General features: G+C 41.9%; 1 protein-coding gene across 7 annotated transcripts; it reads right to left on the bottom strand.

Annotated features, from left to right (window-relative positions):
- Positions 1-3,267: 3,267 nt before the first annotated feature.
- Positions 3,268-46,909, bottom strand: C8H1orf185 (chromosome 8 C1orf185 homolog). Of its 7 annotated transcripts, none has more exons than XM_045026094.1 (7): positions 46,504-46,906; positions 42,160-44,028; positions 28,281-28,386; positions 22,031-22,157; positions 21,439-21,511; positions 17,548-17,581; positions 3,873-4,008 (listed from the first exon to the last, which is right to left on the bottom strand). In XM_045026094.1, the coding sequence occupies exons 1-7, from the start codon at positions 46,649-46,651 to the stop codon at positions 4,002-4,004; spliced, it is 2,364 nt and encodes a 787-aa protein (XP_044882029.1). In that variant the 5' UTR covers positions 46,652-46,906; the 3' UTR covers positions 3,873-4,001. The 7 variants fall into 7 exon arrangements, with proteins under 7 accessions (XP_044882026.1, XP_044882027.1, XP_044882029.1 ...); XM_045026095.1 differs by lacking the exon at positions 3,873-4,008 and adding an exon at positions 9,798-9,816; XM_045026091.1 differs by lacking the exon at positions 21,439-21,511 and having other exon boundaries at positions 3,268-4,008; positions 46,504-46,900.
- Between the last annotated feature and the right edge of the window lie 14,039 nt (positions 46,910-60,948).

Raw genomic sequence — 60,948 nt, 5'->3', positions numbered from 1 at the left:
AATAAATTGGATAAATTAGTAGTCTTTGGGCCAGAGAGAGCAAGCATGAGAATGACTCTTTAGCCTGGTGGTTAAAGCTCTCACATGGGAAGTGGGAGACCCAGGATCCAGGGGGTCTGCCACATCCCTGGTGACATTCTTACCACTGGGAAGTAGTCCTTCCCACTCTCCCAAGCGTCTTACAAAAATGGCATAGGTACCTAACCCCACAAGAATCCCAGCAGCTAAGAATCCCAAACAGAGGAGGTGGCTCTCTCCAGCCTGAATTTAGGTGCCTTACTCTGAGAGGGGTGGGGCTTAGGAAACAAGCCCTGTCTTGGCATCTCCCATTGGCTAGATTAGGCTGGGAGCTGCCTCGTATGCTGGTTTTTATTAATCCCATTCTGAGGCACCTATCCCTATTCGCTGTACAGGGAACCTAAGCACCTAATTCAGGCTTTGTGTAAGCCAATGATTTTCTAGTTGCCTAATTTCCTTTGTGAATCTAGCCCTTACAGTCTGTCATTAGGTGTGCATGGTTGAACTGCCCTGTATAGGGGAGACTGACCATCAAGCATCAGTCCAGAAGGGTGGATTTTCTGAAGAGTTTAGCTGGCGCTAAAGATTAGTGTATTATGTCTGTATTATCTGTAAAATAATAATACTCTGTATTATCCATAAAACACACTAATATGTATTGGTAATTCATATGACTAGTTTGAAATACTTGGTCTACTTTTTAGGCTTGGAGGTAGATATTTGTACAGGTAAGTGCTGAAAAAAATAAGGGTACGTCTATACTTACCGGCCGGGTCGACGGGTAGTGTTCGACTTCTCGGAGTTCGAACTATCGCGTCTAATCTAGACGCGATAGTTCGAACTCCAGACGCGCTCCCGTCGACTCCGGAACTCCACCACCGTGAACGGCGGTGGCGGAGTCGACGGGGGAGCTGGGGACTTCGATCCCGTGGCGTCTGGACGGGTGAGTAGTTCGAACTAAGGTAGTTCGACTTCAGCTACGCTATTCGCGTACCCTAGTGTAGACCAGGCCTAAGTGATACAATCTTGAGATTGAATTTCCCCAAAGCAGAAGTAATACATTTGTATAGCTCCGCTGCAGAAAAATACATTTTCAAATGGTCCTTTAGAATGATAATTCAAACAGAATAGAATTTTATATAGAAATACTTCTTGTGATCATAGACAGAAGATCTTCAGCTTTACAACAGAAAGAATTACAAATAAAAGTAGTTGACCTGAGGGCCTAGCACAGCCAAAAGTAGAACAAAGATTAAATCAGGAGATACATCTACCTAATTTACATCAGAATCTGTTCTATCATACCTTAAGAAATGTGCTATCTAACCAAATGTATAAAACCAAAATATGAGACACAGTTCTGAACATTCTAAAGGCAAGAGCAACCATTAGCTCTAGCACAATCTTGGGCAATTTCAGTAAACTGGAAGGAAAAGTAGCAGACATTTTGGTCCTCGTATCTCTTAACTTGAAGTGCCATGAGCCAGCTAATTCAAATCTCCCAAAAATCTAATATGTCCTGGAACATCTGCTAGTAATGTCTGGGGGGAGCAACAGTTACAATGCAAAAAATGTGTTGCTACCAACACAGAAGTCAATGTTAGCTTTTTCTTTTCCTGATTCATTTTCCTTTAACTGTTTCCCTGAAAAACTTGTAGTTAGATTTTTATTTTGAAGTTGTTTTTTTACTGTTGCTATTTTTTCGATAAATTCTAATTATTTTTAAATGTATGATATACCTGTTTTTACTGTCTAGAACTTGACCTTTCAAAGAATTAAGCTCATATTATTTCAAATTACATTTTCATATGACAGAATTATTTAATGCATGCACCAACCTTTTCTGAATCACACCTCTGCTCCAACATGTTTGTAACGGAATATTAGTGTAACTGGTGATGATACTTACTGTAATACTGTAATACCTTAATATCTTACATTTATGTAGCACCTAGTGGAAAACTGCTCCATCTAATTAGAATTAATATAAAACACTTTTGAGAAGTTGTGTTGTATTCCAGAATTGTCATACAAATTCACATTAATTTGATTGAGAACATTATTTTTTGATAATATGATCTGACAGTACAGCCTTTTGTCACGTGTGTTTGATGTTTATGTTGTTACTTACTGGAGCAGTATAAAATGTGACCAAGAGTAAATTATGGAGATATAGCAGTCAGTTCAAAGTCAACAGATAGCTGATCTGAAAACATGGAGAGTAGGGTGTGTAAAAGTGGGTGTCACATAAATAAATCGATTAAAAAATACACTGGGAGAGTCTTTTCCTGGTTTCCCTCCTGAGTGGACAGAAGTAAGCCTGTGGCATCATTTAACTCTTATGGAGTCTCAAACTAGATAAAGAAAACAAGCCTAATCAACTATTCCCAGTCCTTCTTTGAGGCTCTTCTGGCTGGTTCAGGAGCACAAGCCTCTAGCTCAGAGCTGGAGGAACTCTCCTTCTTCCAAAGGTGTGACTGACAAAGTGGTGGGGGGAAAAGGACTTAGAGTACCTGACCAAGACAAGGACTTTGGTCCCTGCCATTTTAGTTGATCTAGAAAGGGGCAGCAGCAAACAAGTCCCTGGAAACTGAATAGGAGGAACATGAGGCAGTCCCCAAAGAACCATTTAAAGCTTCTTATGAACCTTATGGGGGTCAGGGAGATACTTCAGAATTCTGCTTTTGGACTGCTCAGGACTGGATAATCCAGTCCAGAACTTCTGGCATTGGGGAAAGAGCTGCATATTGGAAAATTCATTTACCTCCTGGGCAAAAAGAGTGTCTTTCTTTCATACATCAAGCTGACTTCTCAGAAAATCTGTCACAGAGAGCAGTCTGAAAATGTGTACCAATATCAGTTTTAGCCTGCATCGGGCTGTCTGCCTTTCCCAGTGGTAGGAACATGAAAGGCTTGCATAGTAACTTATGTGATTCCTAAAGAGGCTGTTAGAGAGCTATTATAAATGGTGTAGGAAACAGAAATCCTTGCCCAAGAAAGTGTTTTCAGGCTCAAAATCCATACAAACAATCCAATATAGTCCCCTTTCCTGCTTCTGAGGTAGAAGTTAAACTGGGAACTCAGAGGAGATGCTTAGAGGGTGTAAAATTTTTACAAGTTGATCATTCATCAGTCTTGCCTGTTTGACAAAGGAATAGGGAAGATTCTGAGGCCTGTGGTTTAGCACACCCAGTCATGAATTGATGAAATAAATACCCTCCCTGAAAATTAAAACATGTCAGCAAAAGGCATTGTTAGTCAAGTTTATTTTCTTGAAAAATAATTCAGAATATGTATTAGTTTGAGTAAATTAATTTTTTAAAATTACTATTGATACATTCTTACTATGAATTTTACTATTATAAAAGCAAGTCTGTCATTCTTCATATTTCACATAGGCTTATTCATTCAAGTCATTGTCTGGTTCTGGGAAACGAGAGCGATCACAACCAGTGAGACTACTGGAATCTAATGAATGGGATTTGCAAATATTCCCCATGGATCTTTGTGCTGATTCAGAAATGGGTAGATGAGTTATGTCTTCACTTGATTTCACTACAGTCAGTGTTTCATTAAAGGGAGAAGATATGACAGTATTGTCTTCAAGTCTTGACTTTGGAATCCTTGCTTTTCCAAGCTGTGGGAATGTTTTAGTAGAATTTTCATTTTCTTCATCATCACAGGATGAGTAGTTTAACTGAAATACAACAGGAATTATAACTCCTTCCTTTGTGTTAATACTTGACAAGTATGAGTTCAGGTTTCCTGTAAAAATTTCATTTGAGAGGGAAAAGTGAGAAGTGGAATCATCTGATGAATAGTCACAGTATGTTCCTATACTCCTGCTGGATGAAGATGTAAATGAGGAAGTCCTGGAATTTACAGTCAAACTCCTGCTTGGCATATTCAAGTTGACCTCTGAATCTGATCTGTTACACACGACTGTTTTTGTAACAGAACAAAAGTCATCTGTAGTATTACTTTCAGCAGCTGCAATGACAACATTTTGGTACTGTCCATTAGATGTCATGAATTAAAATATGACCATGACAACAGATTAAATTATAATGTTTACTGAGACTATTTTCAGTGCAATAGTTTAAAGTGTAGTAGTAAAGTTAAATGTATAACTATATGCATGTTATTCTTACTGTGTTCTGGTAGAACTCATTAAGGAATTGTAATTAAGTGGGAAATTCAAAAGCACCAAGAGATCTAAAAGCATGACTTCCATTGACTTTCAATGGGACCTGAGCTTCTGAATCCCTTACTTTTGAAAAAAAAAACCCATAATTCATGAGATTACAGAATATCTGTATTTTAACTAACACCTTACACTGGCACGTGGGTTAGGAATGAGGTCTAGTATCTTTTCTGTATAATTAACTTATGGAAATATGGCATATATCAGTTTTTTAATCCAAAATTAGTTTATATATTTTAGTTAAAATTGGGAAAAATGGTTTTCATGGATTAAAATATATATATGCCTACCATGTGCAATAACTTCTTTTTATGAGTTTTTATCAAAATTTTACAGAATGTGATTCATAACTGTCATTAAGAACATAATTTGGGGTACTGAAAGAAAAAGAGGCCAAGAAGGTGAAAGAAGCTTAGAGAGGATCAAAGTAGTACTGAGACACTGAGGGCAAAATTAAGAAATATTGCACAAAGTCCCATTGAAAACAAATGCCTGAAACCCTTGTAGTCTGAGTTCTTTATAAGACTTCATAGATTATGACTGCATGATAAACTATACCCAGGCTGGCACTGCTTCAGGAAGTCTTATATATATAGTTAAATTTACACCATGTTGTCTCTCTAAGACTGAAAGCTTTCTTATTTAGTCCCTCTTCAGCAACTGATGACTTCATGCAGTCCTCCCTCCTTGGGGATGTTACTTTCTCAACAGAGTCAATGGGGCTATTGACTTTTTCAAAGAGTCATACAGAAAGCTATGGATTGCCTTAGAAGACACATCCGCAACACTGTGAACTTTCCCAAGTAATCCCTTTGGTGTTGTAGATGGCTTTACATAATCTTCTTAGAGTGGCATGTAATTTTTTTGATGGTGCACACTATCTCACACTTATTCTGGGGTTGTTGACTACTTCTCACTACCCCAAGGCTGCAGAGTGGAAGCAGTCTTGTTTTCTCTAGCACACTTGAGGTACTGTGTTGTTGAAGTGTCCTACACAAACTATTACATGTTGAATTACTGTTGAAAATTTAGTGAAAATTACTACTGTACTGTAAAGCAACGCCTCCAAAATAAAATGTTAAAGGCAAAAATTCTGCCTTGAGATGATACAAAGGAATAAACCCACAAAATCAATGGATTTAGACAGTGGTTATTTATCAGAGTTACTTCACAATCATCATCACTGTGTACCAGGACAAAAATTTCCCTGGAATCTAAACCCCTCATTTACATTAATTCTTATGGGGAAATTAGATTTGCTTAACATCATTTCGCTTAAAGTCGCATTTTTCAGGCATATAACTGCAATGTTAAGTGAGGAGTTCCTGTATGCATATTCCATGACTGGTGACTCCCAAGCAATAGACCAGCTGCAAGTAGATGGGAGCTCAGTCTTAATAGAATAAAAATTGCAGAGCAGCCTTGCCAAATGCAGCATCTGACCTAGAGAACTCAGTAATCACATCTCTTAAGTGTGTGATCAAAATCTCAGGAGGCTACTCTCCATATATCTAAAACAGACACTGTGATGGGGTGTATAAATCCCCCATTAGAGCCGCACCTGCAGAGCATGCTCCAGCAGGGGATGGAGCTTAAAAAGGAGCCAGACAGGTCCGAAGGAGCCTGACAGGGCAGGAAGAAGGATGCTGCAGTAACCTCCTCTGGTAGAGGAAGAGGCCTGCCTGCTGAGCCCAGAGGGGCTGAAGGTCCAATTGGTATCTTTTTTCTTATAACTTTGTGACAGTCTACAAGACTCCAACAAGAGAATGGGTGTTAGGAAGTGGCCCAGGGAAGCAGCCTTCAGGCACCCCTGGTGCTGGACATTTGGTAACCCTTACAGATCCATGGGCCAGAGCCTGATGGAGAGGAAGGGTACCAGTTCCCCATCTCATCAAGAAGGGCATGAAAACCCTTACCTTCTAGACTTCTCCCTGGAGGATTAATACCTTTTGCAACCCCTGGTTGGGATCACTCATAGGGGGGTCAATAGCCAAACTCCATATCTCCCTAGAAACCCTGTCATACTTGGGGGGGAGATAGGACTAAGTGGTAACCTGACCAGACTGTTGAGTCAAACCAGACTAACACGAAGTGTGAAGGTGGTCTGGGGGAAGCGTAGAGATGTGATGATCAGGGTCCTCACCCTCTAACCCAATCATCCCCAAATGTTTTCAATTGCACCCCCCTTATGTGATTCGCACCACCCCGGGAGCTGGGGCCAGAGCCATGATTAGGAGCTAGGAGAAGCGGGGCTGTGGCTGCAGAGGCGACAGATTCTTCCCAAAAGTGGGGGGCACAAGGCCCCACCCCCTCCATGGCTCTGTCCCTGCTCTGCCCCTTCCCCAAGGCCTGCCTCCTGGGTAAGCCAGAAGCTAGAGCTGGACCAGGGAGCAGGGGACCCCAAGAACAGCTCCAGGCCCATGTCCCCACCCCCCCACCCCACCCAGGGCAGGTGGAGGGTCCGCGGCTCCCCATAGCTGCCCACACGGCTCTTACCCCAAACCTAGTTCCAGTTTCTGGCCTGGCCTGGGGGTGGGACCTCGGGGACCAAAGAGCCACATGCGGGCCATGGTAAGAGCTGCATGGGCAGCTGTGGGGAGCTGCAGACCCTCATCTGCCCTGGGTGGAGAGTCCAGGGGGCAGGGACACGGGCTGGATGCTGCTCTCTGGCCCCCCAACCCAGGCAAGAGTAGGGTCAGCAGTTCCCCATAGCTGCCTGGGCTTCCCAGGCTGCTCTTACCTATGCTGAGCTCCAGCTTCTGGCCTGGCTTGGGGGGTGGGGCCTCAGGGAGAAGAAGAGGGTAGGGGGCCAGGCCCATGGGAAAAAGTGGGAGGGCCATGGCCCCTTGGCCGCCCTGTGTTCCAGCGTCCCTGTGTGGCCGTGAGCTGGCTGTGAGCTGTGTGGCCACGAGAAGTGCTGGGAGCGGGAGTGGGGCCTTGGCTGGGGCTGGGAGTGGGGCCGTAGCTGGGAGCAGAGCTGCAGCTGGGGCCACGGCTGGAGCCATGGCCAGGAGTGGGGCTGTGGTCAGAGCTGCAGCTGGGGCAGCGGCCAGGAGTGGAGCCAGGAGCCGGTGGCCAACTCTAGGGTTACGGGGGGTGGAACGCAGCTGGGGGCAGAGAGGGGCGGGGCAGTGCTCCCTCCCCACCCCTCATGGGGGCTGACCCAGGCCCCGCCGCACCCCTTGAACGTTCTTCCATGAACCACTAGAAGGGCACACCTCACAGTTTGGAGATCACAGCTCTAACCACTAGGAAACACCACCTGCAAACCCAGCTCATCACAGACATTCTTCAATGATGCTGTTAAGGCTGCCTGAACTCTGGAAGAGCTCTCAGGATGGCCAGGGGATCCACCCTGGCCACCACCTCATAACAAGTTTGACACAGTCTGATAGATATTTTGACAGTCTCTGAGATTAGATGGTCTTGTCTTTCATCATCTCTGATGAATAATCTAGGTGAAGATCTGAATGTTCTTGTTCTTTGCAGGTAAAATGTCAAGGCATGTCTGACAGCTAAGATGCAAACCACAGCCTCCACCTTGCAAGTGTGAGGCTTAGGAAAAAATATAGATAGGTGAATTTTCTGGTTCAGATGAAACTCCGTAACTACCTTTGTAAAAACTTAGACTGAGTCCTTTAGGGTCACCTGATCAGAGTAAAACATTGTATAAGGAGAGTCAGTCATTAGTACTTGGATCTCTCATACTCATCTCGCTAAACAAGAGCAACAAAAAAGGATGTTTTAACTGATAAGGTGTAGCAGAGAGCACATTGCCATTGGTTCAAATGATGGACCCATGAGAGTCGAGAGCACTAAATTCAAGTCCCACACTGGGATCAGTTCTTTAATAGCTGGGTAAACCTTAACTAGACCTTAGAGAAATCTAACTGCAGATGGATGAGAAAAAACAGTGACCCTCAGTTTGGTGGGTGGTGGTCCAAAACAGCTTTGAATGAACTTTGAATGAACTAATCAATCAGATACCCTGTTTCAAACCAAGCAGGTAATCCAAGATCTGTGATAATGGATGCTTCTTGGGGAGTAAGGAATTCTGACTCCAGCAACAAGAAAACCTTGTTCATCTTGCAAGTTACGTATGCCTAGCAGAGCCCCTGCTGCTGTTCACTAAGATATTCCAGACAGGTGAATCGCATAATTGGTCTATACTTGACATCCATCCATCAATCCAGCTGTGAAATTAAGGGACTTCAGATCTGGGCGTAGGATCTTCCCTTTGCTCTGTGATAATAGTTTTGGAAGCAGAGGAAAGGGTCTCAGCTGGCTGACTGACAGGTTCAGGATGTCTGAAACTAAAATTGCCTCTGCTATCCGTATCAACTTGGCTGAGTCCTGTCTGACCTTACATACCAGTTTGGGAATCAATGGGACCACAAGGTGGACATATGTTAGAATTCCAGTCCATGGGATTAAGAAAGTGTCAAGCAGGGATCCCGGGCTTGTGCTCCCCTCTCAAACAGAACACCTGGCACTTGCTCTTTTGTGTTGCAAACAGGTCCATTTAAGGATAACCCCAGAATGAAAATATGCCCCAGAGAATAGACTCTGTGATTTCCCATTTGTGATTAGAGAAGTGCCCAATCAAATTGTCTGCAATATGATTCTACAGATCAGGTAAGTGTACCATCAAGAGGGAGATTTGATATCTGAGACACCAGTTCCATAGCCTGCTTGCTTCTTGATATAGCAGGGAAGATCTTGTCTCACCCTGCTTGTTCATATAGAACATGGTGGATGCATTCTTTGGACTGACCCTTGATGTGATGGAGAAAGGACTCACAAGCTCTATGCACTGCTCTGAATTCTAGGAGGCTGACGTGCATTCACATTTCTCATGTGATCCAAAGGCTATAGACCCGAAGACTATATATTGGAGCTTGCTACCCCAAGACAGACACATCCATCACTATAGTCTTGGGGGTGGTGAAAAAAGAAACCCCTCCACAGGTGTTCACAGAATTCCTCTTCCATTTCAGGGATGATAGTACTGGTGGAGGCAAAGAAAGGGGCATGCCCAGATTATGCTTAATGGGAATACGCACCGACTTTAACCAGCCCTGCATGCAGTAAATGTGTAGTCTGGCATGCAGTGTCGTAAAGGTGCATGATGCCATGTGCCCCAGTAGAGTGAGGCAAGCGCCTACTGTGTTGTTTAGATTTGACTCCAGCTATGTTATTAAGACAATTAGAGTCTCAAATCTGTCCTGAAGTAATGAGCCATGGATTTGGTAGAGATCAGGTTTGCTTCTATAGAGTCTTTAAACAGGAATCAAGTTGGACTTTTCATGTTGACTTTCAGGTCCAGGCTCTGGAACAAATCGAAGATATAACAAATGGCTTCTGATACCTAATGAGGAAATCTTCCTCATACCAGCCAGCTTTCTAAGTAAGAGTACAATACTGCTATTACTTTGTGAACACCCTCGATGCAATCAACAATCCAAAGGGCAGGACTTAGTATTGATAATAGTCATGACCTACCATATATTTTAGGTACTTCCTGTGTGGTGGTATTATTGATATATAGAAGTACTCATCTTAAAGGTCAAGAGATGTGAATTTATCCCAATCACCTGGAACCAGAGACATGATTCATGTTGGTAATGCCCTAGAGGTGCTTTGTGCCATAGTCAAGGAAATCCCAGGTGCCATCATTGCAATAGAAATGGACATAATGGGGTATACCAGCTCTTAAAGCAATATGAGGTCCATTGGCACTGTTAACATTGTCAATGCCATTTGATCCCAAGGGGTCACCAGCAAAGACAGTGCCATGAGCTCACTGAGTGCCAGTCTAGCCACTACTGCCATAGACTGTGTTACTGCGGTCTGCTGGGCCAGAATAACATTTTTCAGTGCTGATGTTGAAGAATCAGACATTAATTGAGCTGAGCTCTTACATGAGGGAGCTTTCAACAGCACCAGTCTCAACAGCTCATCTGAATCCTCAGCACTACAGTGAAGTTAAGTTTCAAAAGAAAATGCACAGGGCTGTGAAATCTTGGAGGAAAAGTAGTGTGGAGGCGAAGTTCTTCTTTTTGTGGTCTCTGTTCGAGATCTACCCCATATACCTTCTTTATCCCTGTACCTTCTCTGACAAAGTCTTGTCAGATTTGGTCAACTTTAGAGCCTGCGCTGAAGTTGGAGGCCAGTGATCCAGCTCATGAGCAAATGACCTATCACTGTAACTGTTCTGCTCTGAAAAGTCATATGCAGTGGGGTTCTGCACACCTGTGTCCAAAGTAAGATTCATGGATTTGCCCATCAGGCTTCCCCGTCCTTGGAAGTCCTGTTAGTAAAGGACTTTCAAATGGCCATCATTGGCAGGTATAGCTGCCTCCACACCAGGGGTAGTACATGAACCTGGAATACTTGGTAGAAGCCAAGCCAGTTCTAGAGAATTTTTAGTTCTGGTAATTAAAAAACTAATAGCACAATAGGCAACTAGAAAACTATGCTAACTAGACTAAATCACTAACCATGTACAAAATACAGGTTGGAAATCAGCTTGCTTGCAAACACAGACACCAAGCCTCTCTGTAATGAAGACAGGAGGTGGTAAGAGGGACTGAGTGGCAGATGACATGATCTGCCCTTTTATGCCCACAACGCGGAGCACAAAGACTCTCTGGGTGCATATGTGCCACATGGACACTGCTGGCCAAAAGACTTCAAACTCCAGTGCATGGGTGTATGTGGACAATTAGTGGCATGTGTATATGGAAAAGTCAAAGGTGATTTTACACAGCATTTGAACTACAATACATATTGATCGATCTAGGTTCTTAGACTCACCCTATCACCTTGATAACTGAATGTCTTTCAAAATAATAAAGTATACACCAGCGCCACATGTGTGAAGGGAAAAGTAAACTCATTTATTATTGTATGGGAAAGACTACTGCAATAAAAGAACACTGTTCTTACCTGAGAAACAAGAATTTTGGTTCCTGATGTTATATTTCTGTGATGGGCTTCAGAAATATGGACTAACAGATTGTGCCTGTGAACTGTGACATCATCAGATAGCTTTTTAATCAGAATGTTATAATTTGGATATTAAGATCCCTGTTGCAGAAGCCCCATCTTGTGGACAACCAGTCAATGACTGCCTTAGCACAATTAACATTTCAAGAACTGGAAAAATTAACTGTAAAACTTAGGAAACATTTTAAAACCACTGCAACAAAATATAGTGGAGTCCTTCACAAAAATGCAATTAACAGGTAGGAATCACCACTCCCTTTCTTCAGATGCATTCCCCAATATGAAATAATGGGCTATGCAGGCGGTAGAAAATAGGACAAGAAACAAGGGTATTGTCTCCTGTGGCATTTCAGAACTCTGTCTGAATGCTTTGAAGAATCACGAACATCAACTTAATAGTGACTGGTGAAGATGTGAACTGATTGCCATGCAGACACCTGTAGATTTTTAGAGCTTGGTTTTCTCTTGCCTGAGAGATTGCTACTACTCAGCCTTGAATCCCAGCAGTATGGGTTTTTTTGTCCTTTCCTGTGACTTTTAGATAGTACAAATTAGGATTTGTTTGACAAATTCCTGGGTGATGTATATAGCATTAAGGGCCATGAGCACCATTCAGCAACCAGGATTCCTTTTTCTTGGAGGAAACTGTTCAGGCAGAACGAAGAGCATGGTATCTGTGGAAAATTAGTTTGAAAAAACTAGGAACAGTCTTAGAAACACTTCTTTTTCTTAGGTTTCAGAGTAGCAGCCGTGTTAGTCTGTATCCGCAAAAAGAACAGGAGTATTTGTGGCACCTTAAAGACTAACAAATTTATTTTAGCATGAGCTTTCGTGAGCTGCAGCTCACTTCTTCGGATGCATAGAATTTCTCCTGTCTGTGTGTTCCATTCTATGCATCCGAAGAAGTGAGCTGCAGCTCACGAAAGCTCATGCTAAAATAAATTTGTTAGTCTTTAAGGTGCCACAAATACTCCTGTTCTTCTTTTTCTTAGTGTGTGATTACATAGATGAAGTAATGAGAAGGGACAGGCTACTCCAATACTTGGTCAGTTGAAGTACTAGTTACTAGGAAGAATAGCTTTATAGATAAAAAGAACAGGGAAACATATACAGAACATAAAACCAGTTTTAAGCATCAAGGTGACATTACTGGACAGTGCTTGCTTGGAAGAATCTAGTGACTATGAAATGGCCAATGGATCATTTATAACTCCTATAGTGTTATATGGGCAGAAAGTATAGCTATGCCTAGAGACAAGTTTGCACAAATGCCTCCATTCTAAAGGGTCACTTACAATTCTCTAACACTTTAAATTCTTTACTTTTTGGATTGACATTAGGCAGGTTTGTTTGCTGTCCAGAATAGATTTTTTTTAATGTTTGAGCAAAAAAGTTCAGCCATTTTGAGGAATTAAGAGAGTGAATATAACTTCCTCAATAAAAACATTTTTGTGACCTTTTTTTGAATAGCTGTAGCACTTCCTAAAAAAATGAAAATTGTTTAGGAAATAGTTGCAGATATGCCTTTTAGTGGTCTGTGGCTTGTCAAAGTTTTAAAAATGTACTTTGTGCATTTTTATAATGAAATCTCAATAACCTACCAGTGTTTTATTGGTTCTGCACATAAGTACATAGCTTAGGAAAATTCATAGGCAGTGCTTGTCACGTTATTGACACGAACTGTGGCCATATAGATCATTGTTACAACCAGGGTCCTATGCTTGCACCAGGTCTTGTACAGAGGAGGTCAAGTTGGTGTCTATGGAAAGGTTGTAGTTTGCTGGTTATGATTATGCTGTCTATGTGTATCATTTTTGTATCTGAAGTTATGAATATTAGCTAGGTACTTGTATATCAATTTGTTTGATTCTAAGTAGCCTCAGTGAAGCATTCAGTAGGCTTCTTGAGAAAGGACTATTCTCAGTAAGTGCCCAATCAAGAAACACTTACTGACAATGGACTTTGGGAGACGCCAATCCACATCTGAGACTTTCTGGGAACATTCAAACTAATATGTAAACAATGGCGTCGGACCGCAAAAAGCTGAATCGTTCATAGACATGTGACTTGCCCAGGTGGCAACACGAAGAGGGTTCTACCCACAAGAGAGAAAATATAAAAGGCCCTGGAAGCCTCTCCATTTTGTCTTCAGCTGGCTTAAGAGATGGCCTCTCCACCCCCAAGAGATGCCTGAAAGGAACAAAGGACAGTAACTATGGGGGTGTGAGTGATTACTGGACCCAGACTAAGAAGGAGTCCAGTCTGTGAAAGAAGTTTATTGGAACATCTCTAAGGGTGAAGTTTACCAATATGCAGTTTCTTAATGTACTAGGCTTAGATTTGCGTGTTTTGTTTAATTTTGCTTGGTAATTTACTTTGTTCTGTCTGTTATTATTTGGATCCACTTAAATCTTACTTTTTATATTTAATAAAATCACTTTTGCTTATTATTGAACTCAGAGTTAGTGACTAACACCTGGGGGAGCAAACAGCTGTGCATATCTCTCTATCAGTGTAACAGAGGGCGGACAATTTATAAGTTTACCCTATATAAGCTTTATAAAGAGTAAAACAAATTTATTTAGGGTTTTGAACCCATTGGGAACTGGGTATCTGGGTGCTGGAGACAGGAATACCTGCTAAGTGGTTTTCAGTTAAAGCTTGCAGCTTTGGGGGACATGGGTCAGACCTGGGTCTGTGTTTGCAGCAGGCTAGTGTGTCTGGCTCAACAAGGCAGGATTCTGAAGTCCCAGGCTGGCAGGGAAAACAGGCTCAGAGGTAGCCTCAGCACATCAGTCCCAAGGGGGTTTTTGTGACTGAACCCGTCACAATGCTGTCTTTTTCTCTACCTGAAAGGAGCACCACCTTCTTTCATATACATGCCAGAGCATAAGGAAGTAGGCAGGATTCCTCTAAAATCCTGAGACCTTGAATATTATTGTAAGCATGTGGCTCACGGGCCAGTGCATCCCTTGGTAGCTTGCCATGGCCTAGCAGACTCTCTTCCATTAGAGCCCCCTGCTGACAGCCATTCCTGCCCTATAATGGTCTGTTTCTTCTTGCAACTCAGCCTTCTGGCCAGGTCACTTTTAGACCTGCCCCTTCTGGGGAAACGTGAGTCCAACACAGCACTGGTCTGGCAGCATCATGCCAGAAGTTCAGCCCAACTTCAGGCTTTTGGGCCTGCCAGTCCTTTGCTCCAGGGTCTTCACAACTCCACCCTACACAGGCTGGTAAGGGAACCCTCACCCACCCTTTACTCTGAGTTCCAGCTCAGCAACCCAGTATGAAGCAGATAGGGTCTATTTGTTCAAACCTCCTGCTGAGTGTCTTTGGGCTGCCTCCTACCATGCCCTGGAGATAGGCCTTTCTCACAGTCTCCTCTCCATAGACTGTTGTGCAGGACCTGAAAAAAAAAGGGGCTCCAAACTGATTAAGGAACAAAAGAAAGAAAAAGGTTCTGCACCAGGCCTACCTGCCCCAAGAAGGCTCCAACACTTATGAGGCCCTAGTTAGGCTCTAGCTCCAGCTGATCCTACCTTCTAGGCAGCTTCTCAGCTGTCTTTGGCCCCAACCAGGCCTTCCTTTACAGGGCGAGCTCAAGAGGTCTATTCCCTCTCCCAGTCAACCCCCACTGAGCTGGGCTTTTCCTCTTTTATCTCCTCCCTCCAGGATTGACGCTTACTGCACGTGTAGCAGAGTGAGGCTGATTGGATCCACAGGCCCTCATTAACCCCTAGAGGCCCAGTGTGCAGTACGCATGCCCCATCACAATGCTACAGAAAGGTGTGTATAGAATGAGGACTCATTGATGGTACATACTTCATAATACAAAGTGTTTTACTGCAGTTTAGCAAAAAGTTAAACATAGTGGAATCTTTTTAATTAAAAAAAATGTAGAAAATTCCATACAAATAAACTAATTAAAGATTTCAAAGTGAAGCCGTCAAAAATCAGGAAATGACAAAGCTCGTCTCTGGGTATTTAGGGTGAATAAGGAATTTAGGGGAGGATCTTTTGAATCTTGAATGCTCTTGTTAAGAGCAGAAATAAGCCAATTGGAACTTTTGGTAGACAGCCCTAGGGTCTAATGGCTCCCCAAACAACTTTTATTTTTTAAAGAGTCAGAATTAAGCATTCCCCTCACTGTCACTTTATTTAGAAGTAAATAGGAGAGGATGACCAACTGTGTAGGATATTCCAGAACTTCTAGACTAGACAAGGTGGTCTTGAGGCATGTTCAAATTCAGTATTTGTAACTAGGTTGGCAAGGCACTTGAGTAGAGAGCCATGGCCTAGCTGAAGAATGTACACCTGTTATGTACATCATAGTGGTTTCTTCTGAAAGTGGCCTTCAATTTTGTGTTCCAGAGGCTCTCAAGGGAGATCCCTTCCACTGGTAAAGTGGACTTCTTAACTAGGATATCATTTTGCTTTTATGCAAGAGGGGAGGGAGAACACAGAACAAGAAACATGAGTCAGAGCACAATTTGGATAGCCTATGGTTCTGCATTGTCTTTAGGAAAGAGGGGTTTATCACAGGATTCTTCTTGATTTCCAGAATGTCCTCATCATTTAACTTCCTAATGTCCTCTTTGGAGAGGTCCAAAGCAGAGAATACTATTTCAGTCCCCAAAATGAAATTGTCTGGAGATTTCCAGCTGTGTGTGTGCACATGCACATAACTTCCTTCTCAGGGAAAACCCTATTTCATCAGAAAATCTGGAGAGAATCTAGCCATCTCATTCCTGTTGGATGGGGGAAGAAGGACAGAGTTTGCTAGTATCAGCACTTGCTTGACTGACAAAGCTGATTCACCAGGAAAGAGACTGGTTCTTGGCAAGATGGCGCTGCTGCAACAGGACCCCTCAAACTAAAACACTGTGATTGGATCTGTTTGATGGGATGTCAAAGAATACAGGAATAACCCAAAAAAACATATTGAGAAGACTCTGAACAAAAGTTTTAATCTATAGATTTATGTCAAATCCTATATATTTTAATCCTCAAAACTGCATTGATATAAAAATACTTCCTTCCATTTTATAGTTTAGTGTAAAACTTTACTGTCAATTTCATGAGTTCTGAAGTCACATTTTATTTTTTTTCCTAACAGTGGCTGAGTATTTCAGGATTTCATAAAAGCAACCACTTGCTAAAATAAATAGATTGAATTGAGATAAAGTAGTTGTACTCACATATAAAGTACTGTTGTCATTAATTTTGTTGCAAACAGAATAAAACTGAATTATTTTTAATGTACTAGGCAAATTATAAAATTAGTTGATGCAAAAGTTAGTTGTTGCTAGGGGTTCCTAACTGATTCATTCCCTTTTCTTCCTGCTTGCAAGTAGTAGTGTTCAAATGTTTAGATGTATTTTGTATGTTAATATACCAGACCCAGGACAGGAGACTGTATTTCAAACTCTAGTTGTTTGTGTATGCTTATCCCAGACCCAGGGGGGAAATTGAGACAGTGGCTCCATCAGGAAATTGGAGAGTAAACTGCTTCTACATGGAGGACCACCGCACTTATTGCACATTGGCTTATCACTGTGTATGCTTAAATAATCAATGATAGTACACCATCTCTTAATCTGGTCCATACAGTAAGCAGATGGTTAGGTTGTTAATGCTGCAGAGCAATAGGCATCATCAAATTGCATTACATATTTGGTAAAACTAAAGGGCCTGATTATAAGTTCACAAAATCCACAGTAACTCCATTGAAGAAGTAGCATTACATTGAAAAATTGATGTGAGAAGAGATTCAAAGCCATGATTTATAACCAAACTGATACTTACAGATATGCTGACCTGTTTGTAAAACATGTAGATAGTCAACATGGTTATGTTGGTTAATGAAGAAAGTAAAGATTTGTCCTCATCTCTTTAATTTAGTATGCACTTTTTCAATAAAATACAGTTTTCTTTGGCTGCCTCTGTCTTTTCTAATATTTTGAAGCTAATTAATATTCTTATTGCTATCATAGTTTTTAAGGGAACTAATAGTATTGATGTATAAAGACAGTCAGCATAAAAAAGATAAGGGGCCAGATCCTCAGTGAAGTTATGGCAATTTCCACCAATTGATGGTAAGGCCTGACACGTTAAGTTATTACAATGTTGAAAATATTTTTTCTGTAACTTTTAGAACCTATGCTATGGGGCTTCTGTTATAATTCCTATGTCTTGGTAATGGTATTTTCCAATCAGGGTTAGTATTTAATTTTGGCATTTTACTTTCCTTTATTTTGTGCTGGCTTTCAACAGCGTAAACAAGATTTTTGTGTGCTGGACTCTGAAAGTTATAGTACCTGTTGCTGCCTCTGTTTGCCTTTTGCTTGATTCCTGTCATACATAAAACAAAATGTTATCAAGTCACTAACAAGTTACAAATTACAATAGATTTTATTTTGCTAATTATGTAAAATTATCATATAAGAAAAAGAAGACTAATAGTCACCTTTAATGCTTTCTTAAAAGTAATTTCTCTTAAGATATATTCCAACTCTCAATTATTACTTCTCAACAGACTTTAGACAAGAGTCCAAATGAAGCATTTGAATGAGATAATGTTTTTGAACAAGGTACAAACTATGGGGCAGGTGTGTGGGGGAAGGATGGAATAAGATTTCCAAAGCTAAAGTTTGTATAGGGTAAAATCCACAGGATAAATTTTAACTGTACAGGAGGAGTACAAATTGACAGCATAAAAATTAACAAAATACATTTAAACTAATTAAATGTAGTAAGCATTAAATGCTGACATTAAAATAATTGTGAACATTTTTACTAAAGCTACAGAATAATTCTTACTAATTCCTCCTCAGATTATGCTGAATTTTGTTAAAAGTTGATAAAAAGATCAGTGTTCAAATATTACTCTACACATATTCAAGCCCACAATTCCATACACTACTATCTCTGAGACCATGGGGATTCTCTCAACATGTTACAGAGTAGACAAAGTTAATTTTTAAGTGACAGCTGTTTAAAATAACACTTCAATTTGGAATCTTCGGGGCAAGGGTAATGGATTTGTAATGTTACATATATCCTACACTAAGTAAAGCAGGAACAACATTCATATCCTTCAAAGGGAACCAAGTTTACAGTGTGCCAGTTGCAAAGATGATTTCCATCTGGTCCTATCAAGGTAGGTATATAAAGAGAGGAAATATCTTAGGGGTATTCAGAAGAAATGGTGTAGTCCTAAAGCTCCTGGGAAAACTGACTGCTTAATTATATCAAGGGATTTTTTTTCTCCCTCTCTTTCTAATCAAAATGAGGTAATGAAACCAGGAGATTCCCAAATCAAGATCTGAGCAAGACTCATGAAGAACCCAGGAAACTGGTTTCATCTGCACCAAAAGGTTGTATGCCAAATAAGATTATTTATTCTTTTCCCCTGCCCCCACTTTATTTTAGTTTCCCCAGAGTCTGCCCATGGATTCTTCCTTTTGAGCCACAGTTAGGAAAACCTTTTTTTACTTCTCTGTTAGTTGACAAGAGCAAATATTCCATACTGAAATGTAGGTGTATTAAACAGATCTCTCTTTGGCATTTAGCTTCTATTTGCTAGTGCCCAATGTGGGATACAGAAATGATCACTGCTTCAAATCTTGTCCAGGTCAGTCATAGCCAAAAATTAATATTTGATGGCTGTTTGATATGCATGAAATGAACTGATGGTTTCAGTCCAGTTTCTAGTGGCCATGAATCCACATGGCTGTATTTGGCAATTTTGGTAGCGAGGCTGAGGACTGAATGGACAAGAGACTGAGCTACATTTTGGAAGGGGATACTTCAAAGATTGAGGCACAGTGGCCTTTATTTTTATTAGAGGACAAATTAAAACTTTTTCAAGCAGTTACCATTTAGCTATTTAACTAGTAACACCTGCCTGTTCTTTAGCATTAGCAGGTTTTTACATTAAACTTTTACCTCCACACACATTCCCACCAGACAGTCAACTGCTCAGCCCTCCACCAAACAGAGATGGGCTTTGAAGTGTGCCTGGAATTCAACAGATTCAGGCTATTATGGACTGAGATGGCAGAAAGGGAGGAAGAACATTCCAAAAGAAAGGGTCCCTCAGAGAGAACAATCTCCCAGGATACCCCTCTCTTATAGAGAGGGAAGGAATCCAGTTTGAGTGCTCTCAGTGATCTCAAAAGCAGGGAAAGGAAACAGTAAGGGGTGGAAGGAGGGCTCCTTTTCTTTTTTTATGCTCACACCAGTGGCTTTATCTCTGCATACGGAGCTTGGATTTGAGGTTAACAGAGAATTGGGGTTGCTAGTAGGAGTGTGTCTGCTTCCTGTAAAATGTTTGCTTTTCTTCTCTATTTTTCTGCAGCTTTTCCATGACTGGGAAGCCAGTGAAAGAGTGCAGGTCCTCTTCGGAGTAGGACCCTCGGGCTGAGTTTCTAGTTCTTCTATAAGCCATTTTCTGCAACTCTGGAACCCTCAACTGACAGGAAAGTCAAAGTGGGGCCCTGGCCCACAAAGGAAAGTTCCTCAATTGAACATCTAAGTGAAAGAAAGGATTGAGCAGACAGAATGGAAGGTGAAAGAAGCCTGAGGGGACAGTCTCCAACTTATTAAAATTTGAGGCTGAGAAACAGCACAAACTGCAAATCCAGGGCAAAAAAAATGGTCCTTGTGGTGGTGGCCCTATTCTCTGGGTAGTAGAAAAGGAAGCCAGTTTAAGGTTAATGTGGGGTGGGGAGAGGAGGAGAATCCTACTTTTTGGTGGGGTGTCTGCAGTGTCTAAGTTCTCATCTGACACAAACTCTGGCGTCCGTTAGATCGAGGGTGGCATGCCAATCCCCAGGATCCAGTGAGGGAATGATGGAAGCCAAGGGGACCATGCGGGACTTCAGGTTCTTGAGATAGTGGTTTAGACTGAGCAGGTCTAAAATGGGTCTGAGACCCCACTCTTGGCTTTTGGGATTAGGAAGTAGTGGGAATAGAGCTGGTCAGGGCTGTGAGCCAGGGGCCCAGAGCAGAGCTGGGATCAGAGCGGGGCTGGATGGCAATCTCTCTCACTGTGCCCCCCTGAATGTTCCTTTGTGCCCCCTAGGGGGCCATGGCCCACAATTTGGGGACCTGTGATCTAAATCTATATAAACTATCTAAAACTAACAAACTACTAAACTATTTACACTAAAATTTGAGAAAAAACCACTAAGATGAGATTGCCTAAGCCATGAGAGGTTCCAGCAACCATCATGGGTGGTAAGAAGGAACTGAAGGAGGGCAGGACTGGCAGGGCCTTATATCGGTGCTATGATTGCACAATGCCAGAGGGTACTAGAGCTGACCCAACGGATACCGCTAAGGGAAAAATTGCTGGCAACTGTGCTCGGGATACACAAATACCTATATTGGAATGGACATGTGCAAGCACTCAAAGAAGAACCATCATATCTACAGGTGCATATTAGACCCAAAGTATTATTATTAATGGACCACAAAGTACCCATTGACACTTATTAGCAGTTTAGTGCAGTCTTTATTTCCTTGACGCATATATGCCAATTAAGTCCCACACCAAAAAGGTCCCTCAAAGCATTGATGTATCAGAAATATCTATATTGGAATATTTGAAATAGTTTGCTGGAACTGAGGAAGGATCTCAATCAGCATGTTAACTGGATTTTGACAATATGGGGGCGCTAAACAAAGAAGAGTATAAGGGTTTGTGGCAATGCGCACTAGTGGGGTGTGATTTTTGAAGCACTTATGTTAACATGCACTAGGGAACTTTTAGTGCATGCCAGCAGGGTCTACACAGGCCTGTTTGTGTGCAGCATGTCAGTGCACTTTAGAAATCACACCCATCTGTTACTCCTCTTAGGAAATTGTGATATAGTCAAATATGGACTGTCCTTGTAATGGAAAAGCTTTCACACCAAATATATACATAACAAAAGTGTCAGAGAATAGGTATTTAGACATTTGGTAACCTTTTTTACCATACTCAGTGGAGGAGGGCTCCCCAGGCAGCAAGCCAGAATCTTTAGGCAGGTTCTTTGAATGTTAACCTGATCCTGAATAAGTAATGTAGTATGTTTTATTATAACTTTGCCTTAATAAGAAGTTTAAAAAAGAGAGAGAAAGATATCACAGTCCTCTAATGTGAACTGCTGTACCAGGTAATCTAGCCCTTATTCTAGGAATAAGGACAAATGGTGGAGGCTCACCAGGGTGGATGGTATGGGAAATGGTGCATCTTGTTAAAATTCTCAGTTTCATCATAAGAGAGATTACTTTGGTCTAGAAATTAAAGATACAAGTGACTTGGGACCTGATCTTCAGATGTGTTGAGCATCCATAACTTGCTCTGACTTCCCCTGGACTGCCTCCAGACCAACACTACCTATGTAGATCTTTGCACTCTTCCCTCCCCTATTTGCTCATCTATTTAGGGGATGAACATAAACTTGCTCTAAGATATGTTAAGGTACTTTACTCTTGAAGTAAATATATGGTGCTTTTTCTTAAAGAACTACCTTGGTGGTTTGTTACATATTACTCAGAAAAGAGAAATATTCCTTATAACTGATCACAAAATTGTTTTGTAACAATGCTTTTTTATAAATATCTACTATGTCCCAAGAACTAAGGTGACTTACAGTCAGGGCAGGATACAATTAAGACATAAAGAGGTATCTTTGTGGAGCTTTAAAGATATAATGTATAGCTACCCTCATACCACCAGACTGAGAAAAAGACTGGAATTCAAATAATGTTAGGGCTGCATTTTATTTTTAGAATAGAGATGCTAGGTTTTACCTGTGATTTTCCAACATGAAAACTCTGAGAGAGAGACATATGCTTATAATGTTGAGCATCAATTGGTACAAATTTGTTTGGAAGTTCTTCATCTTTCATAATGGTTCTGAGAAACTGAAAAATCTGCCTGAAAGGAATATGAAATAGAAGGATAAGAATACACATGAAATTTAAAAGTATGCATGTTTGTGGAAAGTTTTGAATTCAGAGCATGCTAATAAATGTAACAACTGTAAGCAAATATTTTTCTTTTATTTTCATACTAATGTACAGGGGTCCTCAGGGTCATTAAAAATACGACATGAATGCATGTGAGAATAATGCCTATGATAACTTTGTCAGGGCACTTTGTATTTTACCACTGATAAGAAACTCAATAACAAGCAGCGATGCTGAGGTAAGTCCTCAAACTAAAACTATATAGGACCTCAGATACACACATTCTGAAATCATCATTTGAATTAACTGGGTTTATTTTTGAGTCTACAGGATTGTCTCACAACAGCTAACTACATTAATCCTTTACATGAACTTTTTATTTAGTAAAGACATTTCCATCTCTACTTGCATTCCCAGTAAATTATTAATATAAAGGTTGTGTATTTTATCTTTTTCTGTCTCTTTCTCTTTAAGAGGCAACAAAAGTTTTTGAGTCTCATCCCCCTCAACTCTGATGGCTAGTTCCCCCCACACTATCTTGCTCTTCCCTTCTCACTTCTGGCTTACCTATGGATCCCTAATGCATAATCAAGGACACATAAACTCCTGCTGCCTGTTCTTCCCAATTCCCTATCCTACTTAACGTCACCATATTTTCCCTGCCCTATTACTCCTATAGTGTATCTCCTATTACCACAACTTTGCCCCCCATTACAGTTGCTGCTTTCCCTTTATCAGCCTGTCATAGTTTACTTGTATCTCTCTGCATCTGGCTGCCCTTGTTTAGCCAGTTCTTCAAAAGTACAGAGGGAAATAATTCAACTCCAAATAACCCTAGGAGTAGGTGGCTTCTTGCACTCCTCCATTCCCCCTCACAAATTCCCTGTGTACCACCCTCCCATCCCCTTCTATTTCACGGACTTGTTGCAAGGCACCTACCCCCTCCCTTCCTTGTGCCAGGTACTCTGTGGGATCCCCATTCTCCCATGACAGGGTCCTCCATTGTCGTCCCCCCACCTTTCTCAGGGCTCTGTGTGTACTTCCATTCCCCACTCTGCTCCCTCACCATTCTCATTTAGTTTGTCTGGAAGAGAAGGCTTTCAGGGTGTCAACACCATCAGCATTGGATAATGGAGTGGAGAGTATGCTTATAAAATCTGCAGATGACACCAAACTGGGAAAGGTTGCAAGCACTTTGGAGGACAGGATTAGAATTCAAAATGACCTTGACAAATTGGAGAATTGGTTTGAATTCAACAAGATAAAATTCACTAAAGATAATTGCTAAGTACTTCACTTAGAAAGGAAAAATCAAATGCACAGCTACAAAATGGGGAATAACTGGTTACGTGGTATTACTGTTGAAAAGGATCTGGAGGTTATACTAGATCACAAATTGAATATGAGTCAACAATGTGATGCAGCTGCAAAAAAGGCTAATATCATTCTGGGATGTATTAACAGGAGTGTTGCATGTAAGACAAAGGAGGAAATTATCCCGCTCTACTTGGCACTGGTGCAGCCTCAGCTGGAGGACTGTGTCCAATTTTCGGTGCCACACATTAGGGAAGATGTGTCCAAACTGGAGAGTCCAGAGGAGAGCAACAAAAATAATAAAAAGTTTAGATAACCTAACCCAGTGGTGGGCAACCTGCGGCCCGCAAGCCACATGTGGCCTGTCAGGGTAATCTGCTGGCAGGCCGCTAGACCGTTTGTTTACATTTGCATGGCTGTCTGCTGCTTCCAGTGGCTGCAGTTCGCCATTCCTGGCCAATGGGAGCTGCGGGAAGCAGTGGCCAGGCCCACACCACGGGCCACAGATTGCCCACCACTGGCCTAATCTATAAGGAAAGCTTAAAAAACCCGGGCATGTTTAGTGCTTGAGAAAAGAAGACTGAGGCGGGGAGGCTGATAATAGCCTTCAAATATGCTAAGGGCTTTTACAAAGAGGACGGTGATCAACTGTTCTCCATGCCACTGAAGGTAGGACAAGAAGCAATGAGGTTAATCTGCAGCAAAGATTTAGGTTAGATATTAGTTAGAAATTTTTTCCTATATGGGTAGTTAAGTTCTAGAATAGGCTTCCAAGAGAGGTTGTGAAATCCCCATCACTGGAGGTTTATAAAACAGGCTGGACAAACGCCTGTCAGGGATGGTCTAGGTTTACTTGGTCCTGCCTCAGCAGATGGAACTGGACTTGATGTCTTCTCGAGGTCCCTCTCAGTCCTATAACTTTATGACTTTAAACTGTACTGGGAGGATGGACAGAACTAAGTTGGGGGTATCATTAAAATGAAATGTGTTCATGACTGTCAACTGATTCTTTAAGCTAAAGACAATTACAGAGGTGACCGAAGCTACTAGCTCTACTAACCAAATGCCAGGGGCTGCTGGTATCCTCCTCTCTCTTTTTATCCAGTTTTCACCAAAATCAATAGGATTCTAACCACTGATGCCTAGAAAATTCCCTGAAATTTTGGAATTGATCAGATGCAGCATTGAAAAATTATCATATTACAAACAGGCAGACAAAGAGAAAAGCCATCAAGTTGAGTGTTAGACCTCGATTCGGTCGGCCAACTGTTAAATCTCCCTGCTTTAATGGCTGTGACATTTTAAAAAAGTTTTATTATGGTCAGCACACTGTGTAAAAACTGCATTTTCATTCTTAACAGATATGTATGCATTCAGAATCATACCTGCTACTTTGCTAGCTAAAGGCAATTTATACTTCTGTTACCACTTCAGAGGCAATATAGGTATGGAGGAGTGAGAACAATTATATTTTGACTGACACAATTATATTTTGAATAATTTTGACTGATTAATATTGCTTGTATTATGGTAGGCCAGGGTGGAACCCCACTGTGCTAGGCACTGTACAAACATATATAACAGATGGTCCCTGACCTGAAAAGCTTACAATTTAATGGAACTGTTAGCTAAATTTCAATTGCAAATTGCAATCCCAAACCTGAGCCATTCTTTTTAGGTGACAAATCTGAGGAAATCTCCCAGACTGAAGTGTTATTAGAGGAAGTTTTGGAACAAATGGATAAATTTAACAGTAATAAGTAACCAGGACCAGATGGTATTCACCCAAGAGTTCTGAAGGAACTCAAATGTAAAATTGCAGAACTACTAACTGTGGTATGTAACCTGTCATTTAAATCAGCTTCTGTACCAGATGACTAGAGGATAGCTAATGTGACAACGATTTTTTAAAAAGGCTTCAGAGGCGATCCCAGCAATTACAGGCCAGTAAGCCTAACTTCAGTACCAGGCAAACTGGTTGAAATTATAGTAAAGAACAGAACTATCAGACACAGAACATGATTTGTTGGAGAAGAGTCAACATTGTTTTTCTAAAGAGAAATCATGCCTTACCGACTTACTAGACTTCTTTGAGGGGGTCATCAAGCATGTGGATAAGGATGATCCAGTGGATATAGTGTACTTAGATTTTCAGAAATCCTTTGACAAGGTCCCTCACCAAAGGCTCTTAAGCAAAGTAAGCAGTCAGAGAAAGTCCCTTGTGGCTTTAAAAAGTGAGATGGCAAAATCTGCAGATGATACAAAACTACTGAAGACAATTAAATCCAAAGCAAACTGTGAAGAATTACAAAAGGATTTCACAAAACTGGGTGACTGGGCAACAAAATGGTAGATGAAATTTAATGTTGATAAATGCAAAGTAATGCATATTGGAAAACATAATCCCAACTATCTATATCAAATGATGGGGTCTAAATTAGCTGTTACCGCTCAAGAAAGAGATCTTGGTGTCATTATGGATAGTTCTCTGAGAACATCCACTCAATGTACAGGGTCAGTCAAAAAAATGAACAGAATGTAGGGAATCATTAGGAAAGGGATAGATAATAAAACAGAAAATATCGCCTCTATATAAATCATAGTACGCCCCATCTTGAATATTGCGTGCAGATGTGGTCACCCCATCTCAAAAAAGATATACTGGAATTGGAAAAGGTTCAGAAAAGGGCCACAAAAATTATCCGGGGTATGGAACAGCTTCTATATGAGGAGATATTAATAAGACTGGAATTTTTCACCTTAGAAAAGAGACAACTAAGGAGGGATATGATAGAGGTCTATAAAATCATGACTGGTGTGGAGAAAGTAAATAAGGAAGTGTTATTTACTCTGCATTACACAAGAACTAGGAGTCATCAAATGAAATAAATAAGCAGTAGATTTAAAACAAACAAAAGGAAGTATTTCTTCACACAGCGCACAGTCAACCTCTGGAACTCTTTGCCAGAGGATGTTTGAAGGCCAAGTCTATAGAAGGGTTCAAGAAAGAACTAGATAAACTCATGGCTATTAGCCAGGATGGGCAGGGATGGTGTCCCGATACTAGCCTCTATTTGCCAGAAGCTGGGAATGGGCAACGGTGAATGATTACTTGATGATTACTTGTTCTGTTCTTTCCCTCTGAAGCACCTGGCATTGGCCACTGTCAGATGACAGGATACTGGGCTAGATGGAACTTTGATCTGACCCAATATGGCCGTTCTTATGCACAATATTTTTTATTGATGATGTGTGAAAATCAGAAAGAGCAGTTTGACAGCTAACTTCATGTAGTTAGTTCACTATTTCATATGCATAGTTATTCTGTTAGAGATCTTCCTGTTTGTGGTGGCTATGCCATATAGGTTCAGATTCTAAATACCTTTGAGGATCTGGGCCATAGTATTAAAACAGAGAGAAAAAACAATTTAAGAAATGTGATTTTAAACTCTCACAATTTAGCATCATGATTTCAGCAGCAGGTTTAGGACCTGAAATTAATTTGAATACATTGTTTGAAATTGAGTAGATTTGATGTGTTCCTTTAAAACTAATTTTGATTTGCTTTTGTGGCACAGAAAACAGCACACATTTATTAATGCTACGAAAATTGGTCTTTCACTTAACATGCTAATTCAGAAAGAAATCAGCTGTATGAACCCTTGGAAAGAAACCTGTTTCACCAAGCTACTGGGCTGATTGTCAGGAGAGGTGAATTCAAAAATTCATTCTAAAACTCTGGAGACCAACGCCATTAGAGAAATGCCAATTACATAAGGTTAATTTTCCTCTCCATAGCTAGTTATCTTCTTTAAAAAACAAGATATCTAAATGGTCACAAAACTACACTTCCATCCACCCTACAGACAGAGCAATAAAACATCTTTCTAAACTATGCCTGGCAAAATGTTACCCTTAGTGTAATCTGTTACACAGATCATGGCCCAGTTCCACCCACTTGTTATGACTTCACCTACATTTTGTCACTTTAAAAGTTTTTGCACCAGTATTTTTGTTTATGAAAAAGGATGGCTGGATATTCCAACTCTCCCTAATGGGACTGCCCTGGTATAACTGACTGAAACATGGTAAAGAATTCTATTGATGATCCATGAGAAGAAATAGAATTCAACTCCTTCTTTCTTAGACCTGAAGAAAAACACACATATCAGAAGTAAAAAGTAGCAAAAATAACCCTCAAAACCCCTTTTTCCCCTGCAGATATTCACCATAAACCAAGAGCAGATCTGTTAAGTATCTTTTAAGTATGAATGTTGATTATCAGTTTTCTAAGTATAACCACTACAAATTTACAAACACTTTAATATTTTACAAGCAATGACATTAGAATAAGAAACTGTTGACTAGTAAAAAGGAAAATAAGCTGTTAATATGCTGAATGTAAGCTGGTAAATAAGAACATCTATTTCACCCCTCACAAGCTGTCTCATCTTATGTGAGCTTTAGAAAGTATTCTTAGTTGAAGAATAAACAGAAGGGACAACTGAACTCCTAAGAAAGAGAGATTTCTTTTTATGCAAATATCTTAATTAAAAAAGTGAGCAAAGAAAATCCTCAGTAAGACGTATTGCAAGAACTGTTTGTAGTAGAATATGTTTCAAAAATAAATTATCAAGGCATCACTGCTCTTTAAAATACATTATTACTTTTACCTGCTATTATCTTATCTTATATCAGTCATACTTTTACAAAAAACAAAGTTTAATTTGTTGCAATCCTTTAAAGAAAAAAAGATTAGTGTAATTTTTAACCCTACCTTCTTTTATAAAACAGAAAAAACACTCCTAATCCCAAAGCAAAGAAGGCAATTCCAACAATAGTAGCACCTGCTACTAGAACGGAGACTAAGTGGTTCACAAAATCTACATAAACAAACAAACAAAAATGGTTAATGTCCAAATAACATTTTATGTAATTAACATCTACTGTGTTGAGACAATATGGTTACACTTTATTGTATTGATTTACCACAATGGGATTATCTAAAATTTCAGAGGGCATAGTAAAGCATCTACTCTTATAGAAACTGTGATATATCATCACTAAGGCTATGTTTTCATCATGGGTATTTTTAGTATAAGTCATGGACAGGTCATAGGCAGTAAACTAAAATTCACAGCCCGTGACTTGTCCATGACTTTTACTATATACCCCTAACTAAAACTTGGGCAGGAGGTCATGGGTGCTCGGGGGAGGCAGTGCAGGGGCGCTGCAGGTGCTGGAGGTGGTGGCCTGGGACCAGGCTGTTGCTGGGGGGGGAGATGGGCGGCTCGCAGCCCGGGACCCCCGCTGGTGATAGGAGGGAGAGGGCAAGCAGCGGCACGCAGCCCAGGCCAGGGTTGGCAGGCTCCATACCCAGCTCCGCGTGTCCCTGCAGCTCCTAGGAGGAGTGGCAGCAAGGGGGTCTCTGCATGCTGCTCTCACCACAAGCACCTCTGCAGCTCCCATTGGCAGGAATCACAGCCATTGGGAGCTGAGGGGGTGGAGCCTGCAGGCACGGACAGTGCGTGGAGCCTCCTGGCCCCTCCACGTAGGTGCTGCTGAGACATCCGTTGGGAACTGAGGAGCCCCCCATCCCGATGTAAGCGCTGCCCCGCACCTCAACCCCCTGCCCCAGTTCCCTTCTACAAACCAAACTGCTGCTGCTGCTGCAGAAGTCACTGAGGTCACAGAAAGTCATGGAATCCGTGACTTTCCGTGACCTCCATGCAGCCTTAATAATCACACATCACAATGGAAGTATTTCTCTTTAAAAGTTTATACTAGTATTTTTTACTAAAATTTTCATTTTTTAATTCTCATCACTGCATGGTACAAAAAGTCCCTGTATCATCATATGCTAATTAAAAAAGGCTTTTCCTATATTCACCACTATAACATATATTTATATATCAAACAATAATCAAGAATTCAACATTCATATATTTTAGCGAGTTAATTTTCTAAAGATTATCCTAAAGGAGATTTTAATCTTATGTGATGAACTGCCTGAGAGGACTACCAATATGGAATGGACTACTTACTCCTACTCAGTTCTTTAACAATAGGTAGTTTTCTATGGGTTTGGTCCACATGTGCTCTCTACTTGAAAACTTGCTTATCATCTCACACTAAAAAAGTATGATTATTTTTTACATTACAGGAACTGGGGTTCTTTGAGATGTGTTGTCCATATGGATTCCACTCTTGCCCGATGTGTGTAAGATTTTTTGAGCCAGCAGTATCTTTCAGGATCTTGACTGTACCCTAGATGTTTTTGTACCCCCCTACATGAGGTCAGAAAGAGCTGAGCTGGCCCAACCATCCTTTAGTTCCTTTGCAAATACAGAATCCCAGTGGAGTAGGGCTCCAGAGTATTGCATAAGGCAGGGTGTTTGTGGAATCCATGTGGACAACACATTTCAAAAAAACACAGTTACTGTTAAGTAAGTAACTGTTCTTCCTTCAAGTGAATGTACATGTGGATTCCACTCTTGGTTACTAATAAGCAAGTTTCTTGGAGGTGGGTAATTAGGAGTCCTACTTAAAGAATGACCTCAGGACAGACCTCCCAAACAGACATCCAATCTCAAATAATCTACCAAGGAGTACTGTCTTGAAAAGGTGAATACCAAGGTCCACATAGCTGCCCTACTATCATTACCCATAGGTCTTGAACCTAGGCCTATACTGTTCATGGGAGTAGTTGTGCTCCAGCCCTCCACATGGTAACTTGCTGACAATAGCTTACCTGAGATACATGAATCCCAGCCCCAGTATGAGACTCTGTCCTTGAGGTCTGATAAGTGGAGTCCCAGAGCAGCTGATTGGCCTGCTGTCCCTTCTTAAGCCAGCAGCAGGAACAGGAAACAGTCTGAACAGCTGGGCTCCACCTGGCTTAGGACTGAGCATCTTGTGTTTGCTCTTGCTCCTACAGCTTGATTTCCTGGCATTCTGACCTGGCTTGATTCCTAGCATCTGAGTTGTGGTTCCTGACCTCATTTGTTTTCTGCCTCTGACCCCCTGGTATCCTGACCTGGCCTGACTTTTGGTTCCTGACTCATGATTCTGATCTCCAGTTTGTCTCCTGCTTCTAACTCCCCAGTATCCTGACCTAGCCAACTTGACTCAGATCTTGTGACTGCAGACTCTGGCTCCAACTATGAGGTCTGGCCACCCATGACCTGGATGTGACAAATAATTGGGGATATTCTTCAAACAGGCAACAGAGGCCTCCTGATCTCCAAAGGAATGTGCTCTAATGTGGTTAGGTGGATCTAACTTGGCAAACATCTATCAAGTCCTTATACACATGGGGCATACTTAATCTCTGAGGGTATGTCTTTATTGGGGTCTGGAGCCAGGAAGACCTTTCCATTGCCACCAATGTGGCTACAATATGCAACAAGGTATCAGATGCACCCAGTGAATCCTATAGGGAAGTGTGGGCTATCAACTGCTCAGCCATTCCACGTTCCTGTGGTAGTTTGTCCACAAACTCAGATAGCTTAGCTCAAGTAATCATACTAAGAGAGGAAGGATTGATAACTAGCTACCTGCATCTGGAATCTGGCTGATGAGTAAACTCTGCACCCAGAAAGGTCAAGTTTCTTCAGATCCCTGGGTGGGGCTTTGGGAAGTCCTCGTTGTTTTGACATTTCCTGGATAGCAGCCACTACAAGTAAACCCAGTTCTGGCTGGGAATAACAGTGTTCAAATCTCTTGAAAGGGACCTGCTACCTTCTGTCCACTTGCTTGAATCTGGCCAGTGTTGACACTGGTGTATGCCATAGATCCTTTGGAGGCTCCAACAGCCATTTATTTATTGGCATGGAAAGCCTACCAGGCAAGGAAGAATGAAAGATATCCAGGAAGTTGTGGGGCTTCTCCTGCACCACTTCTAGTGGTATATCCAATATATTTGCCATGTGTTTGAAGAGGTCCTGAAATGTCTTAAAATCATTCACTGAGGCAAGCCAAGAGAGGGTTTACTGTCTCATCAAGGGAGGATGAGATCACACCGGGGACGAGTTGTTCTTCACCTTGTAGTTGTTCCTCAGTATTTACTTTTCTACTGACTTTCCGGGATCTGAAGCTTCACTAGTTGATCTATCTGGGATGCTCTCTGGGGCATGTATGAAGATGGCTGCATACCTCACAATATCCAATAGGGTCAAGGTTGTGGGGATATGGGTACTGAGAAGAGGGACATATAGGGAGACAACAGGAGAGATGCTACCTATGAGTTGTAGGTCTTTTCCATAGAACCTTCCCTAAAGCCCATTCCTGACTTCTATAGTGCTACCCAAGGATGAGAAGGAGGGTGAGTAGGAGATGTCTTCCTGCTGTGTCTAGATGGGGATGAGGAGGAGTACACTTCCTTGAACGGAGGAGTGCCTTGTCTCTAAAGGGCTGAAGTCAGTGCCAGAAATAACCTCCTTGACTTGCCATACCACCAGTTCAGTATTTGGTGGCTTAGACATCATCTCCGTCAGTTTCCCTAGCAGAAGTAACTCCAGTACTGGATGCACAGTTAAATCACTTGGTACCATGTACACTCTGAGTATCAAGACAGCAGGTATCCAAGTGCTAAGTACTGAGGAACACTGTTATGAGATAAGTGGTACAGAAGTTGTGGATAGTAAGGCTTTGGATACTGAGACATCCCGTACTGAGGTCAATGATGAAAGTTTGGTACTGTGAGAAACATCGTCTGCAGATTTAATTGATACTGATGATGTTCTCTTAGCAGTCAGTACCAGAACATCTAAGAAGGCCTGTTCAGGTTTCTGACTCTTAGGAGGATAAGCCTGAGATGCATCAGAAGTCTGGAGACTCTTGTGTCTCGACTTCTCAGGCACCAGAGAAGTTTACATGAGCTATGGCTCATCCCTGAAGTAGTGCTGCATTCTACAACTGTCAGAAGACATTGAAGCCAGAATGGAGGTAAACGATTGGGCTTCTTAATAAGTGTGGTCTGGGACCTCAAGGTAAAATATCAGCTCACCACTGCACTAATGCAGAAGGACTTGACTGGAGGACTGTGGTCCAACTGTTCTTTCTTGTGGTGTCCAACGAGGCTTGCATTGAGCTCCTGAGGAGAAACAACTTCAGGTGGGCTTTCCCTAGTTCTCTAAATTTGCTTAGAAAAGGAGCAACATATGGCAACTTGGATCCCCTCAAAGGCAAAAAAGACACACAGAGTGCTCATTGTTAAACTGCATTGACACTTAATGTGAGTGGAAGGTTTTGAACCCTGGGGATTTAGTTTCTGCCATGTTGCTAGTGCTCCTTTACTGAGGGGCGTGTTCAAGTGTCTAGCTTTAAACTGAAACGTAACTAGCTAAAAATGTAGATAATTTTCTTAATGTGCAATAACTATCTACCTAATTATATGAACTAACTCACTAACAACTAAGGCTATGTCCACACTGAGCAGGTTCCAACGACACAGCTGTGCCACTAGAGCCTTGCTGCTGTAAGGCACTCAGAGCAGCTTTGTCAGCAGGAGAAAGCTCTCCTGCCAATAAAATTAAACCATCCCAATGAGGGGCAGTAGCTTTGTCAGCGGAGAGCATCTCCCGCCAACAAAAAACTGTCCACTCCAGTGCTTGTTGTTGTTAAAACTTTTGTCAGTCAGGGGGTGTTTTTTCACACCCCTGACCAACAAAAGTTTTAATGACAAAAGTGCAGTGTAGACATAGCCTAAGTAGTAAGATTACACAGTAGCACAGTATTCAAAGAAGGCGATGAACACTGTGGGTCAGTGAGAAGGAATTGCGGAATGGTTGGGCCCACTCAGATACTTATGCCCTCATGGAGTGGGGGGTGAATGAGGATTCAGGTTGACTGAAACATTTCATGTATTCATGTCAAATTGTTTCAATTTTAAAAAACCTTACAAAAAATCTAAACAGTTTGTTTCAACATTTTCAAAATGAAATTTCTTGGCTTTTACTCCAATTTTATTTGTAAACAGGTATAAAACTTGAAAATGATACATTTTGTGTTAAACTGTTCCCAAGTGAGTTACTGCAAAGGTATCTGCTCATTCTTATAGTTGATCACAAAAATCTAGTCATACCAAAAGGAACACTGACTCCCCAATATCTTCTATCACCCTGGCAGAGATGGGGCTTTCACTAGCAAGTCTTCTAGTTTTGAAGAATATAGTGTTTCTTTTAACAAAGAGTAATGCATACTACTACTATGTGTTGTGTATTTGGTTGTCATGGTTTTTGTTGCTATGGCAACTGAGTTAGATTATTATGGGTTAGCTCAACCGGTTTCAACCGGCTGAGTGAGCTCTCTGTTTCTGTAAATAAAATGGAGGTTTTGGTTAGCTGTCTGCTCTCTGGCCTCAAGTCATTGCTTCCTACACCGGCTGCCCCAAGGATATAACACTGGCGACGAGGATGGGATCCTGGTGCTGCTCCAGTAACAGAAGGAAGTAGAAGTCAAGGTAAAGAACAAACAAACAAAAAAAGCTGCTTGTTTGCACTGACTGTGAAAGTGAAACTAAAAATCATGGCTACTCTGACCAGGCCCCTGGAGCCTTTTGATGAGAATACAGAGCAGTGGCATGTGTATACTGAGCGTTTTGAGCTTTTTGGTATTGCAAATGACATTACAGAAGCGAAGAAGGTGCCAATATTCTTAACTGTTGTAGGGGCTAAAACCTACTCTCTGCTACGCAGCTTACTGCACCCTGTTAAGCCTGAGACTAAATCTTACAGTGACGTGGAAATCCTGGGGTCTCATTTCTCCCCAAAACCACTGGTAATTGTTGAAAGATATAGGTTCCACAAAAGAGACCAAAAGGAAGATGAAACAGTTGTACAATTTGTAGCCATTTAAAAAAAGCTAGCAGAACACTGTGAATTTAAAGAGATGTTAAATGATGCCCTGCGTGACAGGTTAGTGTGTGGCCTCTGCAGTGAAGCTATACGGAAGCGCCTACTGACAGAGGCTCAGCTTACATTACAGAAGGCTGTTGATATTGCTGTCTCCATGGAACTGGCTACAAGGGAGGCACAATACATCGGTGCATCCCCTAGGGTGCAAAAAGTGTCACAAGAACTGACCCACAAAACGGTGCAGAGTCAAGAATGTTACCGCTGTGGTAAGCTGGGTCACCAGACATCAGAATGCTGGTGTAAGGACCTGGTGTGTCGACACTGTGGCAAAAAGGGACACATTGAGTATGACTGTAAACAAAAGAAAAAGAGGCCTGTGGTCTGGCCGACAAAAAGAGGAACCTTGCATACCCTAGAGCAGACCCAGGATGATCAAGGTGACACCTCCTCACAAGAGGAAGTGCCACTGCATGTTTTGTCTTTGGCAGCGGGCTCACATGAATACTGGGTAACCCCTTTATTGGAGGGCAAACCTATACGCATGGAACTAGACACCGGTGCAGCTGTCTCGCTGGTTCCTGAGACTGTGTATAAGGAAAAGCTACAGCATCTTCCGCTTAAGGCAACAAAAACTGTTCTGAAGACGTATACAGGTGAAGCTGTGCCCATGTTGGGCACTATTGATGTTAAGGTGGAGCTCAATGGACAGGCAGCTAAATTGCCAGTTTGTGGTGAGAGGTGACTACCCAGCCTTAATGGGTAGGTCTTGGCTTGGGAAGATTCAACTGAACTGGGCAGAAGTGCACCGGATGACTAAAGAAGAAACCAGTCTAACCCCTATTCTAAGGAAACATGCTGCTGTTTTTGGAGATGATTTGGGAAGTATGAAGGGAATCACTGTGACATTGAACATTAAACCTGACAGTCCACCAAAATATCTGAAAGCCCGAACTGTGCCATATGCCATCAGGCCAAAAGTTGAAGCAGACCTGGAGCGCCTGGTCACCAATGGAGTCCTAATACCAGTTACCCATAGCTCATGGGCCACTCCTATCGTTCCAATCGTGAAGAAAGATGGCTCTCTCCGGATTTGCTGTGATTTTAAAGTCACTGTCAACCCAGTGTTGTGTGCAGAGCAATACCCGCTTCCCCGCATCGATGACCTCTTCGCAGGCCTGGCTGGGGGACAAAAGTTCAGTAAGATTGATCTGAGTCAAGCATATTTACAGATGCACGTCGATGAAAAGTCCCAAGAGCTGTTGACTATTGTGACTCATAAGGGGCTTTATCGATACTGTCGCCTACCCTTCGGAATAACATCTGCTCCCGCCCTGTTCCAGAGGGCTATGGACCAGATCTTGTGTGGCTTGTCAGGAGTTCAGTGCTATCTGGATGATATCCTGGTCACTGGAAGAAATGAAGAGGATCACTTAAAGAATTTAGAGGCTACCCTACAAAGACTGGAAGAGTATGGCCTACGAGTTCGCAAAGACAAGTGTGAATTCTTCAAGCCCTCTGTTGAATATTTGGGACACATCATTGATTCTGCAGGTCTTCATAAGGCCCCTGCAAAAGTTAAAGCTATTGTGGAGGCTCCCCCACCTCGAAATGTAAGCCAGCTGCGCTCGTTTCTAGGACTCCTGAACTATTATGGAAAGTTCATCTCACAGTTAGCCACACTGCTAAAACCACTTCATGAGCTCCTTGGGCAGAACAAGGCCTGGAAGTGGACTGAAGCCTGTGATGTTGCGTTTAACAAAGCTAAGGATGCATTGCTAAATTCTGAAGTTCTAACGCACTTTGATCCATCCTTACCACTGCAATTGGCCTGCGATGCCTCCCCTTATGGAGTGGGAGCAGTCGTGTCACATATTATGCCTTCAGGAGAAGAGAGACCTATTGCTTTTGCTTCACGCACTCTAAGCAAAGCAGAAACTAACTACGCCCAAATCGAACGTGAGGCATTAGGAATTGTTTTTGGAATTCGGAAGTTTCATCAGTACCTGTTTGGGCGAAAATTTACTCTTCTCACAGACCATCGACCTCTGACATCAATTTTTGGACCCTACACAGGCATTCCCCCATTAGCTGCTAGTCGTATGCAACGTTGGGCATTGTTACTTTCAGCACACACATATGAAATCAAATATCGGAAATCCACTCTGCACGGCAATGCAGATGGCCTCTCAAGGTTGCCTTTGCCGGTCAAACACCAAGATAGTGCCCAAAAGGAAATCTTCTACTTTGAACAGGTAGAGAATACACCCATCACTGCTACTCAGATAAAGAAGGCAACTCGCGTTGACCCAGTATTGTCCCACGTTATGGACCTGGTGATGCATGGAAAATCTCGACAAACCTCTCCGGTCTCATCCGACCTTGTTCCCTACATGTCCAAGCGGACGGAGTTATCGGTCCAATCTGGTTGTTTGTTGTGGGGGAGACGTGTCATTATTCCACCACCACTGAGATCACAGATGTTAGAACAGCTACATTCCGGTCACTGTGGAATAGTGCGCATGAAGGAAATTGCACGAAGCTATTTTTGGTGGCCTGGACTGGACAGCGCTATTGAAGAGAAGGCAAAAGCTTGTATGTCATGTCAGGGTGTGAGGAATGCACCCCAGTGGGCACCCCTACACCCATGGGACTGGCCTGAAAACCCGTGGCAACGTATTCACGTTGACTTTGCTGGCCCCCTTGAAGGAAGCATGTTCTTGGTGGCAATAGATGCCCATTCTAAATGGCCAGAAGTCTCTATAATGCAGTCCACTTCTGCAGAGAGTACTATCCAAAAACTACGAGGACTCTTTAGTCGTTTTGGTCTGCCAGAACAACTTGTGAGCGACAACGGACCGCAGTTCGTTTCTCAGGAGTTTCAAAATTTTATGAAGGCAAATGGGATACACCACATCACGTCAGCACCATATCATCCGTCCACCAACGGATTAGCTGAAAGATTTGTGCAGACAATGAAAAACGCTTTGAAATCAGCAAGGGGACAACACTCCATTCAAAAGCGTCTGGATACCTTCTTACTTTCCTATAGAAACACACCTCATGCTACGACCCAGGCTTCCCCGGCCTTTCTAATGATGGGACGACAGCTGCGCACTTGCTTTGATCTGCTGAAACCTTCTGAACCCAGACAAACTGTGCAACATCAGCAGCAATATCAAGTCATCAGACGGGCACCCAGAGCAAAAGACCGAACCTTTAGCCCGGGACAGCCAGTTTTGGCTCGGAATTATACTTCCAGAGCTAAATGGGTTCCGGCCACAGTCATCACTCAAACAGGACCTGTTTCCTACACAGTCCGGACTGCAGAGAATCTTACCTGGCGGCGACATGTAGATCAGCTGTTGCCAGGTCATGCCAGTCCTCAGGACCCATCTGCAGTTGAGGGGTCTGACTTCACCTCTTCTAGTGAGGGACAGAATCACGAGTCACCTGTTTCTGACTGTTCTCCTCCATTACTGCCGGCGGCTGAGATACCCCTTTGCCGAGCACGAGCTGATACCACCTCCTCACCTGTTCGTGCTGCGGACCCTGAACCCCTAGTGCTTTCGGGTGCAATAACACCAGAAGTTCGCCGTAATCCACCTAGAGACAGAAGGCCTCCTCATCGGCTAGATCTTTAGTTAGGGCGAACCCACGGTTATGGGGCAAAATAATCCCCAGGGTTTAGCCGGGAATGGAGGCAGTCTACCCTCCTTCTCTAGTCTAGTGTGTGTTTTATTTAGGGGATGTTCTTATTAGGGGGGGAGGAATATGTTGTGTATTTGGTTGTCATGGTTTTTGTTGCTATGGCAACTGAGTTAGATTATTATGGGTTAGCTCAACCGGTTTCAACCGGCTGAGTGAGCTCTCTGTTTCTGTAAATAAAATGGAGGTTTTGGTTAGCTGTCTGCTCTCTGGCCTCAAGTGATTGCTTCCTACACCGGCTGCCCCAAGGATATAACACTATGGTCTTTGTGAAGCCCTCAGTGCAAATGCAAAGCCAAAATGAACCACAACAAACTGAAAATAGTCTGGACCAACAGTCAACCACAAAAACCTCTAATGTTGCTTTATGAGAGGGGACACCAATATGTGTTTTTAAGTCTATAGAGGCAAAGTCTCTCAGCTTCATTGTGATAATGACAAACCAACTGTCTCCATCTGAGTAACCTGCATATATTTCCACTCATGGAAAATTAAATAAAATTTACTAAGAGACCCAGGTGTCTACGCTATATAAATATATATAATAATTAATGCTGAAGCAAAGGGAAATTAAAACTTTTATTCTGGCACCCACTTTTAAAAAGATTTCCTTGCTAAAGAATAGGCTGAACTTCAAGTTGTTGAATTACATATATCCTGAGTAAGAATCTCTCTGATAGGCATGCTAAATTGCCAAGATTAACAGAACATATACTTCTGCAGAGAGTAACTTACTATTTAAGTATGAACATGCTATTCACTCCACACAAAATACATTAAAGATCTACCTTTCCCACAAAAATAAAAATGTAATTAGCAAAAAATAAGTATAAATATACTCTACAATAAAAAGTAGAAGCTCTTCTTAGATACAGGTTCATCTATACTTGCAAGAATGCCTCTCCCTTAAACATGCTGTTTAATGATAGCAAAAATAAGATTAAGAGATGATTTGATGAAAGTGTATAAGTACCTACACAGAGAACAAAATTTTGATAATGGCTCTTCAATCTACCTGACAAAGATATAAGAAGCTCTAGAGGGAAGGGATAGCTCTGTGGTTTGAGCATTAGCCTATTAAACCCAGGGTTGTGAGTTCAATCATTGAGGGGGCCATTTAGGGATCTAGGGCAAAGATCAGTACTTGGTCCTGCTAGAGAAGGCAGGGGGCTGGACTCAATGACCTTTCAAGGTCCCTTCCAGTTCTAGGAGATTGGTATATTTCCATTTTATTTTTTTTTATTTTATTATATCCAATGGCTGAAAGTTGTAGTTAGACAAATTCATGCTAGAAGTAATGTAAATTTTTTTACCAGGGAACGTAATTAGCCATTGGAATAATTTATCAAGGATTGTTGTGGATTCTCCATCACTGACAATTCCTGTTCAAACAGGAACTAATTCAGGGAAATTCTACGACCTATGTTATACAAGAGATCCATCTAAATGATCATAGTGGTTATAGAATCATAGAAGATTAGGGTTGGAAGGGACCTCAGAAGGTCATCTAGTCCAACTCCCTGTCCAATTCCCGTTATCTAGCTTTATAATCTATCAATTCAAGTGCAGATAAAAAAAGTGCTCTTGGCCATGCTGTTACCTCAGCACCTAGAAGCACCAGGAGACCCAAGAGGGTCCCAAAGTTGAGTAACAAAAGGTGGGCAAATTACCTTAACCGAGGGAGTCAATTTCTACCACTATTTCCCAATAATTTTCCTCAAATCTAAAAGCAACACCGTCCTATTTGGATTGATGCTAAACCACTTTGTTCTTACCTAAACTCCATTCTAGGTTGACTGATAGGAAGGTCAATCAAACTGAAATCTCTTCCCACTACAACTAATCCTGCAAGCTACTGAGCACGTTCTAATAGTTATTGTACATCCACCACTCCATTTGACTTTGGCACATCATAAGATTGGGCCCTTTATTAGTGTCTTCCCATTCAGCTGATGATACTTTCCACAGAAAACTAAATAAGAAGAGACAATTTCTTGGTACTCACAGTAAAATGATTCTTTAAATATATATACACATTTTACTAAATATTTTTGTTTTGTTTTTTGTTGTTTAACACAATTTATAAGACTATTAGTTAATCAAAGGAACTCTCTGCCACAAAATATCAACGCCAAAAGCTTAGTTGGAGTTTTTTTAAAGTAGACATGTATATGGATAATGACATCACACATATTTATATTATAGAAGATAAAAAAAGAAAAGGGATATAAACTATCCCTGATCAGATTTAGGGAGAGTCTTTCCTCATGAACAGGTTGTTTCAAAATTGTCTATTAAAATCTCCTTGCATCTTTCTCTGAAGCATTTGGTACTGTCCACTGTCAGAGACAGAATACAGGACTAGATAATCCAAGAAGACCATATTCCTGTTTTCCTAAACTTGAATGAAACTATCTATCTTTTAAATATGACCCAGACACTATGAACACAGAAGACCAATGCTCCAAACCCTCAATTAGCTTCCTTTTAGTTATCACATGTAATTCATGGTGCTAATGATTAACTGCAATGAACTAAACAGAATGGAATTCAACTCCCCTGGGACAGCTTCCTGTCCTCATCTGCACAACTCAAATCCTCCTGTTGCTTGATCCCAGGGTTGAACTCCAGGTGACATGAGAAACAATTTTATGGAATTTCCATTCAGTCTATCACAGCCCATGTTAAATAGCCTTTAGAATGCAGAACATTGTGTACTTGTTCAACTTAGCTTTTTAACTGAAAAAAATTTATTGCTCATAGTTGGACATTGGTGGGGGAAGAGAGATATTTGGTTCTGTGGTCATAGCATTCAGCCTTTGATATCATTTTTTATTTTGCATTTACATGAAGATATCTAACAAGTGAATTAAAAATAGATTATAAAAATTACTAAGTATCACAGGGGTAGCCATGTTAGTCTGGATCTGTAAAAGCAGCAATGAGTCCTGTGGCACCTTATAGACTAACAGACGTTTTGGAGCATGAGCTTTCGTGGGTGAATACCCACCTCGTGGTGGCACCTTATAGACTAACAGACGTTTTGGAGCATGAGCTTTCGTGGGTGAATACCCACTTCGTCGGATGCATGTACGAAGTGGGTATTCACCCACGAAAGCTCATGCTCCAAAACGTCTGTTAGTCTATAAGGTGCCACAGGACTCTTTGCTGCTTTTACAAAAATTACTAAATATCTGTAATGAGGATTAGTGGCAATGTTTCAGCAGCCTCATTGTAATTTTAAAACTTTATTTTAAAATGTACTTTATATATAATAGGTGAAAATTTTTACCAGTAACAGGTCTCACAGAAGGCTCTAACGAACACCTATGCCCTTTAGGTGTACTGGATCTTATGTGGGCTCTGTCACTAGGGTAACTTTCATCCCATGAAAATGTTTCTGCTTAGTTGAGAAAAATTGGCTCAGATTTCTTTTAGACACAACAATTGTATGATGTCTGTACATGAATTTTTTTCTTGCAATACATCCTTTTGTAGATGTATACATTTACCATTCAAGGTAATTCATTGCCACCTTGCCATTTGTCGTCAATATCACAATCACAAGTCTATAGGTTCAGTGGCAATTTTAGAGCAATTACACAGAAGATGCTGTGTGTGGAGCCTCAGGATTATCACACAGCAGATTGTGTCTACCTGAAACACAATTCCTTCCAGACCTTTTCTGAGGATACAGAGGATTTGTAATATGCTCCATCCATTAGGCTGGTATAGGAAAGGGGTGAGCTTCAGACTATGAATATGCCTCCTCCATGCTTCTTTTTTAGCATCTTGCTCCTGGTGGAATGAAGTGGGAAGCAGGAGCAAGCAGTCTCTGTGCTCCCCAGAGCCCAGAGATTGGTCCTATGGGAGGCCCTTGCACTGTTACACAAGAGGACACCCCTTTTGCACATTCCTTCATATCTGTGCAAGGGTTACTCACCATTCTCCTTTTATTGTACCATCCTATGAAGAGGGTTAAGAAAATTCCTTTGTAAACAAAATAGATCTTCTTTGAAAAGTACCATACATTTAGAAGTTAAGAGGTTAATTTACAATTTATGGCTATAGCATGAAAAAAACAGGTCAGCTTACCTACAGATATCTTTACACTTTCACCCTGTGTTGATTGTTTCCTTCTTTCACCATCAGATACACTTTGAGAAGAGTGTTTATAAGGATATATTGAAGATACTGGTAAATAATCTCTTTTATTAATTTTTTTATATTTACTATTCACAGTTCGTTTGTTTGATACAGCAGCTCTTCTAGCTTTAACATTTAAATCCTTTCGAGCAAAGCTTAAATATTTCTGTTTTACCTTCCATGAAGTTGACGTGCTATGTGTCACCATTTTTCCCACGTGTCTTGAAGACTTTGCTTGTCCTATTTCTGGTGTAAATAATGCCTGTTTAACACTTACAGCATATTTTGTGGTTGGAAAGACAGAATTTAACTTTATAGGTTCTACGTGGTCATTTCTGGATGAATATTCCAACCCTTCCACTCTAAACACAGTACTTTCTTTTTTAGGTATATGTACTTCAACCGGATTCCCTCTCCATTTCTGTTTTCTAGAAGCTTTAGTTTTAAAAGTATCTTGTTTTCTTTCATGAGTTCTAGAAGAACCAGTTTTATATATTGACCACTTTTCCTGCACATTTTCTTTGCCTCTTTGCAGGATCATTGCTTGTGTAGAAGATCTCTGATTTTCATCAACAGATTTTGGAGTTGTTTTAGTTCTTTGCTCTTTACCTTGAAGTATTACTTTGATTCCTACTTCAGGCAAGCTATTAAACGATACATCTATGCTCCCGTTATTTTTGTCTGATTTACCTGTTGTGTACATTCCGTCTATGTCTTTCATATTTGGTTGACCCTTTTGTAATCCTGCTGATCTTTGTTTCATTGAGTTTAAAATGTTTTGGTTTTTACTGTAAGGCCTAGTAGACATTCTTTCTGATTTTCTTTTCCAACTGCTTATTCCATTTGGTATATTGTTTACAGATCCAGTTATTTCCTGAAACTCTTTAGGTATATGTCCATATTTCTGAAGTTCAGTATGTTGACTTTTCTTTTCTGCACTTTTTAACACTTTTCTTGCATCAGTTAATATTTTATGCTGATCTCTGCTGATTGCACCTATTCTTTCCCAGTCCCATGTTTTAGAACTCTTTTCAGCTAATTCCTTTTGTTTGACAAATGCTAAAATTCTTTTATTGGTACACTTATTTTTTTCCTTTGTCATTGTTTTAGTTTGATTTTGACTACTTTCATTGACCATCTGATTTTTTACTAAATTTAATACCAAAATGCTTTGTAAGTCTTTCGGATTTTTTCTGCAACATTTTCCTTTAACAGTTGATAGAAAATTTGCTGTCAAAAATGTATTAATCAATGATGGCTTAGTTCCAAAGCATTTGTTAAATATACCAGAATTGCAACACAACTTTCTTTGTAGTTGCTTTATTTTATTATTTGCAGTTTTCTTTTCAACAATTTTAAATTCATTCTGTAGATGTGAATTAATTTTATGTTGACTTATTATCTTAGTATTTTCAGTTTTCCCAAGCTTTAGGATCTTTCTTGCTTTTTCTGTTAGCTCTGCATTTGTTTCAGTTGAAGTTATTTTTCCACTTCCTGTCCACTTTTTGGAAACTTGTGTTTTTATGCCTTCATTGGTAATTAGTTGTGGCTTGTTTTGATTCATGAAAATGTTTAAAATGTTATTTCTCAGCAGCTTCCATTGGTGCTTGTATTTGTCAGTTTTTCTTCTAGTTGCTTCTGATTTTGTTTTAGAAATTTTGGAATTTCTTCCAACTGTAGAAGTGTTCTGCCAAACACCATGAGAAATTAGAAGATATTTTTTCAATGTTGATTGTTCTGGGTCCACAAGTTGTGATATTTTATTTGAAGAATTGTTTACTGTTACCATTGATAGTAGCTGACACTCTTTTATATAACCTGCAACACCAGCAATAAAATAATTCTAATTTTTTTACAAAATAGTTACTAATATATAATTATAAAAAAGCTTAACTGTTCCAGTAAAAATTGATTTTGACTTGAATTAATTTTGAAGGTTTGAAAATCACATTTCATACAGGCAGTGTACAATTTTTTTTAGCACTTTATAGCAATATATTAAATGATAAAAGGTTGTGTGCCTCACAGAACTTACTGTGCAAAGCTCACTGAAGTCAATAGGAGTCTTTCAATTGCCTTCATGGGCTTGTTTCAGGCCACACATGTACACCTGTATCTCCTAAAATGTGCATTGAACCTCTTTCCTTGCACAGTGACGTACATGCTGAATAAGATATGGGTCCACAGAAGCCCAGTTGTGTTATAATGTGCACCTTCCTCAAAACTGAACGTTCTAGTGCAGCGGTCCCCAACCTTTTCCGGGTGGCGGGCACCAGACAACGAGCCACTGAGGACCGTGGCCAGCAGACAAGCATCCGCCGAAATGCCGCTGAGAAGTGGCAACATCAAGAGGCATCGCCGCCAAAATGCCACCAAAAATCAGCGGCATTTCAGTGGCGACGCCTCTTGGTGACGCCGCTTTTCGGCGGCAACACCTCTTGATGACGCTACTTTTTGGCAGCATTTCGGCGGATGCTTCTCTGCTGGCCAGTACGCGGGCGCACACAGATGCCCCGACAGGCGCCATGGCGCCCACAGGCACCGCATTGGGGACCACTGTTCTAGTGGTATCTAGCCTATTATTGACAGGTTGACTTTACTTTTTTCTTTAAAAAGAAAACATAGGAAATTATATTAAAATAACTAAAGTAAGTAAATATTAAAGTTTTCTGGATAAGCACTCAAATGTCACGAAACGCCCACGTAAATGTTGCAGAAACAAAATTAATTCTAGCACCTTTTACATATGCAACACATATGCAGCCAAACTTTTTTAAATGGCCATGAATTCTGAGGTGCAGTTTGAGACCTGATCTTTCAAAACTACTAAGCACTCACAAATACAACTGAAGTGAATGGGAGCTGTGGGTGCTTCTGAAAATCAGGCCTAAAACATCTCAGATTGGGCTCCCAAAAGTAGTGGCTGTTTTTTATAAGTTTGGCTTTAGAGTCTTTGCAATGCCCTTAATTTCAGTTTTTTCCTTAACTCTGCCCAACAGACCCATATTCTTCACAGGCTTCCTGTTTCTAATCTACTTGAAAACATTTTTATTATTTGTTTGTGTATTTGGCTATTTGCTCCAGATTTTCCCCTAGCCCTCACAGTTTACATTTTTCATGAGCATCTAAACTGAGATTCCTAGACTCCTCCACTACCCTATATCACTGATTCCATGGATTCCTCCCTTGCTTTCACCAAAGGTCTAGAAGTCAGTCACTGCTGAAGTGATTAGTCTCCACTGGACACTAGTTGCTTGAGAAGGGAATGGTTTGTACCAAAGAGCTGCTCCTCGATCCTGCTGGGGGGGAACAGACGGAATTGCTAATAGCCATAGGGCTACAGCGGTTCTCAAACTGTTGGTCGGGACTCCAAAGTGCGTTATATTCCCATTTTAATGTGGTTGCCAGGGCCAGCATTAAACTTCCTGGGGCCCATGGCTGAAACCGAAACCTGAGCCCTACCACTCTAGGTTGAAGCCAAAGTCCAAGGGCTTCAACGTGGGACAGCAGGGCTCTGGCTAGACCACCCCTGCCCCAGGTCATGTAGTAATTTTTGTTGTAAGAAGGGGGTTGCAGTGCAATGAAGTTTGAGAACCGTGGGCTAGTATGTTTCTGATCAGTGGAACATCCACCCTGCTCTGACTGATAGAAGGGAGATGTTTTATGTCTCTTCTCCCTCTCCAAAGCTTCCTAGCTGCTGCAAGGGGAAGGGTCTTCCTTCACTCCTCTAGCCTGTTTTTTGGCTCCTATTCCACCATGGTTATTGCTCCTTGTAGCTTTTCCCAAGCAGCACTATGAAAGTAACATGATCCTTGGCACTTTCACTGCTGCTGACCACAGCCTCCTTAATTTCATTGTGCTTCAATTTGCAAAGCGGTGAGTTTGGACACTGACGGGGGTCCTCCTTGTGAGCACTGCCTCTACTTGTGAATATTGACAGAAGGCTCCATGTCCCCAGGGGTACCCATTCATAAAGTATAAAGGGAGGGAGGGGCTCATCATCAAGGGACATGGCACCCTCTCTGATCTCACCACACAGCCCTTGCACTTACAGGGGGCCCCATTCATAGATATGGCCCTGGGTCCTCAGGCTCTCCCTCAGCATGGACACTGGACCTTTATCACTTCTCTAAGGACCCATCGTCCTCCCGACTGTAAATGGGCCTCGGGTCACACAGGGGGCTTCTGGCCCCCTCCTCGATCAGCTTCAGGCACCGGGGAGCATCACAGACCGGTAGCCGACCGACCCCCGTGCAGGTGCCTGCTATTTGGAGCCTCCATCCCTGTTCTCACCTGGCCACAGCTCCCACAGGGCGAGGAGTCGGCCCAGCGGCGGCGGCGGCCGGCCGAGCGCCGGGAGCCTCGCAACTAGCACCAGGACCAGTACTAGAGACATGAAACCTCCGGCCCTCAGCATGGCGCCCGCCTCCGCGCCCGCCATGGACTGCGGGTGGAAGGGGCGGTGTCGGGCCCCCTGGGGAGGAGCAATTCGGGCTCTAACTGCCGCCAAGGAAGGAACGAGAATGAGCGAACGCCATAAACCTAGTGGCCGGCGCCAGCTGGTTGGACCTGGCCTTTGACGGAGAGAGCGCCTGGAGCTCGCGCACCGGGGGTTGGGGGGGAGCAGCGCCTGAGCCTCGAGACTGCTGGGGGTAGGGGTAACGGCTCAGTCTCGCGCCTCCGGGGGTGGGGGCAGCGCCTCAGCCTCGTCCCTCTAGGGGTAAGGTAACGGCTCAGCCTCGCGCCTCTGAACAGGCGCGCGCTTGGCATTGCTTGTCCGGGAGATGCGCGGGGAAAAGGCCAGCAGCGCCACTCGGCTCAGGTGAGGGCACTAGGGTTAAGGGCATTGTATTCCCGCCTTCGCGCACTGATGCCCGCCTGACGCTCTTTGCCCGGGAGGGGAAAGCTGCCTGTCCCTCAGTGTGTGACGCTTGATGCCCTCGTAACCCATGGCAGGGTGAAGGGGGAGTTTGCACCTCTCCTCCTGTTATCAAGAGACACCCCCCAACAAAGCAGCCCCATTTAGAGGGTGATTGGGAATCTAGGTTGTGATACACCACATAGGTCTGTTGCCGCACAGTCCCTCACATTACCCCATCAGTCAGCCAGCAGCACCACCACATCCCCCTTGCACCCCTACACAGACACAGACACATCCACATCCCAGCTTTACATCACACCACCACCACATATCAGGATCTATATCCCATTCCCTGCCTACTTTACATCCCGTAACAGCCTCTTTATGTAGTTTTGTAATTCCCACAATAACTCCGGCAAAAGGCACTTCTCAGCAAGGTCATTAAAACAACAGATTTGTAATTTGTAGACAGTTTGTAGAGATGAGCTAAAGTTAGGAAGATTTTCAGAAAACATGATAAAATATTTTAATACCCTTTTATTGTAAAATTCTTCCCCAGTCTCTATCCCCTTCCTTCAAACTTGTATGACAATAACATTAAAAAGGTGATGTGGGATCTGAAATTTCAGGGGATTCCTTTTTGGTTGAGTTAGAGAAGTGATTGAAAATCTGGTTTTTAATGACAAGCTAGCTTCAGCCTTTGTTATGGAGTGCTACCACCACTCCATATCAGCAAACATTATTGAGAATTTTAGTAAAGTAGCAGCAGAAACACCTTTGGGCTGAATAAGGCTAGTTGCTAATGCTTACAAAGCATTTTTTGTTTAATTTTTTTTTTGTGTTAATGAAGGACACTGTGATTGTTAGCAGATAGTATATGGTATATTTTAATGGTGTTTAATGTCTGTGCACTTAATGCCTTTGCTCCAGAGATTTACCTAGCTGCTTATATGCAAGTTGCCTTGACTCTGTGCTTCTTCCCCTTCCTGCCCTCAGAGTCCCAGTTGTCCTTTAGATAGTTGTTTTTGACCCAAAGCCATTTTCACTTCATTGTAGAAAAACTAAGGTCTGTAATTGGATCTGCACAGATAGCCTTTTTGTGTCTGCTTGGGTAAATATGTCAGTGTACAGCGGAAAAAGCAATCCAAATCCCTACTGATCTATTCAGCATTAATTTGCACCAGCATGGATCCTGGGCCCCTCCCTCGCACAAAACGTAATTCCCGTGATTTATAGACAAGTGCCAAAGAAAAAAAGGGAACCCTATTCTGAAGTCAGCAGTCTTGTCCCTCACCCTTGGGCCAGTTCCACTACTTTTTCTCATCTACACTAGTAGAATAAGAAAGGAGTCTTTTACCCTTAGTTCTTGCAATATAATTTAGATTAAAAGTAGTTTAAAGTCCACAAACTGTTGCCAAAATAAAGGGAGTCATTAAAAATATCATTTTTTTTCTTACATTCCATCCCTGTCTCCTGCCCGAGCTGCCTCTCTTCATTATAATTTCCTGCAAACTGCCTCTGTTATCTCTGTTGCCTCCTGAACATCTCCCCCCATTCATTTAACATAATGGGGGTAGTGATTTTTTTTCACAGGTGAGTTTTCAGCTGTCCATCATTAGGAGCATCCAACCAGAATGTGACTTTTAGACTATTGGTGTTCAGTGCTGTACAAGAAGAGGTACCAGACAGGGAGTCTGCACCCTTTGAGTGTGTCTGAGGGATCAGACTTAGAGACAATGTCTGGACATGGCTTAGATCCAGCAGGCTAAAAAGCAGATGGGATCCAAAGATTAGGTCCAATACAGCAGCCTGGTGACTGTCCACAAGGGGGAGCTCAACCTGAGCTGTGACACCCTTCCTCTTTATTTAACATTTAGTGTACCCGAGAGGTTGTGCAAGGTCACTTCTGGCACAATTGAGAATAGAATACAGGTTCTATTATAGTAGATCAGTGGTCCCCAACCTTTCTCATCTGGCAAGGACCGTGGCAGTGGTTGAGCATCCGCCGAAATGCTGCCAAATTTCGGCAGCATTTTGGCGGATGCTCGACCGCTGGCCAAGACGCGGGCGCATTTAGATGGCGCCCGCGGGCACCACGTTGGGGACCCCTGTAGTAGATTCAAGTCTCGTCCACTTAGGCACGCTGGCTTTCTACATGAGTGTTGCAGATATGTAATTGGCTATGTTATGTGTAGCTTAATACTCTCCCCACAGTCAGGAACAGAACACTGAATTCCTAGTTCTCAACCTTCCGCTGCTGTCTAGCAAAGGGTTGTATAGCCACTTGTGAAGTGTGTATCATGGCCCCCTCTTCTGGCTTGTTCACATAGAAGATAACAACCTATTACTGCTAGACCAGTTACTCCTTTAGCTCAAGTGGTAGGGGTCACTGCTATAGATGTAAAGGTCCAGGGTCAGTATGGTTCCACATGATGGAATCTATTAGTTCAGTTTGCTTTTTTTATAAATCTACGGTGTTATATATAAAAAAAACTACATTAAAAGAACAGTAGGATTTTTAATTCAAACACTCAAAAGTTAGGAAATGCCAGAATTAAGGTTATTTATCCATTATGACAGTTAGCTATTACATGATCACATACTATTTGTTCTGTAGGACGTTGGCCCCATTCAGTGCACAGAACAGACAGTGAATGAAGTAAAGGGTTGTAAAAAGAGAAAGGATCTTCTCCTGTGTGAAGGCACTGATCTAGAACTGGTTGAAAAAATTTCAACTGAATTATTTCTGTTGAAAAATGCAGTTTCGTTGAAACTGAAACATTTCATGGGAAATTGAGCAAAATTTTCAATGGGGAAAAAGTCACAATGATTGGTCTTAACTTGTTTCATTTTGAAAATGTCAACATGTTTAGATTAGTCTTTATTTTATTTAATGTTTCAACTTTTATATTAAATTGTCATTTTATATACTAAAATTAATATATTGTTTTGACATTATAAAAATTAAACATTTTGATGTTTCAGAATCAAAATTTTTCTGAATTTCCTTCCTGTAAGAAATTTCAAAAATTAAACTTTTTGGAACAAAAACAAATTTTAAAATGTCAGTTGCCTGTGGAAAGGAAATTCCTTTTTCTGACCAGTTTCATGTAGAACCTCAGATATCAGGATTCTGTTTCTGGCTGTGCTACAGATTTCCTATGTAATGTTCAGCAGGATTATCCATGCTTGTGTTTAAGGTGGCCAAATTAAGATTGCAAGGACAAATTTAATTCTTCATTTTCCAACTGTTGAGTGCTTGGATTGGTGCCTTTTATGTTCTTTTAGTGTAGATTTAGTATGTAATATAATTCACTATTATGGTTCCTAGCGTGTTAAGAATAATATTATTCTGCTCTCATAGTTTTGTGTGGCTCAGTCTGGATAGTACCCTAACTGATACATTTATATCCACAAAGTAGGATTTATCTTTAGTACTATGGGCCTGAGTCTGCAACCCTTGCTCAATGTGAATACTTGTATGAAGGTCTATATGCATAGCGGTTGCAGGATTAGGCCCTAAGCACTGTTAGATAATCAATCAAGCAGCAGCACAACTAATTTTGGGAGAAACCTGCTTGACCACTCTTCTGTAATCTCCTGGGTTTGGAACCTAGGCCTAGGAGTTTCCCAACAGCTGCTGCATCCTGGCCTCCACCCAATATCTGGTGGAACCTGGTGGGCTGAGAAGATACTAGGACTATACCCAGCCAAAGACCCACCCAGGCATCTGTGATCGGAGGATTGCTTAGCTCCACTGATTGGTCCAGTTATGCTATTTAATCCTGAAGTGGTGCAGGAAGTTTGTCTGGACAACAAGGTGGTTTCATGTTGTGGCTATATTGGGCCCTGCTCGTGCCTGCCTCTTGCACCCAACTATGTTCCTGATTCCTGCTGTGCTCCTGCCTCACCCCTGCCTTCGCTTCTTTTCCCACCATGATCATGCTCTGTGCTTGATCCTTGCCTGTCCTCTGGCTCTTATGCCTTGCCTCCTATCCCCAATTACCAGTCCCAACTCCAATCCTAGCCTCTGATTCCTGATCTTGCCTCTGGCTTGACCCTTGGTTCTGGCATTTGGCATGTGACCGCAGCTCTGACCCTTAACTTTGATTCCTGGTTATGATTCTGGCTTGACCCCTGGCTCTGGTATCTGTCAATTGACTCTGGTGCTGACCTTTAGCTTTGTTCCCCAACCTGGATGCCTGCTTTGCCCACTAGACCTGATTCCTGCTCTGACTATTAGTCCAGACTGCCTACATACCAGTCCATAACAGCTTATTGCTGGTGCTCAAAAGGCACAGTGATAACTTCCAGCAAAAATGAATAGATTTCAAAAGGAGCAGATTGAATAGGAGCAAAGGTGGATGTAGCCACCTGATTAAATTATTGCACTATACCAACTGTCAAGGGAGCACAGAGCACCCGCAGCAGTAGGGCAGCCAATGGGAGCTTTGGGGGAGGTACCTGGAGGTGTGGCAAGGGCAGCGCGCGGAGCCCTGTGCCCCCTTCTCTCCCAGGAGCCACACAGGGATGTGGTGAGCGGCATGGTGTGGGGCCAGGGTAGGCAGCCAGGGAGCATGCTGCTGCCACCCCAAGCTGCTTTAGGTAAGCGGTGCCTGGCCGGAGCCCAAACCCCTCCTGCATCCCACCCCCCAACTCCCTACCCTGAGCCCCTGCCTGCACCTCGCACCCCTCCTACACCCCAACCCCCTGCCCTGAGCCCCCTGCCTGCACCCTGTACCGCTCCTGCACCCCAACTCCCTGTCCTGAGCCCACTGCCATACCCCTCCTGTACCCCAACTCCCTGTCCTGAACCCCCTGCAGCACTCCTGCACCCCAACTCCCTGCCCTGAGCCCCCTGCCTGCACCCCGCAACCCTCCTGCACCCCAACTCCCTGCCCTAAGCCCCCTGCCTGCACCTCTCACTCCAACCCCCTGCCCTGAGCCCCCTACTGCACCCTGCTCCCGAACTCCCTGCCCTGAGCCCCCTGCCACACCCCGCACCCCTCCTGCACCCCAACCCCCTGCCCTGAGCCCCTTCATACACTCTGCACCCCTCCTCTTCCACAGTCCCTTGCCCTGAGCCCGCTCCTGCACACCGCACCCCCTCCCACACCCCACATTCTCTCCTGCACCCCAACGCCCTGCCGACCCTGCATACAATTTCCCTACCCCAATGTGGCCCTCGGCCCAAAAAGTTTGCCCACCCCTGCCCTAATGTCTCAAAAAAAAGTGGCTTTGCGTTTTAATTTAATTGCATGATACACTCTTTTAGTTTTGAAGTATGCATTGTTGTATTATGCAATAAGTGCCGAATTGCATAATATAGATGTTGTAGAAATGTATAAAAATCCTGCGTTCGCTTGCAGCATGCGTCCCCACTACTGTGGTGCCGCATTACCATTGGTCCTCCCCTCCCCCTCCGACTACTATTCTAGAAAATTCTTTGACCTATATAAGCAGCTGCATCAGGCGTGCCCAGCGCAGTGTCTACAGTGTTTGTAATCTTTGTCACGTGTACTCTACTGAAATAGCATAACAAGCCTGTGGCTTTATGTTTTAATTCAGTCAAATGATACCCTCTTTTAATTTTAAAATATGGATCGGTTCGTTGTTAAGATAAGAAAAGGAGCAGACAAACTGAATTATAATGAATGTGCTGATAGTAGTGCAAATACCTCGGACTTCTCAGTTAAGAACTTACATGAAGATAATGCCACCACCAGTTCCAGTGCATGCAATAAACTGAGTAATGACCAACAGAAACAGACAAACTGGAGCAGACAAACTGAATTATAATGAATGTGCTGATAGTAGTGCAAATACCTCGGACTCCTCAGTTAAGAACTTACATGAAGATAATGCCACCACCAGTTCCAGTGCATGCAATAAACTGAGTAATGACCAACAGAAACAGACTTTGTCTCTTGATTCAGGTCAGTGTAGTTCCTATTCAAAGCCATCAAACATTCCATCTGATAACCTGGTCTGTGATATTCCAAAAAATAGATTAGAACGCCGGTCTTGATTATCTAGAGGTCCTTATCAGCCTAGACTGAGCATGTTTCCTAGAAGTAAAATAGGGAATAAACAAAAAAGTTTTCAGTCCTATTAGTCTGAAAAGTATAGGTGGTTAGAATATAGCCCATCAAAGAACACGGCATTTTGCTTTTACTGCCGTTTATTCTCCTCTAATGATGCAGCAAACAAAGGTCACACTGAGCCAGCATTTATTGATAAGGGATTCAGAAACTGGCATAGGGCTAACAAATGTTTTAAAAACCACCAACTGTCAAAATCTCATGTGTTGAGCTGTTTTTCATGGTCAAGTTTTAATGAAGGGAAACCTATTGATGTATTGTTGGATGAGGGCAGGCTTATCTGTCTAAACAAGAAGAAGAACGGTGCCATAACTAAAGTGTAATGGAGCGACTGATAGATATTGTTCTGTGTTTGGCGAAAGGTGGGAGACCATTCAGGGGTCACAATGAAAAAGCTGACAGTGTTGAGAAGGGTTTATTTCTAAATCTTGTCAATATGATCCAAAAATATGATCCTGTAATGGCAAAGCATGTGCAACAATCTCCTCGAAATGCTACCTATCTGAGTAATCCCATCCAAAATGATTTAATTGTGGCCTTGCACAACGTTGTGCAACAAAAGATTATATCTTCACTAAATGGAAAAATGGTCTCAATAATTGCCGATGACACTACTGACTGTGGACACCATGAACAGATGTCTATTGTGGTGCGATATTTTGACCATGAAAAACATAGTCCAGTTGAACATTTTGTGTCTGTTCAGAGACTAACAACAGTTGATGTTCAGTCTATTTTTGACCAGTTAAATGACATCCTTGGCATTCTTAAAATTGACTGGTCATCAGTGATGTCTGTCTGTTTTGATGGTGCATCTACTATGTCTGGTTGTACTGCGGGAGTGCAAATGAAATGTAAAGAAAGAAACAGTGAAATATTCTATGTACACTGCTATGCGAATTGTTTGAACTTCGTCCTAGTAGATGCATGCACTTCAAGTAAACAAAACAGAACTGTCTTTGATTTTTTTGGTGTTATTCAGACTCTTTATGCCTTCATGGAGGGGAGTCCTTTGTGACATGCAGTAATGGAGAAGATTTCACAAGAAGTAGGATCCCAGTTGAAGACTTTGAAGTCACTATCAAACACAAGATGGGCATGCAGAGCAGAAGCAGTGGCTGCTGTAAAACAAAACTACTCTATCATTTTACAAGCTTTACAAGAGATTATCGAAACAACTCGCATTGCTGATGCTAAAATAAAAGCCAGGGGCCTTATCCATGAACTAAATTCATTCAAGTTCATCTTTGCCCTTCATATGATGCACCCTATTCTCCAGATGGTGGTAAAAGTGAGTAAGGCTCTTCAAGCTCCAGAACTCAGCTTACTTACTGCAATAACAGGGGTGAAAAGCTTGCGTAACTCTTTGGCTGCAATGAGAAGTGGCCCAGAATATTTTCAATCTATTTTCAATTACAGTTTGAAAATGTGTGTAGAGAATGATATATCGATTCCCCCAGTTAAGAAGAGAAAAATGTCCACTCGTATTGATACAAAAGAGGAGCAGGAGAGAATAACTTCATTTTACCCACTCCTAGACTCAATGATTACCAGCATTGACCAGCAATTTGAACAGGAGACTTGTAAAATTGTGACTGCAATGGGAAAACTGCTGAGCTTAGACATTGGCAGGGACAATATGAGAATCATTGCCAACAAATTTAAAGTGTCCTTGGATGAGTTGGAAGCTGAAGTCAGATTGCTTCAGAGTTATGACAGATCTGTTCCTAAAGGTAACACTACAAACACCATCACAGAGTGGCTTGATTCGCTAAAGGAATCGGATGGGTCTTCCATGTTCCAGGCCTTTTACAAATCTATTCAATGCTTTGCAGTCTTACCTGTTACAAGCTGTTCATGTGAAAGAGCCTTTTCTAAACTAGCACATGTAAAAAACAAACTAAGGCCTGGTCTACACTACGTGTTTAAACCGGTTTAAGGAGCGTAAAACCGATTTAACGCCACACCCGTCCACACTAAGAGGCCCTTTATATCGATATAAAGGGCTCTTTAAACCGGTTTCTGTACTCCTCCCTAACGAGAGGAGTAGCGCTAGTATCGGTATTACCATATCAGATTAAGGTTAGTGTGGCCACAGATCGACGGTATTGGCCTCCGGGTGGTATCCCACAGTGCACCACTGACCGCTCTGGACAGCAATCTGAACTTGGATGCAGTGGCCAGATAGACAGGAAAAGCCCCGCGAACTTTTGAATATTTCCTGTTTGCCCAGCGTGGAGCTCCGATCAGCACGTGTGGTGAGGCAGTTAAAAATCAAAATAAAGAAAGAGCTCCAGCATGGACCATGCGGATGTGATTGCTGTAAGGGCAGGCAAATCTGTTCTATCAGCGCTCCGTTACAGAAGACAAAATTCAAAATCATTTTTAAAAAATCTCCAGACAGACGCCATAGCAGGGACTCAGCGCACTGCTGCGTGACAAGCGTAACGGAAAGCCAAAGAATCAAATGGCTGCTCATGGACTGGAGGACTCAAGCTATCCCACAGTTCTTGCAGTCTCCGAAAAGCATTTGCATTCTTGGCTGAGCTCCAAATGCTTCTAGGGTCAAACACAATGTCCGTGGTGGGTCAGGGCATAGCTCGGCAATTTATGCACCCCCCCATCCACCCCCAGAAGTGAAAGGGAAAACAATCCTCTCTTGACTCTTTTACATGTCACCCTATCTTTACTGAATGCTGCAGATAGACACGATGCTGCAGCACTCAACACCAACATCCTTGCTCCCCCCCTGCCATGGGTGGCTGATGGTGCAATAAGACTGGTATCCATTGTCATCATCAGCCTATTGGCACATGGGGCAGTGCAAAAGTACTGGTAACCATGCCGACTAGCATCCGTCAGGTTGATCAAGGGCGCCTGGCCCTAATTTTTCCTGGTAGATGGTGCAGTATGGCTGGTAACCGTCCTCATCATAGCAACAGGGGGCTGAGCTCCATCAGCCCCCACCCTTCATGTGTAAAGAAAAGATTCAATTGCCCCTGGACTAGCAGCGGGATGCTGGGCTCCTCTCCTCCACACTGCTTAATGTCCTGTCTGGACTATCATAGCAGCTGGAGGCTGCCTTCCACTCATTTCTCACTAACAAGTCACTGTGTCTTATTCCTGCATTCTTTATTACTTCATCACACAAGTGGGGGGACAATGCTACGGTAGCCCAGGAAGACTGGGGGAAGAACAGAATCAACAGATGGGGTTGTTGCAGGAGCACCCCCTGTGAATAGCATACAGCTCATAATTTCTGCGGGATCTGACACAGAGCAGCTGTGCTCTCTGGTTCTATGATACAGTGGTTCTCTAGTACACTTGCCCATATTCTAGGCAGGACTGATTCTATTTTTAGATACCAAAAAGGAGGGATTGACTCAGGGAGTCATTCCCAATTTTGGCTTTTGCGCCCCCGGCTGATCTCAGCCAGGGGCACTTATGAGAGCAGCAAATGGTGCAGTGCAAAAGGACTGGTAACCATGATCATCTTATTACCAATTTATGGTATGGTAGATGGTACAGTATGGCTGGTAACCATCTCTGCTGTCATGCAAAAGCAAAAGCATGCTGCTGTGTAGCGCTGCTGAATCGCCTCTGTGAGCGGCATCTAGTACACATACGGTGACAGTCACAGAAGGCAAAACAGGCTCCATGATTGCCATGCTATGGCATCTGCCAGGGCAATCCAGGGAAAAAAGGCACGAAATGCTTGTCTGCCGTTGCTTTCCCAGAGGAAGGAGTGACTGACAACATTTACCCAGAACCACCCGCGACAATGATTTTTGCCCCATCAGGCACTGGGATCTCAACCCGGAAATTCCAAGGGGCGGGGGAGGCTGCGGGAACTATGGGATAGCTACGGAATAGCTACCCACAGTGCAACGCTCCAGAAATCGACGCTAGCCTCGGACCGTGGACGCACACCACCGATTTAATGTGTTTAGTGTGGCCGCGCGCACTCGATTTTATACAATCTGTTTTGCTAAACCGGTTTATGTAAATTTGGAATAATCCCGTAGTGTAGACGTACCCTAAGAAGTACAATGTCCCAACAGTGCCTCAATTCACTCATGATTTTGTACACTGAACAAGAATTGGCTTTGTCAGTTAATTACAATGATGTGATTGAGGAATTTAAGACCATAACACTTGGTGAGTGACGTCTCATTCTCTAGGTCAGAAAGATGAAGAAACCTTAATCTGTTTTGGTCAGTTTGGGTTAGTTCACTATCTGGTTAAAGATAAAGATCATGAAAATTGACTGTATCTTTGTATACGCCTGGTTATCACTGCAGCAAAAATTTGGTATTTTGTGTCTCATTTTTTAAGTAAAATTTAGTTGTTAATTTAAAAAAAAATAAGTTTATTAAGTTTTAGTTTCTTTAGTTTGTTTGATGAATAAAAATAATGTCTTTTATGATTGAGTATTCAATAAATGTTCGCTTTTAAAAAAAAAAATTCCCTGAGTGCACACCCTAATGAAATGTGCTGCGCATGCCTATGAGCAGTAGCCTCCACTCTGGCACTGCAACCCTAATTCCAGCCATGTGAAGAGGCAGGGCAGGAGGGCTGGCTAAACCTGAGTGGTGCTGTGATCCTGTGTGGCAAGTCACAATGCCTAGAACAGAGAACTGAGCCCAGCCCTGCGGGACAGGAGCCACTGCTGTGGGGTGACTTCTGTGAGTGCAATTAAACCTGTGAACCCATACTAAAGCTACCCCTTACAAGGAGAGATTATTACATTTTAAACTTTTATTACTTTTATTTTATAAATGTATTTTAATTGAATTTGTGTTTTTAAACATTGAATTCAAATTGAACACAGTGTGTCTGAATATTGCAATTTTCAATCCAAAATTACAGTTGTACAGCTGTGATATCTTTTAATGGCACAACTTTTGTATTATTAAGCAAATGACCGCAAGGTGGTGCCAATGCTAACCAGTGAAGAATCAGAAGACTACATTTGGTAGATTACATCTGCTTTTTATAACCAACTGAAATATGTATAGGATTTGGAAATTAATAGTTAATCTTGTATTTTATATCTAAACTGCAAATGTCACAGTCTTTCTCTCTTTGAAATCATTGCAACTTACCAGTTCATAATGGATATTTTACGGTAACCTAAAATGATATCCATGAACATGAGGAAATACAATGGGCTTGCAACATCTGCTTGTTGGATTTTATTTTTTTATATATATATATATAAAATTACATACTAATACTAATTATTTAATTTCATTTAGTGTTCATATTTACTTGTATAATACATTAGGAGCAAAATAGCAGTAAGATAAGAGCTTATTGCAACAGGAAGATTGTGTGTGTGCGCACTCCTATGTGGTTAAGATTGTTCCTGCTTATAGGCATCTCAAAATAAGTTATTCTTGAGGAGGAATTTGAATGAGAAGAGGGTACTGGCTTGGTGAACTAGAACTGATTGTATTCTGTTAATAGGGAATTGTGGAGAAAGGCAAAGAGGTGGCTGTGGGTGAAGTGAGCAAATGAGACAGGCTTGCATTATTGTCAGAGTGGAGGAAGTTGATTCATAGAGTTTAAGGTCAGCAGGGACCATCAGATTACCTAGTCTGACTTCCTGTATATTACAGGCCATTAAATTTCACCCAGTTACCCCTGTATTAAGTGCAATAAATTGTGTTTCATAAAGTATAACTGGTGTTTGGCTAAAGCATATCTTCCAGAAAGGCATCCAGTCTTGATCTGAAGACATCAAGAGAGGGAGAATACACCACTTCCCTTCCTTCACTTGTTAAAAATTGGTGCTTTATTTCTAATTTGCATTTGTTTGGCTTCATCTTCCAGCCATTGGTTCTTGTTCTACATTTCTCAGCTAGTTTTAAAAGCCCATTAGTACCTGATATCTTCTCCCTGTGAAGGTATTTATGCATTGTAATAAAGTTGCCTCTCCATCTTTTTGATTAAGTAAACGGCAACTTTAAGTCTATCATTATAAGGCATTTTCTCCATCCCTTGATTTATTTTTGAGGCCCTCTTCTGCAGTCTCTCCAATTTTTTCAACATCCTTTAAAATGTGGGTGCCAGAACTGGAAACAGTATTCTAGTATTGGCCTCACCTCCCTACTCGCTACTCCCCTGTTTATACATCTAAGGATTGCATTAGCTGTTTTTGCCACAGCATTTAATTGAGACTTTATGATGAGTTGCTTGTCCACTATGACCGCCAAATCTTTTTCATTCCCTGCTTTCCAGGATACAGTTCTTCATTCTGAAGGCATGGCCTACATTCCTTGTTCCTAGAGGTATGACTTTGCATTTGGTTTCATTAAAATGCATTTTGAATGGACCCAATTTAGCAAGTGGCTTCCTGCATCCTTCCAACTGTCCCTTACCCAGCTACCAAAATCTCCATCTTCCTTCCTCCATCCCAGCCATGCTCGCTACATCTGCAGTGCAGTAAGGCATTACAGCTTAGTTACTACCCTCTCAAGCAGCTTCTGCAGTGGGCAGGATTTAGGTTTCATGCACTGAGCCCTGAACCATTGTTTCATAGGATTAGTTTTGCTCTGAAAGCAGGAAGAGACAAAAGGATTTACATGCTGTAGACCCGGATATTTGAAAGAAGGAAACTTTCAGATGTTGGCATTATTTGGCCCTACTAATGAGATTTCATTGCTGTTAAAATCCCTTCACAGCAATGATAGACCTGGATATGACAAAGAAGGACAAATATGTTTTTACTTGATAATTTATTTTCTCTGAGTAGTCAGGTTGTCATTTTATAGCATGTTTCACTTCAGAAAACATTGTATCTAATGGCTTTCCTAAGTAGGTGAAGCTGAAACCTAGCCATGATTGACAAGTCTGGAGATGCCTCCTAGCTGTAAAGCAGAATGAGATTCAATCAGAGGATTGATGAACCTGGCAATTCACAGAGTAGGTATTAGGTAAAAACAAATGTATCCTATTTTAATGACTGTGTTTTCCAGTTTTATTTTAAACTACTTTACAATGCCATAGAAAATATGTACCGGTATTAATAGTTGTCAGTAATCTACTTGCAATGCTGAATATCTCATTGAATGTACATATTCAGTGAATAGGTAAACTAGATCTAAAGTCTCTTTCAGTTAGACATATGGCAGTGGTATTCAGTGAAGTGGTTTCTGAGAGAATGTTCTGAGTTGTCTACAGCAATGTATTTCATAATTAAAGTGACATTTCTGTTGTAATTGAGATTTATACTTTTTCTTTGACTTTTAAAAATTATGTGCAAAAATAAGTTATTTTGAAAATGCCCAGTTGTCACGTGTTTACCAGTGGTTAAGCAGTGCTATCCCGTACACATTTAAGGAGGAAACACAATGTCCTATTCTAAACAAAGCAATAGTGCATCTGATATGGTATATATAATTTTCCACTGTATGCAAAATCCCAGCATGAATAATATTGATGATTTCACACTGAAATGGGAGCCTATTTGAACATTTGTGATTTGTAAAGATTTTATTTTCTTATTTGAAATCTCACTAGTAAGTTAAAATATATATATTTCTCTTCAATAGAAGTTACAGGAATTGTCTAGATTCCCCATTATGCAACTCTGAATAAAGTTTATTTATTTCATCATTTATGTATCTGTACAGTGGTACAGTTTTTCAGAATTATTAGTTACCACATTGTATGCTGAGCACAGTTCAAAATTTTATAGTATGTGTGCACAGTGTTAACAGGAAGCAATTTAGAACTGTAGTGGTATCCTGTAGGATGTATGTAACTCGTTCA

The sequence above is a fragment of the Mauremys mutica genome, chromosome 8 (genome assembly GCF_020497125.1).
Source record: "Mauremys mutica isolate MM-2020 ecotype Southern chromosome 8, ASM2049712v1, whole genome shotgun sequence".
In the NCBI taxonomy this organism is placed as follows: domain Eukaryota; kingdom Metazoa; phylum Chordata; order Testudines; family Geoemydidae; genus Mauremys; species Mauremys mutica.
The sequence above is the reverse complement of the archived record's forward strand: the minus strand, read 5'-3'. Positions and strand labels throughout refer to the sequence as shown.

Bases quoted from the DNA above. Each gene is read 5' to 3' on its own strand.
- C8H1orf185 (XM_045026091.1), bottom strand. From the start codon at position 46,651: ATGGCGGGCGCGGAGGCGGGCGCCATGCTGAGGGCCGGAGGTTTCATG. The intron at 28,387-42,159 runs GTAAGCTGACCT...TTGTTTATGTAG, and splicing joins AAGTGTAAAGATATCTGTAG to ATTTTGTGAACCACTTAGTC. The intron at 4,009-17,547 runs GTACTATAACTT...TTGTCATTGCAG, and splicing joins GCAAACAGAGGCAGCAACAG to CTGCTGAAAGTAATACTACA.